Raw genomic sequence first — 72,089 nt, forward strand, 5'->3', positions numbered from 1 at the left:
ATGCGTGGGACGACAAGAGTGTTCCAAACGGTATCAGGGCAAACTATTCGTCCAACAGGAGAGTTACCAGTACGCGTAAAAAACAGGTATGAAGATTTCGTTTCACTTTACAGTTTTGTTCTGGAACCGGAGAAAAAGAAGATGCTTACACCGCTCCTCGGTCGCTCGAGCTTAGATGTCCTAATGCCAGAATGGAGAAAATTGGTAAGTCTTAATTACTCGTCTCTTAGTGCTATTCAACACAGTCTAAAGTCTGAAATTGAACACCAATACCCATACGTATTTTCTGGGGATGTCAGTCAGGAAATAGAAGGTTTTACAGTAGATATTGTCCTTAAACAAAGTGCTGTACCAATTTTTCATAAACCATACACGGTACCGTTCAAATGTCGCGAAAATGTAGAAGAAATAAATCACATGGTGAAAAATGGAATTATAGTCCCTGTTCGTTCGTCCACGTGGGCTAGTCCAATCGTAATTACGCCAAAAAAAGATGGCACAATAAGAATTAGTTCAGATTGGAAAGCTACATTGAATCGCTTTATTTGTACGGAGCATTATCCGTTGCCTGGTATTGAAGATATCTTAGCAAATTTATCTAATTTCAAATTTTACTGTAAAATCGATTTAACGGGAGCCTATCTCCAAGTACGATTGTCACGCACAACTCAAGAGTTATGTACCATAAATACCCACCGTGGATGATGCAGGTATACAAGAATGCCATTTGGGATAAGTTCGGCGCCCTCAGTATTTCAATCTATAATAGATCAAATTTTGCTAGGAACAAAATCTATTCCGTATTTAGATGATATCAATATTGGTGGCAGTACGCTACATAAATGCAAGGAAAATTTATTCCATGTGTTGGATTAATTAAATCAGCATAAAGTGCACATATATTGGGCCAGATCGCGATTTTTTGAAACAGAAATTGAACATCTCGGTTTCATGCTCACATCTGACCGAATTCGTCCATGTAAAGCTAAAGTGGAAGCAATCTGTCTTACTCCAGCACCTTAAGATATAGTCGTTTTTAAGAAATTACAGCCGTTCTTTGGTCGTTTGAACTACTTCCACAAATTTTAGCAAAATCTGTTGTTGGAATTACATCCGTTATATAAATTGTTTAGGAGAGAAAGTAGATTCTCGTGGTCAGTCGAATGTGAAAACGCATTTAAAAAGTGTAAAGAATTGTTGATCTCCAATGATGGATTAGAGCCGTATGATCCACAATAGCCACTAATACTAACTACGGATGCCAGTTCGTACGGAGTTGGTGCTATTTTATCTCACTCAGCGGGACAATTGGAGAAGCCTGTGTATTTTGCGTCATCAACACTCACACCCGCGCAACAAAATTACGGGCAAATACATAAAGAAGCATTAGCAGTTGTATTTGGAACAAAAAAAAATTCACAAGTATTTGTATGGTACGAGTTTTACTCGCGTTACCGATAGTTCTGCGTTCAAACAAATTTTTAACCCACACAAGAGTTCTTCTGCTGTGGCAATTTCTAGATTGCACAGATGGGCCATAATTTTGTCTAATTACTCCTATAGCGTAGTACATAGGCCTGGTAAATGTATTAGTAATGCCGATGCGTTATCTCGTTTACCGTTGCCAACTGAAAACCGGATTGAGCACATATCAGTTACTGAAAGTAAAGTACAGGGATTTATTGGTATCCAAGAGATAATAGAGGAGCGGCACAAAGATGCTGTGATCGTTGAACTGCTCAAAATGACACAAACCGATTGGCCGAAAGAAGTAGTGGAAGAAATTAAGCAACATGCAATGATCAGACATAATTTTGAAAAAGAAAATGATTGTCCATTTTGAAGATCGTGTAGTGGTACCCAAGGCACTTAAACGCCGTGTGCTGGAGAAACTACATGGAAATCATGATCGGGTAATCAGAATGAAAATGATCGGACGATCATATTTTTGGAAGAAAGGGTTTGATAAAGATATTGTGAATTTTTTAAAGTCGTGCCCCGCGTGTCAAAAAACGCAAAAGGTACCAAGGGAAATAGTTACGTCTAGATGGCCTCTAGCCACTCATGCATTCCAAAGAATCCATTTGGATTTATTTCATTTTGATGGAAATACCTTTCTGATAATAGTGGATGCCTATTCAAAATTTAAAGATGTGAAAATATTACGGAGAACGTGTACGGAGAGTGTATTGGAACGATTGGAAGAAATGTATACGTATTTTGGGTTGCCTTCTGAAGTGTGTTCGGATAATGGTTGACCTTTCAACTCATCTGGGTTTATACATGCGTGTTATTTAGATAATATAAAAGTATTTAAATCTCCTTCTTATCACCCTCAATCCAACGGACTAGCGGAGAGGGGGGTACAGACGATCAAGAATGTCTTGAAAAAGTATCTGATAGATGAGCGATTAAAACCGATACCACTTCATATAAAGATTAACAAGGTTCTTTTAAATTATCGTAACACTCCATCTACGTCCACTGGAAAAACTCCATCTTCAATATTGTTTAACTATGTGCCTCGCACATTACTCAATACGAGCAATCCAGTTAAGATCCTAACACTAACAGTGACACCTATCGCCAACCAAATTAACCACCAGTCGATAATTATATCGATCGATATAAAGACTATCATGGCGGGATGGTATCGCGACGCAAAAAATTTGTCAACCCGTAAAACGATGGTAACAACCGTCATGGCCGTCATACAAATCGTGAGGAAAAAGTCGAGCAGTGGTTAAAAAAGTCGTTAATTTGCATCGCGAACGACACAGTTTGGCTTTACCGATCGATATATTTATCTACTGCCACGAAGCAGTTGATAAACGGTACGGAGTCGGATTTGAGAGCTTACGTTGGATTTAGGAAAAAAAATTGTACTATTTATGTGCTATGTCAAAATTTTTCTAGTAAATTTAACGATTTTATTAGGTCGTAAAAGGAAAAAAAAATGCTGAAAATTATATTTATCATGATTTTGCCGAGAATTTCAATGAATTTCGAATTTTGAATAAATCTAAACAATCAACATGTAATGTAATAATATTGAAAAACTTAAAATCATGAACACTTATAAAAATAGGCAACGGCTGTTAATCCAACAAGGATTAGTACACAACACGCATAATTTAATTTGCTGGCAAGCTATCAGTAACGTAATGACCAACGGAACACTCAATCTCCTAATACCGGGCCACGCGCGCACCCGACATACGACACGCGCTCTGTGACACCCTTCGGAAGGCTCTTCATCAAAGTTCAGTGTGCGCTTCTCGGGCAACTAGAATCAGCAACCACCTGACTAGCCATACTGTAAACCACTGCCCGCTCCGTCTTCAGGGTGTACACCTCTTAGTATCCTTCCAGGTATCAATGCAATCGATGGTCACTTATCAACTACACTTTCACATGGAAATTTGCTGCGAACCCTAAATTTACATTTCACCACACATGTTTTCACTTACGTTTTATCTGGTAATTCAAGCGGATCTAGCTGTTTCCGCAAATGCCTTCGGTACTCTGCAAGATTTGTATGATCATCATCACCATCATCCGTTAAAAATAATGCATTAAACATTTTTAACCAAACTTTTCCCACAAGCAATAACAATCTTGTGTTGCTATTTGTAAACAAACCAGAGATTTGACATCCAATTTGACAGATAGCGTAACTACTCGATCAGTATTTATATCGATCGTTATCTTTTTATCGACTCGTGAGCGGTAGGCGTTCGCGATACCAATTCGAGTAGATAAATTTATTGGTCGATATAACCAAACCAGTGGTTTATTTTTATCGACTGGCTTCGCGATAGATGTCAGTGTAACGAAACCAGTTAGACCCACTCATCATACCTATAGCCGTGGAGACAAAATATTATATAGGAATCATCAAGAAGACATTGTTAGGTGGATACCCGCAATGGATACCACTACTTATTTAGTTGGTTAGGTGGATACCACTTACTTAATTAATTTACATGGGAATGTTAGAATGGTGCATACCAATCAGATTCGTGCTTCTCAGCTCTCAGATGAATTTCACCCTACTTTGCTTATACCTATATCAATGACTGATACTACGAAAGGAAATAATGAAATAAGAGTACCTATCGGAAAAGAAAATATGCATTCAAAAAGAAAAAGCAGTGAATCATCCTCGCCTAAACTACGCAGATCAAAGAGGATAAAAGCTAGGCAAATGAAAAAATAATCAGCATATTAGGAATGAATCTAATCTCATTTAAAGTTGGGAGGAGTGTTATATTCTGAACTATTACTAGCAATAGTAGCCTTGGTAGTAACAACAAAACACGCACTTACCGATAATTTGTGTCACTCCAGCAGTGCCTGAAGAATCGAGCACTAATCGCACACTTCATTTTACTCTTAGAGCCACTCTGAACCAGTAAACACACACACTCCAATGATTATATCATGCACTATTTGCACCTGTCTGGATATCCGAGCAGTTTAGACCAGTTTTTTAAGCTACCGTACAATTCCAATAACACAACAGCACTCGCCAAAGCTTTGATTCATTCAAACAGCGCTCGAAAAAATTGAGCATTTTTCGCGAACTCAAATCCACTCATAAAGACGCTGTGACGAATAATCTTACACCAAAATATACCTGGCACTTTTGGCTCCAGCATCCATATTCGAGCAGTTGTCGAGCACCTCCAACATGTCCCAGCAAACCCTCCCGGTCACCAACAGCTATTCCGAACACACTTCCGATTTTACCAGAAAAGCTGCTTGCAATTCGAGCAGTTTTTTTTGTCGCTTGGGTGCTGGCGATTTTTGTCGGATGGGAATCCGGTTTTGCTTGTGTCAAAATTCGGAAGTCGGAAAGCCGTCAGACTAAAAATTTCCATAAATTTCCGAATTTCCACCGTTTTTTCCGACTGAAACGGATTACACACTCGGTTCACATCACTACAATTCAAACCGCACTCAATTCGATCCATAAATGAGCAAGTTATTTACACTTTTGCATTAAACGCGGTATATCCGCCACGTGGTGGTGCTGTCACACTACTGTCACACTTCTGCCACCTCCGTTTGATCACTTAATTAGCCCCCTTAAGACGTTTTTCACTGCGGTTTTTTGGGTTCGATCAATTGATTGCACACTACCACACCGGAAAGGACCGCTTCCGGACAGATCCGTGTGAAACTGGCCGCAAAAACACACACCCGACACTGCATCACCCCCACCACTGATGCACTTTTTGGACCACGTAGCTTTCGCACATTTTGGCCACCTTATCGACCGTTTTCACTCACTTCCAAACCCGGGAAATTATTTGCCAACCAACTTTGACGGCTTGTTGTTGTTGTTGTTGTTGGTGGTGTGGCCTACACGCGCTACATTTCGTCCTTAAAGCAGCGGAAATGCACCGTTTCTTCACTGAAACCACTTTATTGGCCATTTATCACTTAACTGAAACACAAACCGCGCTCCGATCGGTTCACTATCACCGGGAAAACTGTGTCCATCTGAGTCTGCTTACCGCACTTATGTGCTGGAACCATAGGCCACTTATATACACGTTAATTCACCGATTTTGGAGCCGTTTTCACTTTTGTACTGTAAAACTTGCCATTTTACCTCCATTATGCATAATATCTGGTGGATCAAGCACAATTTTACCCCCTTTTTTAACAATATAAAAACAGAGCGCATTTTGCACAGAGTGCCAGGCGCACCGGATGACAGCTCGACACTGCTACAGTGACATAACACTGACCAGGCACAACCAAGGTGTATGTATCTAGAGCAAGGTGTATGTATTTAGAACAAGGTGTATGTATTCAGAAGGTGAATTTCTGTCGATTTCACACAGCAAACAGCACCATTTCCCAAGTTATCTGGTTCCCCTGTTTTCGTAAATTTTTTGGTAAATATATTCGTTAACGAAACTTCCTGGAAAAGATTGGCGAAATTCCAAACTATTTCGAGGATAACTTGTTTATGTTTGGATTCTGTTTGATTACATTTTGAACGAACCCCGCTCATAAAATGAACCGGAACTATGTTCATCGAATGTAAACCGCTGATGGCGGACGGTTATCACAACGGATTTACATCCACGGAAGGCTTTCGGAAGGACTTATGGCGTATGTTTAGGAGACGGAAGGTTTCTGTTCGGTCCGAACTGGAAGAGAACGCGCGAAAGAATGGCTTTATGTTTAATAGTAATAGTGGTGTGTAGAAGACGTTATGTAAGTCGTAGTGCAAGAAGTATAAAAGTAAGGTTAGCTAGTAAGGATCAAGGAATAAAGTTCAGATTGAAATCCGCATCCTAACGGAACGTGTGCGCGTTAAAGAAAATCACTGTAGCAGTACTTCTCACACATAGACATTAAAATGGTAAGGAAGTGTCAGAAAAACGATATGACAATGCAACAAGTTTATAAATAAGAACGTAAAATACGGATGGTCACAAAATGTGTAGAGTCAATTTAAAGATTACGCTAAGCTTAAGAGTTATTTGGGAATCGAAAACGGAATGCTGCTTTTCCATGATAGAGTGATAGTACCATAGAAACTGAAAGAGAAAACCACGCCACGCTGGCGAAGAGGATGAAAATGGCAGCAAGTAGCTAACCATGGTGGAAGAATATGGATCAGGATTTCTATTACGTCATTATTTTTTCCAATCTGTCATTCCAGACAGATTATAATGAAAGAAACATTCGCAACAAAATGGCAAGAAAATTTAAGTCCATTTGAGCGAATACTCATAGATTTTTGTTACTTCGAGAATAGCTCACAAGTGATAGTTGACGAAATTCATACAAGTGTAGGCTCCCATAGTTTTAAGTACCTTATGTTTGTATATATCTGCATATATCTTGATTTAAATATGTCAAGTGGAAATAAATACAAAATGTCCCCGCGGCTGGGCATTCAGAAAACGCCTGCCGACCGGACAAGATCGTTGTTTGTGTCGGACTTCTGCCTTCGGTCTTTTAGTACTTCCGAAACAAAGTAAAGTTAAATTTAGCGTTGTTTACAGAAGCTAACATCATGACAAGTATCAGGGCAGAGCGTGTTATCCAAGAGCAAGATACATTTTTCACATGTTTGAGAATGCCACGAGAAAAAGTGTTAGACAATGGGCCTCTATTTAACTCAGAGAAGTAAAAATCATTTTAACATTCAAAAGGTACTAAAGTCAGCAAATCACCACCTTGCCCCCCACAATCTAATGGATAAGTGGACAGAGCGATGAGAACGGTGAAAGATTCAATTATTAGTTACGTGATTCAAAATACTGAATTTCAGAGGAAATTAAATCAGTTTTTGATATCAGACTTCCATCAGAGTCTGAGATCATCAGAGTGTCAGATTTGATGTTTTACAAACGTAAAGCTGAGGTTATGGTGTCGAATTTCAACGGATTAACTAAGTTTTTTCTGCAAAATTTAGTTTCAAATGTTAGCAAGTCGTTTCTATCATTTGATCAAACGATAAATCGATTTTAAGCATCGTTTTGTTACTCCCATGACACTATGACCAAAACATTTTGTACAATAAAATAATCTTATTTATCACACTTTAAAATCGACCAAATTTTTCTTTTATAGTCCTGGACATCCGCTCTTTCGCATTTTCAACCTTCACATCGTCTAGCTTTGTTATAAAAACGTTGAATTGATTTGAGTCTAAATTTTTGTTAACTCCATTGAAGTTTTTTTTGCTCAATGTTTTGTGAATTTTTGACAAAAAAAAATACAATGAACATGAAAATTTATGATGTTGAGAATGCTTTTGCCAAAGTTTTGTAAGATAATAATAATAATAATATTAATTATAATAATTCAAACAATTTAAATTGTACATTGTAAAAATATCGCAAGCAGTCGTTTGAAAATCGGGTAAAGGAGTGGTCTTTTTCTATTGTCCATCACTACAAACACTAAAAGGCTTAGCCCTATCATTACATTTAGAGCGTCGCCCGCACGTTGCTTTTAATTTACAGCAGCAATGTTGTCTCAGAGGTGGGCATAGGTGCCTATGGTTGACTATGATTAGAAACGACCTGGCTCTACTCCCCTTGCCGCGACATTGCGATGAGTTTGTCCATTCTCTCATTCATCACATCCATCTGGACCCCCAGGCCTGTTATACGCTTCCGCAACATCTCCTTGTTTGTTACTATTACTGTACTTGTTTGTTACTATTACCTTCCAGCTCTTCGCATCCATCTAAAATTCATAAAAAAAAATTGTTAGATATATTGCATTTGGAAAAATGTGCAATTTACTAATAATAATTACCTTTAACCAGCAAAAAAGGAACCACACGGAAAATGGGGTTCACATTGCGTGTTCTGCTTGAACGATAAAACTTTTGCTTTGAATTTGATGTGTGACAAACAGCAGCAAGGCGAAAACATAAAACGATCACCGCAATACTCACATACAGCGACCCATCCGGACTCCCAATTCGCGTACAACTGCCGATATCCGTCGTAATCCTGAAATGCGGCGGTTGAAGCACTGACCGCAAAACAATTAGTTTTAACACCTTCCTAGCACATTTGTCACCTTCACGCTTACTACCAAACACACTCAGCAAATTCGAGCAGTTATTCAAGCCCTACCTAACATCACAAACAACAACACACGCACTTACCGATAATTTGTGTCACTCCAACAGTGCTTAAAATCAAGCACTTATCGCACACTTCATTTTACTCTTAGAGCCACTCTGAACCAGTAAACACACACACTCCAAAGTATATATCATGCACTATTTGCACCTGTCTGGATATTTGAGCAGTTTAGAGCAGTATTTTAAGCTACCGAACAATTCTAATAAAACAGCAGTACTCGCGAACGCTTAGATTCATTAAAATAACGCTCGAAAAAAATCGAGCACTTTTCGCCAACTTAAATCCACTCATAAAGACGCTGTGACGAATAATCTTACACCAAAGTATACGTGGCACTTTTGGCTCCAGCATCCATATTCGATCAGTAGTCGAGCAACTGCAACATGTCCCAGCAGACCCTCCCAGCCACCAACAGCTATTCCGAACACACTTCCGATTTTACCAGAAAAGCTGCTTGCAATTTGAGCAGTTTTATTTTTTGTCGCTTGGGTACTGGAGATTTCTGTGCGATGGGAAACCGTTTTTGCTTGTGTCAAAATTCGGAAGCCGGAGAGCCGTCAGCCAAACAATTTTCATAAATTTCCGAATTTACACCGTTTTTCCGACGGAAACGGATTGCACACTCGGTTCACATCACTACAATTCAAACCGCACTCAATTCGATCCATAAATGAGCAAGTTATTTACACTTTTGCATTAAACGCGGTATATCCGCCACGTGGTGGTGCTGTCACACTACTGTCACACTTCTGCCACCTCCGTTTGATCACTTAATTAGCCCCCTTAAGACGTTTTTCACTGCGGTTTTTTGGGTTCGATCAATTGATTGCACACTACCACACCGGAAAGGACCGCTTCCGGACAGATCCGTGTGAAATTGGCCGCAAAAACACACACCCGACACTGCATCACCCCCACCACTGATGCACTTTTTGGACCACGTAGCTTTCGCACATTTTGGCCACCTTATCGACCGTTTTCACTCACTTCCAAACCCGGGAAATTATTTGCCAACCAACTTTGACGGCTTGTTGTTGTTGTTGTTGTTGGTGGTGTGGCCTACACGCGCTACATTTCGTCCTTAAAGCAGCGGAAATGCACCGTTTCTTCACTGAAACCACTTTATTGGCCATTTATCACTTAACTGAAACACAAACCGCGCTCCGATCGGTTCACTATCACCGGGAAAACTGTGTCCATCTGAGTCTGCTTACCGCACTTATGTGCTGGAACCATAGGCCACTTATATACACGTTATTTCACCGATTTTGGAGCCGTTTTCACTTTTGTACTGTAAAACTTGCCATTTTACCTCCATTTTGCATAATATCTGGTGGATCAAGCACAATTTTGACCCACTTTTTTAACAATATAAAAACAGAGCGCACTTTGCACAGAGTGCCACGCGCACCGGATGACAGCTCGACACTGCTACAGTGACATAACACTGCCCAGGCACAACCAAGGTGTATGTATCTAGAGCAAGGTGTATGTATTTAGAACAAGGTGTATGTATTTAGAACAAGGTGTATGTATTTAGAACAAGGTGTATGTATTCAGAAGATGAATTTCTGTCGATTTCACACAGCAAACAGCACCATTTCCCAAGTTATCTGGTTCCCTTGTTTTCGTAAATTTTTTGGTAAATATATTCGTTAACGAAACTTCCTGGAAAAGATTTACGAAATTCCAAACTATTTCGAGGATAACTTGTTTATGTTTGGATTCTGTTTGATTACATTTTGAATGAACCCTGCTCATAAAATGAACCGGAACCATGTACATCGAATGTAAACCGCTGATGGCGGACGGTTATCACAACGGATTTACATCCACGGAAGGCTTTCGGAAGGACTTATGGCGTATGTTTAGGAGACGGAAGGTTTCTGTTCGGTCCGAACTGGAAGAGAACGCGCGAAAGAATGGCTTTATGTTTAATAGTAATAGTAGTGTGTAGAAGACGTTATGTAAGTCGTAGTGCAAGAAGTATAAAAGTAAGGTTAGCTAGTAAGGATCAAGGAATAAAGTTCAGATTGAAATCCGCATCCTAACGGAACGTGTGCGCGTTAAAGAAAATCACAGTAGCAGTACTTCTCACACATAGACATTAAAATGGTAAGGAAGTGTCAGAAAAACGATATGACAATGCAACAAGTTTATAAGAACGTAAAATACGGATGGTCACAAAATGTGTAGAGTCAATTTAAAGATTACGCTAAGCTTAAGAGTTATTTGGGAATCGAGAACGGAATGCTGCTTTTCCATGATAGAGTGATAGTACCATACAAACTGAAAGAGAAAACCACGCCACGCTGGCGAAGAGGATGAAAATGGCAGCAAGTAGCTAACCATGGTGGAAGAATATGGATCGGGATTTCTATTACGTCATTATTTTTTCCAATCTGTCATCCAGACAGATTATAATGAAAGACACATTCGCCACTAATGGGGTTATTAGACGAGGGATTTTTCATCGGTGATTTTCTGTCAAAACACGTTTGACAGATAAATGCCGGTCTGAAAAAATGAATTCGACATGCTCAATTCAGATTTCGATCGCGCTGGTTTTTTTCTGTCAAAGTGTGGATTGTTTACATTTTGGAAGCGTTTTTTTGCCTCGCAATTTTTATTGAATATTATTGCCCAGTTTATTTCGTGTGATTTAAGATGAATATTGAAGACGATGTTTTGTTAATGCAAAGAGAGCGATTTGGGACCAGTTTGAACCGAAAAATCTCTAACCGAATGTTCGTCTGACCGAAGTGCTGTCGTTCACGAAAAAGTATCCCTATCATAATGGCATCGTCAGTCGGTGCCCGGCATGGTACGATACGTGTTAATGATAAATATTTCATTCCATTTTAGAATAACGGACAATTCAAATGTAAAATAATTCGGATGGTGGCAATAAAAATCTGTGCAGCATATTGTGTTATTACACGGACAGCGGGTTTTTTTCTGTCAAACGCCCTATTTGACAAAAAATCACCAACCAAAAAATTCCTCGTGTAATAACCCCATAAATGGCAAGAAAATTTAAGTCCATTTGAGCGAATACTCATAGATTTTTGTTACTTCGAGAATAGCTCACAAGTGATAGTTGACGAAATTCATACAACTGTAGGCTCCCATAGTTTTAAGTACCTTATGTTTTTATATATCTGCATATATCTTGATTTAAATATGTCAAATGGAAATAAATACAAAATGTCCCCGCGGCTGGGCATTCAGAAACCGCCTGCCGACCGGACAAGATCGTTGTTTGTGTCGGACTTCTGCCTTCGGTCTTTTAGTACTTCCGAAACAAAGTAAAGTTAAATTTAGCGTTGTTTACAGAAGCTAACATCATGACAAGTATCAGGGCAGAGCGTGTTATCCAAGAGCAAGATACATTTTTCACATGTTTGAGAATGCCAAGAGAAAAAGTGTTAGACAATGGGCCTCTTTTCAACTCAGGGAAGTAAAAATCATTTTAACATTCAAAAGGTACTAAAGTCAGCAAATCACCACCTTGCCCCCCACAATCTAATGGATAAGTGGACAGAGCGATGAGAACGGTGAAAGATTCAATTATTAGTTACGTGATTCAAAATACTGAATTTCAGAGGAAATTAAATCAGTTTTTGATATCAGAATTCCATCAGAGTCTGAGATCATCAGAGTGTCAGATTTGATGTTTTACAAACGTAAAGCTGAGGTTATGGTTTCGAATTTCAACGGATTAACTAAGTTTTTTCTGCAAAATTTAGTTTCAAATGTTAGCAAGTCGTTTCTATCATTTGATCAAACGATAAATCGATTTTAAGCATCGTTTTGTTACTCCCATGACACTATGACCAAAACATTTTGTACAATAAAATAATCTTATTTATCACGCTTTAAAATCGACCAAATTTTTCTTTTATAGTCCTGGACATCCGCTCTTTCGCATTTTCAACCTTCACATCGTCTAGATTTGTTATAAAAACGTTCAATTGATTTGAGTCTAAATTTTTGTTAACTCCATTGAAGTTTTTTTTGCTCAATGTTTTGTGAATTTTTGACAAAAAAAAAATACAATGAACATGAAAATTTATGATGTTGAGCATGCTTTTGCCAAAGTTTTGTAAGATAATAATAATAATAATATTAATTATAATAATTCAAACAATTTAAATTGTACATTGTAAAAATATCGCAAGCAGTCGTTTGAAAATCGGGTAAAGGAGTGGTCTTTTTCTATTGTCCATCACTACAAACACTAAAAGGCTTAGCCCTATCATTACATTTAGAGCGTCGCCCGCACGTTGCTTTTAATTTACAGCAGCAATGTTGTCTCAGAGGTGGGCATAGGTGCCTATGGTTGACTAGGATTAGAAACGACCTGTCTCCCCTTGCTGCGACATTGCGATGAATTTGTCCATTCTCTCATTCATCACATCCATCTGGACCCCCAGGCCTGTTATACGCTTCCGCAACATCTCCTTTGCCATCGCTGACTGTATTTGTTTGTTACTATTACCTTCCAGCTCTTCGCATCCATCTAAAATTCATAAAAAAAATTGTTAGATATATTGCATTTGGAAAAATGTGCAATTTACTAATAATAATTACCTTTAACCAGCAAAAAAGGAACCACACGGAAAATGGGGTTCACATTGCGTGTTCTGCTTGAACGATAAAACTTTTGCTTTGAATTTGATGTGTGACAAACAGCAGCAAGGCGAAAACATAAAACGATCACCGCAATACTCACATACAGCGACCCATCCGGCCTCCCAATTCACGTACAACTGCCGATATCCGTCGTAATCCTGAAATGCGGCGGTTGAAGCACTGACCGCAAAACGATTAGTTTTAACACCTTCCCAGCACATTTGTCACCTTCACGCTTACTACCCAACACCCTCAGCAAATTCGAGCAGTTTTGTGAATTTTTGACAAAAAAGAATACAATGAACATGAAAATTTATGATGTTGAGCATGCTTTTGCCAAAGTTTTGTAAGATAATAATAATAATAATATTAATTATAATAATTCAAACAATTTAAATTGTACATTGTAAAAATATCGCAAGCAGTCGTTTGAAAATCGGGTAAAGGAGTGGTCTTTTTCTATTGTCCATCACTACAAACACTAAAAGGCTTAGCCCTATCATTACATTTAGAGCGTCGCCCGCACGTTGCTTTTAATTTACAGCAGCAATGTTTTCTCAGAGGTGGGCATAGGTGCCTATGGTTGACTAGGATTAGAAACGACCTGTCTCCCCTTGCTGCGACATTGCGATGAATTTGTCCATTCTCTCATTCATCACATCCATCTGGACCCCCAGGCCTGTTATACGCTTCCGCAACATCTCCTTTGCCATCGCTGACTGTATTTGTTTGTTACTATTACCTTCCAGCTCTTCGCATCCATCTAAAATTCATAAAAAAAATTGTTAGATATATTGCATTTGGAAAAATGTGCAATTTACTAATAATAATTACCTTTAACCAGCAAAAAAGGAACCACACGGAAAATGGGGTTCACATTGCGTGTTCTGCTTGAACGATAAAACTTTTGCTTTGAATTTGATGTGTGACAAACAGCAGCAAGGCGAAAACATAAAACGATCACCGCAATACTCACATACAGCGACCCATCCGGACTCCCAATTCGCGTACAACTGCCGATATCCGTCGTAATCCTGAAATGCGGCGGTTGAAGCACTGACCGCAATACGATTAGTTTTAACACCTTCCTAGCACATTTGTCACCTTCACGCTTACTACCAAACACCCTCAGCAAATTCGAGCAGTTTCGAGCAGTTATTCAAGCCCTACCTAACATCACAAACAACAACACACGCACTTCCCAACTGACATCTGTTATACAAAAAATGCTAAATTTCAAAAAAAAAATTGCCTGATCCTCGCCATAACTGCTCGCTTCATGCGCGAATGCTCGTTACGCTCTTAGAGCAGCTCAGCACCATACCAGTTTGCCGTTGGAACGAGCAGCACAGCACACACCCGTTCGCTCTCGCGTGCAGAGGCGCTCAAACATTTTCTCGCTTTCCGCAATGTGCCGTGCACTGCTCGAACCATGATCCTCCGCTTGAGAGCCCCTGAGTGGGAGAGAGCGAACACACGTGTGCAGGGGCGCTCGAACTGTTTCTCGCGCGCCGTTTTGGTACTGGCATGCAGCGCGCATTTTAAAACCGTCTGGACACCCCTGCAAATTTCTGCTTCTCTCTTTCCTTATTGGCTCTGCCCTGAGCACGCTGAGCGACAGTCGTGTTCTGAATGGGATGGGGGGAGGACGTCGCACGCGCACGGATAAGCCAAGGCGCATGACCCGGTGTTTCAATGCAGATGGTGTTAGGATTGTTCGTGTGTGAGCTGCGGTAGCCTGGAGCTTCACTTTGTGACGATCGATTGGTGTTTGCCGCTTCCCGTAACATGTTTCTGCGAGAGCGTAGGTATGGTGCAGCATCTCATGTACGACGAAGAGCACCATGAGTTGAGACTCACCGTCTTGTTTTTTCCCTCTAAAGGAACCCTGGCGAACACGAGGAGTGCAACGGAGAGAAAGAAACATGAACGGGTTTGTTGAATAAATAAAAAATCATTCATTCATATCACATTCTAATCCGAGTGTTATTGTTTGCTTTGTTTTGATTTGCGCTGCCATAGCGCCTCTGGCCTATGACAGCTTGGATCCGAAGGAAATGGGTGAAAAAACTACGTGAAACCACGCGTTCGAACTGTTATAATTAGCTAAATCTGCTGCTCTCTAAGGCAAGATTAAGCATCGAGATTTAGCTAAAAGAACTCGAAAAACGCTATAAGCCTGCTATAAAATGTCAGTTGGGTTACCGATAATTTGTGTCACTCCAACAGTGCTTAAAATCAAGCACTTATCGCACACTTCATTTTACTCTTAGAGCCACTCTGAACCAGTAAACACACACACTCCAAAGTATATATCATGCACTATTTGCACCTGTCTGGATATTTGAGCAGTTTAGAGCAGTATTTTAAGCTACCGAACAATTCTAATAAAACAGCAGTACTCGCGAACGCTTAGATTCATTAAAATAACGCTCGAAAAACTCACTCATAAAGACGCTGTGACGAATAATCTTACACCAAAGTATACGTGGCACTTTTGGCTCCAGCATCCATATTCGATCAGTAGTCGAGCAACTGCAACATGTCCCAGCAGACCCTCCCAGCCACCAACAGCTATTCCGAACACACTTCCGATTTTACCAGAAAAGCTGCTTGCAATTTGAGCAGTTTTATTTTTTGTCGCTTGGGTACTGGAGATTTCTGTGCGATGGGAAACCGTTTTTGCTTGTGTCAAAATTCGGAAGCCGGAGAGCCGTCAGCCAAACAATTTTCATAAATTTCCGAATTTACACCGTTTTTCCGACGGAAACGGATTGCACACTCGGTTCACATCACTACAATTCAAACCGCACTCAATTCGATCCATAAATGAGCAAGTTATTTACACTTTTGCATTAAACGCGGTATATCCGCCACGTGGTGGTGCTGTCACACTACTGTCACACTTCTGCCACCTCCGTTTGATCACTTAATTAGCCCCCTTAAGACGTTTTTCACTGCGGTTTTTTGGGTTCTATCAATTGATTGCACACTACCACACCGGAAAGGACCGCTTCCGGACAGATCCGTGCGAAATTGGCCGCAAAAACACACACCCGACACTGCATCACCCCCACCACTGATGCACTTTTTGGACCACGTAGCTTTCGCACATTTTGGCCACCTTATCGACCGTTTTCACTCACTTCCAAACCCGGGAAATTATTTGCCAACCAACTTTGACGGCTTGTTGTTGTTGTTGTTGTTGGTGGTGTGGCCTACACGCGCTACATTTCGTCCTTAAAGCAGCGGAAATGCACCGTTTCTTCACTGAAACCACTTTATTGGCCATTTATCACTTAACTGAAACACAAACCGCGCTCCGATCGGTTCACTATCACCGGGAAAACTGTGTCCATCTGAGTCTGCTTACCGCACTTATGTGCTGGAACCATAGGCCACTTATATACACGTTATTTCACCGATTTTGGAGCCGTTTTCACTTTTGTACTGTAAAACTTGCCATTTTACCTCCATTTTGCATAATATCTGGTGGATCAAGCACAATTTTGACCCACTTTTTTAACAATATAAAAACAGAGCGCACTTTGCACAGAGTGCCACGCGCACCGGATGACAGCTCGACACTGCTACAGTGACATAACACTGCCCAGGCACAACCAAGGTGTATGTATCTAGAGCAAGGTGTATGTATTTAGAACAAGGTGTATGTATTTAGAACAAGGTGTATGTATTCAGAAGGTGAATTTCTGTCGATTTCACACAGCAAACAGCACCATTTCCCAAGTTATCTGGTTCCCCTGTTTTCGTAAATTTTTTGGTAAATATATTCGTTAACGAAACTTCCTGGAAAAGATTTACGAAATTCCAAACTATTTCGAGGATAACTTGTTTATGTTTGGATTCTGTTTGAATACATTTTGAATGAACCCTGCTCATAAAATGAACCGGAACCATGTACATCGAATGTAAACCGCTGATGGCGGACGGTTATCACAACGGATTTACATCCACGGAAGGCTTTCGGAAGGACTTATGGCGTATGTTTAGGAGACGGAAGGTTTCTGTTCGGTCCGAACTGGAAGAGAACGCGCGAAAGAATGGCTTTATGTTTAATAGTAATAGTAGTGTGTAGAAGACGTTATGTATGTCATAGTGCAAGAAGTATAAAAGTAAGGTTAGCTAGTAAGGATCAAGGAATAAAGTTCAGATTCAAATCCGCATCCTAACAGAACGTGTGCGCGTTAAAGAAAATCACAGTAGCAGTACTTCTCACACATAGACATTAAAATGGTAAGGAAGTGTCAGAAAAACGATATGACAATGCAACAAGTTTATAAGAACGTAAAATACGGATGGTCACGCAAAATGTGTAGAGTCAATTTAAAGATTACGCTAAGCTTAAGAGTTATTTGGGAATCGAGAACGGAATGCTGCTTTTCCATGATAGAGTGATAGTACCATAGAAACTGAAAGAGAAAACCACGCCACGCTGGCGAAGAGGATGAAAATGGCAGCAAGTAGCTAACCATGGTGGAAGAATATGGATCAGGATTTCTATTACGTCATTATTTTTTCCAATCTGTCATTCCAGACAGATTATAATGAAAGAAACATTCGCAACAAAATGGCAAGAAAATTTAAGTCCATTTGAGCGAATACTCATAGATTTTTGTTACTTCGAGAATAGCTCACAAGTGATAGTTGACGAAATTCATACAACTGTAGGCTCCCATAGTTTTAAGTACCTTATGTTTTTATATATCTGCATATATCTTGATTTAAATATGTCAAATGGAAATAAATACAAAATGTCCCCGCGGCTGGGCATTCAGAAACCGCCTGCCGACCGGACAAGATCGTTGTTTGTGTCGGACTTCTGCCTTCGGTCTTTTAGTACTTTCGAAACAAAGTAAAGTTAAATTTAGCGTTGTTTACAGAAGCTAACATCATGACAAGTATCAGGGCAGAGCGTGTTATCCAAGAGCAAGATACATTTTTCACATGTTTGAGAATGCCACGAGAAAAAGTGTTAGACAATGGGCCTCTTTTCAACTCAGGGAAGTAAAAATCATTTTAACATTCAAAATGTACTAAAGTCAGCAAATCACCACCTTGCCCCCCACAATCTAATGGATAAGTGGACAGAGCGATGAGAACGGTGAAAGATTCAATTATTAGTTACATGATTCAAAATACTGAATTTCAAAGGAAATTAAATCAGTTTTTGATATCAGACTTCCATCAGAGTCTGAGATCATCAGAGTGTCAGATTTGATGTTTTACAAACGTAAAGCTGAGGTTATGGTGTCGAATTTCGACGGATCAACTAAGTTTTTTCTGTAAAATTTAGTTTCAAATGTTAGCAAGTCGTTTCTATCATTTGATCAAACGATAAATCGATTTTAAGCATCGTTTTGTTACTCCCATGACACTATGACCAAAACATTTTGTACAATAAAATAATCTTATTTATCACACTTTAAAATCGACCAAATTTTTCTTTTATAGTCTTGGACATCCGCTCTTTCGCATTTTCAACCTTCACATCGTCTAGCTTTGTTATAAAAACGTTGAATTGATTTGAGTCTAAATTTTTGTTAACTCCATTGAAGTTTTTTTTGCTCAATGTTTTGTGAATTTTTGACAAAAAAAAATACAATGAACATGAAAATTTATGATGTTGAGAATGCTTTTGCCAAAGTTTTGTAAGATAATAATAATAATAATATTAATTATAATAATTCAAACAATTTAAATTGTACATTGTAAAAATATCGCAAGCAGTCGTTTGAAAATCGGGTAAAGGAGTGGTCTTTTTCTATTGTCCATCACTACAAACACTAAAAGGCTTAGCCCTATCATTACATTTAGAGAGTCGCCCGCACGTTGCTTTTAATTTACAGCAGCAATGTTGTCTCAGAGGTGGGCATAGGTGCCTATGGTTGACTATGATTAGAAACGACCTGGCTCTACTCCCCTTGCCGCGACATTGCGATGAGTTTGTCCATTCTCTCATTCATCACATCCATCTGGACCCCCAGGCCTGTTATACGCTTCCGCAACATCTCCTTGTTTGTTACTATTACTGTACTTGTTTGTTACTATTACCTTCCAGCTCTTCGCATCCATCTAAAATTCATAAAAAAAATTGTTAGATATATTGCATTTGGAAAAATGTGCAATTTACTAATAATAATTACCTTTAACCAGCAAAAAAGGAACCACACGGAAAATGGGGTTCACATTGCGTGTTCTGCTTGAACGATAAAACTTTTGCTTTGAATTTGATGTGTGACAAACAGCAGCAAGGCGAAAACATAAAACGATCACCGCAATACTCACATACAGCGACCCATCCGGACTCCCAATTCGCGTACAACTGCCGATATCCGTCGTAATCCTGAAATGCGGCGGTTGAAGCACTGACCTCAAAACGATTAGTTTTAACACCTTCCTAGCACATTTGTCAGCTTCACGCTTACTACCAAACACACTCAGCAAATTCGAGCAGTTATTCAAGCCCTACCTAACATCACAAACAACAACACACGCACTTACCGATAATTTGTGTCACTCCAACAGTGCTTAAAATCAAGCACTTATCGCACACTTCATTTTACTCTTAGAGCCACTCTGAACCAGTAAACACACACACTCCAAAGTATATATCATGCACTATTTGCACCTGTCTGGATATTTGAGCAGTTTAGAGCAGTATTTTAAGCTACCGAACAATTCTAATAAAACAGCAGTACTCGCGAACGCTTAGATTCATTAAAATAACGCTCGAAAAAAATCGAGCACTTTTCGCCAACTTAAATCCACTCATAAAGACGCTGTGACGAATAATCTTACACCAAAGTATACGTGGCACTTTTGGCTCCAGCATCCATATTCGATCAGTAGTCGAGCAACTGCAACATGTCCCAGCAGACCCTCCCAGCCACCAACAGCTATTCCGAACACACTTCCGATTTTACCAGAAAAGCTGCTTGCAATTTGAGCAGTTTTATTTTTTGTCGCTTGGGTACTGGAGATTTCTGTGCGATGGGAAACCGTTTTTGCTTGTGTCAAAATTCGGAAGCCGGAGAGCCGTCAGCCAAACAATTTTCATAAATTTCCGAATTTACACCGTTTTTCCGACGGAAACGGATTGCACACTCGGTTCACATCACTACAATTCAAACCGCACTCAATTCGATCCATAAATGAGCAAGTTATTTACACTTTTGCATTAAACGCGGTATATCCGCCACGTGGTGGTGCTGTCACACTACTGTCACACTTCTGCCACCTCCGTTTGATCACTTAATTAGCCCCCTTAAGACGTTTTTCACTGCGGTTTTTTGGGTTCGATCAATTGATTGCACACTACCACACCGGAAAGGACCGCTTCCGGACAGATCCGTGCGAAATTGGCCGCAAAAACACACACCCGACACTGCATCACCCCCACCACTGATGCACTTTTTGGACCACGTAGCTTTCGCACATTTTGGCCACCTTATCGACCGTTTTCACTCACTTCCAAACCCGGGAAATTATTTGCCAACCAACTTTGACGGCTTGTTGTTGTTGTTGTTGTTGGTGGTGTGGCCTACACGCGCTACATTTCGTCCTTAAAGCAGCGGAAATGCACCGTTTCTTCACTGAAACCACTTTATTGGCCATTTATCACTTAACTGAAACACAAACCGCGCTCCGATCGGTTCACTATCACCGGGAAAACTGTGTCCATCTGAGTCTGCTTACCGCACTTATGTGCTGGAACCATAGGCCACTTATATACACGTTATTTCACCGATTTTGGAGCCGTTTTCACTTTTGTACTGTAAAACTTGCCATTTTACCTCCATTTTGCATAATATCTGGTGGATCAAGCACAATTTTGACCCACTTTTTTAACAATATAAAAACAGAGCGCACTTTGCACAGAGTGCCACGCGCACCGGATGACAGCTCGACACTGCTACAGTGACATAACACTGCCCAGGCACAACCAAGGTGTATGTATCTAGAGCAAGGTGTATGTATTTAGAACAAGGTGTATGTATTTAGAACAAGGTGTATGTATTCAGAAGGTGAATTTCTGTCGATTTCACACAGCAAACAGCACCATTTCCCAAGTTATCTGGTTCCCCTGTTTTCGTAAATTTTTTGGTAAATATATTCGTTAACGAAACTTCCTGGAAAAGATTTACGAAATTCCAAACTATTTCGAGGATAACTTGTTTATGTTTGGATTCTGTTTGAATACATTTTGAATGAACCCTGCTCATAAAATGAACCGGAACCATGTACATCGAATGTAAACCGCTGATGGCGGACGGTTATCACAACGGATTTACATCCACGGAAGGCTTTCGGAAGGACTTATGGCGTATGTTTAGGAGACGGAAGGTTTCTGTTCGGTCCGAACTGGAAGAGAACGCGCGAAAGAATGGCTTTATGTTTAATAGTAATAGTAGTGTGTAGAAGACGTTATGTATGTCATAGTGCAAGAAGTATAAAAGTAAGGTTAGCTAGTAAGGATCAAGGAATAAAGTTCAGATTCAAATCCGCATCCTAACAGAACGTGTGCGCGTTAAAGAAAATCACAGTAGCAGTACTTCTCACACATAGACATTAAAATGGTAAGGAAGTGTCAGAAAAACGATATGACAATGCAACAAGTTTATAAGAACGTAAAATACGGATGGTCACGCAAAATGTGTAGAGTCAATTTAAAGATTACGCTAAGCTTAAGAGTTATTTGGGAATCGAGAACGGAATGCTGCTTTTCCATGATAGAGTGATAGTACCATACAAACTGAAAGAGAAAACCACGCCACGCTGGCGAAGAGGATGAAAATGGCAGCAAGTAGCTAACCATGGTGGAAGAATATGGATCGGGATTTCTATTACGTCATTATTTTTTCCAATCTGTCATCCAGACAGATTATAATGAAAGACACATTCGCCACTAAATGGCAAGAAAATTTAAGTCCATTTGAGCGAATACTCATAGATTTTTGTTACTTCGAGAATAGCTCACAAGTGATAGTTGACGAAATTCATACAACTGTAGGCTCCCATAGTTTTAAGTACCTTATGTTTTTATATATCTGCATATATCTTGATTTAAATATGTCAAATGGAAATAAATACAAAATGTCCCCGCGGCTGGGCATTCAGAAACCGCCTGCCGACCGGACAAGATCGTTGTTTGTGTCGGACTTCTGCCTTCGGTCTTTTAGTACTTCCGAAACAAAGTAAAGTTAAATTTAGCGTTGTTTACAGAAGCTAACATCATGACAAGTATCAGGGCAGAGCGTGTTATCCAAGAGCAAGATACATTTTTCACATGTTTGAGAATGCCACGAGAAAAAGTGTTAGACAATGGGCCTCTTTTCAACTCAGGGAAGTAAAAATCATTTTAACATTCAAAAGGTACTAAAGTCAGCAAATCACCACCTTGCCCCCCACAATCTAATGGATAAGTGGACAGAGCGATGAGAACGGTGAAAGATTCAATTATTAGTTACATGATTCAAAATACTGAATTTCAAAGGAAATTAAATCAGTTTTTGATATCAGACTTCCATCAGAGTCTGAGATCATCAGAGTGTCAGATTTGATGTTTTACAAACGTAAAGCTGAGGTTATGGTGTCGAATTTCGACGGATCAACTAAGTTTTTTCTGTAAAATTTAGTTTCAAATGTTAGCAAGTCGTTTCTATCATTTGATCAAACGATAAATCGATTTTAAGCATCGTTTTGTTACTCCCATGACACTATGACCAAAACATTTTGTACAATAAAATAATCTTATTTATCACACTTTAAAATCGACCAAATTTTTCTTTTATAGTCTTGGACATCCGCTCTTTCGCATTTTCAACCTTCACATCGTCTAGCTTTGTTATAAAAACGTTGAATTGATTTGAGTCTAAATTTTTGTTAACTCCATTGAAGTTTTTTTTGCTCAATGTTTTGTGAATTTTTGACAAAAAAAAAATACAATGAACATGAAAATTTATGATGTTGAGAATGCTTTTGCCAAAGTTTTGTAAGATAATAATAATAATAATATTAATTATAATAATTCAAACAATTTAAATTGTACATTGTAAAAATATCGCAAGCAGTCGTTTGAAAATCGGGTAAAGGAGTGGTCTTTTTCTATTGTCCATCACTACAAACACTAAAAGGCTTAGCCATATCATTACATTTAGAGAGTCGCCCGCACGTTGCTTTTAATTTACAGCAGCAATGTTGTCTCAGAGGTGGGCATAGGTGCCTATGGTTGACTATGATTAGAAACGACCTGGCTCTACTCCCCTTGCCGCGACATTGCGATGAGTTTGTCCATTCTCTCGTTCATCACATCCATCCCACTCGTCATACAAGTGCTCGAATCCGCATGCAACGTCCTAATTTTGTGTCACAAGCCCGCCGGCCATACAAAATTGAGGACGTTTTTACATGGACTGAGGACATTCTGAGGACGTTCGGATTCGGGCTTATGGGGTGGTGTGCGTGAGCGTTTGCGCTCCAGGGGTATACATGTGTGTGTGATCACGCTGTTTGTATGTATTGTGATATGTGTTTTCTTTCGCCTTGCCACTATTTGCTTCACAAACAAAACAGCTCTTTTTTTAAACCATTTATTAAAAGAGGCTTTGGCCCTCAGAGACCTCATCCGCCTCTTTAAACACTCCGATAGTATCCGATGCCGGCTCCGAAACACATCCGGAAGCTTCCTACGCCGGCTCCGAAAGAGAGCCAAAGGCTTTCATTGCACTACGTTTTTCCCGCAAATTTTTAGCACAATTGATTAATGCGACGGTCCCTCCGATACAGGAGCGATCTCGACGTGACGCGGATGTTTTGGCTGGCGAATTTGCTTTGCCTAAACACAATTCTAATCCATAACAGCAACTGCGGCCAATGGTTTGTTTACGTGCCGGCACCGTACCTGTCAAGTCTACACCGACGCGACAATACATACCAATACCGCGCGTTTACACGGTCGAGCAGTGGCATACACAGGCATACACATCGACACAGGCTGTGGAAGAATTGACAGAGCAGCACAGACGATCATTGCCATACTGGCAAAGAGGGATAGCAATATGGAATGTTGCACACGGGCACAAAATTGGGTACAAAGCTGAGGACCTTGTGCGGAAACTGCTCGACAGGACCAGTGGGATCTGGACCCCCAGGCCTGTTATACGCTTCCGCAACATCTCCTTGTTTGTTACTATTACTGTACTTGTTTGTTACTATTACCTTCCAGCTCTTCGCATCCATCTAAAATTCATAAAAAAAATTGTTAGATATATTGCATTTGGAAAAATGTGCAATTTACTAATAATAATTACCTTTAACCAGCAAAAAAGGAACCACACGGAAAATGGGGTTCACATTGCGTGTTCTGCTTGAACGATAAAACTTTTGCTTTGAATTTGATGTGTGACAAACAGCAGCAAGGCGAAAACATAAAACGATCACCGCAATACTCACATACAGCGACCCATCCGGACTCCCAATTCGCGTACAACTGCCGATATCCGTCGTAATCCTGAAATGCGGCGGTTGAAGCACTGACCGCAAAACGATTAGTTTTAACACCTTCCTAGCACATTTGTCACCTTCACGCTTACTACCAAACACACTCAGCAAATTCGAGCAGTTATTCAAGCCCTACCTAACATCACAAACAACAACACACGCACTTACCGATAATTTGTGTCACTCCAACAGTGCTTAAAATCAAGCACTTATCGCACACTTCATTTTACTCTTAGAGCCACTCTGAACCAGTAAACACACACACTCCAAAGTATATATCATGCACTATTTGCACCTGTCTGGATATTTGAGCAGTTTAGAGCAGTATTTTAAGCTACCGAACAATTCTAATAAAACAGCAGTACTCGCGAACGCTTAGATTCATTAAAATAACGCTCGAAAAAAATCGAGCACTTTTCGCCAACTTAAATCCACTCATAAAGACGCTGTGACGAATAATCTTACACCAAAGTATACGTGGCACTTTTGGCTCCAGCATCCATATTCGATCAGTAGTCGAGCAACTGCAACATGTCCCAGCAGACCCTCCCAGCCACCAACAGCTATTCCGAACACACTTCCGATTTTACCAGAAAAGCTGCTTGCAATTTGAGCAGTTTTATTTTTTGTCGCTTGGGTACTGGAGATTTCTGTGCGATGGGAAACCGTTTTTGCTTGTGTCAAAATTCGGAAGCCGGAGAGCCGTCAGCCAAACAATTTTCATAAATATCCGAATTTACACCGTTTTTCCGACGGAAACGGATTGCACACTCGGTTCACATCACTACAATTCAAACCGCACTCAATTCGATCCATAAATGAGCAAGTTATTTACACTTTTGCATTAAACGCGGTATATCCGCCACGTGGTGGTGCTGTCACACTACTGTCACACTTCTGCCACCTCCGTTTGATCACTTAATTAGCCCCCTTAAGACGTTTTTCACTGCGGTTTTTTGGGTTCGATCAATTGATTGCACACTACCACACCGGAAAGGACCGCTTCCGGACAGATCCGTGTGAAATTGGCCGCAAAAACACACACCCGACACTGCATCACCCCCACCACTGATGCACTTTTTGGACCACGTAGCTTTCGCACATTTTGGCCACCTTATCGACCGTTTTCACTCACTTCCAAACCCGGGAAATTATTTGCCAACCAACTTTGACGGCTTGTTGTTGTTGTTGTTGTTGGTGGTGTGGCCTACACGCGCTACATTTCGTCCTTAAAGCAGCGGAAATGCACCGTTTCTTCACTGAAACCACTTTATTGGCCATTTATCACTTAACTGAAACACAAACCGCGCTCCGATCGGTTCACTATCACCGGGAAAACTGTGTCCATCTGAGTCTGCTTACCGTACTTATGTGCTGGAACCATAGGCCACTTATATACACGTTATTTCACCGATTTTGGAGCCGTTTTCACTTTTGTACTGTAAAACTTGCCATTTTACCTCCATTTTGCATAATATCTGGTGGATCAAGCACAATTTTGACCCACTTTTTTAACAATATAAAAACAGAGCGCACTTTGCACAGAGTGCCACGCGCACCGGATGACAGCTCGACACTGCTACAGTGACATAACACTGCCCAGGCACAACCAAGGTGTATGTATCTAGAGCAAGGTGTATGTATTTAGAACAAGGTGTATGTATTTAGAACAAGGTGTATGTATTTAGAACAAGGTGTATGTATTCAGAAGGTGAATTTCTGTCGATTTCACACAGCAAACAGCACCATTTCCCAAGTTATCTGGTTCCCCTGTTTTCGTAAATTTTTTGGTAAATATATTCGTTAACGAAACTTCCTGGAAAAGATTTACGAAATTCCAAACTATTTCGAGGATAACTTGTTTATGTTTGGATTCTGTTTGATTACATTTTGAATGAACCCTGCTCATAAAATGAACCGGAACCATGTACATCGAATGTAAACCGCTGATGGCGGACGGTTATCACAACGGATTTACATCCACGGAAGGTTTTCGGAAGGACTTATGGCGTATGTTTAGGAGACGGAAGGTTTCTGTTCGGTCCGAACTGGAAGAGAACGCGCGAAAGAATGGCTTTATGTTTAATAGTAATAGTAGTGTGTAGAAGACGTTATGTAAGTCGTAGTGCAAGAAGTATAAAAGTAAGGTTAGCTAGTAAGGATCAAGGAATAAAGTTCAGATTGAAATCCGCATCCTAACGGAACGTGTGCGCGTTAAAGAAAATCACAGTAGCAGTACTTCTCACACATAGACATTAAAATGGTAAGGAAGTGTCAGAAAAACGATATGACAATGCAACAAGTTTATAAGAACGTAAAATACGGATGGTCACAAAATGTGTAGAGTCAATTTAAAGATTACGCTAAGCTTAAGAGTTATTTGGGAATCGAGAACGGAATGCTGCTTTTCCATGATAGAGTGATAGTACCATAGAAACTGAAAGAGAAAACCACGCCACGCTGGCGAAGAGGATGAAAATGGCAGCAAGTAGCTAACCATGGTGGAAGAATATGGATCGGGATTTCTATTACGTCATTATTTTTTCCAATCTGTCATCCAGACAGATTATAATGAGAGACACATTCGCCACTAAATGGCAAGAAAATTTAAGTCCATTTGAGCGAATACTCATAGATTTTTGTTACTTCGAGAATAGCTCACAAGTGATAGTTGACGAAATTCATACAACTGTAGGCTCCCATAGTTTTAAGTACCTTATGTTTTTATATATCTGCATATATCTTGATTTAAATATGTCAAATGGAAATAAATACAAAATGTCCCCGCGGCTGGGCATTCAGAAACCGCCTGCCGACCGGACAAGATCGTTGTTTGTGTCGGACTTCTGCCTTCGGTCTTTTAGTACTTCCGAAACAAAGTAAAGTTAAATTTAGCGTTGTTTACAGAAGCTAACATCATGACAAGTATCAGGGCAGAGCGTGTTATCCAAGAGCAAGATACATTTTTCACATGTTTGAGAATGCCACGAGAAAAAGTGTTAGACAATGGGCCTCTTTTCAACTCAGGGAAGTAAAAATCATTTTAACATTCAAAAGGTACTAAAGTCAGCAAATCACCACCTTGCCCCCCACAATCTAATGGATAAGTGGACAGAGCGATGAGAACGGTGAAAGATTCAATTATTAGTTACATGATTCAAAATACTGAATTTCAAAGGAAATTAAATCAGTTTTTGATATCAGACTTCCATCAGAGTCTGAGATCATCAGAGTGTCAGATTTGATGTTTTACAAACGTAAAGCTGAGGTTATGGTGTCGAATTTCGACGGATCAACTAAGTTTTTTCTGTAAAATTTAGTTTCAAATGTTAGCAAGTCGTTTCTATCATTTGATCAAACGATAAATCGATTTTAAGCATCGTTTTGTTACTCCCATGACACTATGACCAAAACATTTTGTACAATAAAATAATCTTATTTATCACACTTTAAAATCGACCAAATTTTTCTTTTATAGTCTTGGACATCCGCTCTTTCGCATTTTCAACCTTCACATCGTCTAGCTTTGTTATAAAAACGTTGAATTGATTTGAGTCTAAATTTTTGTTAACTCCATTGAAGTTTTTTTTGCTCAATGTTTTGTGAATTTTTGACAAAAAAAAAAATACAATGAACATGAAAATTTATGATGTTGAGAATGCTTTTGCCAAAGTTTTGTAAGATAATAATAATAATAATATTAATTATAATAATTCAAACAATTTAAATTGTACATTGTAAAAATATCGCAAGCAGTCGTTTGAAAATCGGGTAAAGGAGTGGTCTTTTTCTATTGTCCATCACTACAAACACTAAAAGGCTTAGCCCTATCATTACATTTAGAGCGTCGCCCGCACGTTGCTTTTAATTTACAGCAGCAATGTTGTCTCAGAGGTGGGCATAGGTGCCTATGGTTGACTATGATTAGAAACGACCTGGCTCTACTCCCCTTGCCGCGACATTGCGATGAGTTTGTCCATTCTCTCATTCATCACATCCATCTGGACCCCCAGGCCTGTTATACGCTTCCGCAACATCTCCTTGTTTGTTACTATTACTGTACTTGTTTGTTACTATTACCTTCCAGCTCTTCGCATCCATCTAAAATTCATAAAAAAAATTGTTAGATATATTGCATTTGGAAAAATGTGCAATTTACTAATAATAATTACCTTTAACCAGCAAAAAAGGAACCACACGGAAAATGGGGTTCACATTGCGTGTTCTGCTTGAACGATAAAACTTTTGCTTTGAATTTGATGTGTGACAAACAGCAGCAAGGCGAAAACATAAAACGATCACCGCAATACTCACATACAGCGACCCATCCGGACTCCCAATTCGCGTACAACTGCCGATATCCGTCGTAATCCTGAAATGCGGCGGTTGAAGCACTGACCGCAAAACGATTAGTTTTAACACCTTCCTAGCACATTTGTCAGCTTCACGCTTACTACCAAACACACTCAGCAAATTCGAGCAGTTATTCAAGCCCTACCTAACATCACAAACAACAACACACGCACTTACCGATATTTTGTGTCACTCCAACAGTGCTTAAAATCAAGCACTTATCGCACACTTCATTTTACTCTTAGAGCCACTCTGAACCAGTAAACACACACACTCCAAAGTATATATCATGCACTATTTGCACCTGTCTGGATATTTGAGCAGTTTAGAGCAGTATTTTAAGCTACCGAACAATTCTAATAAAACAGCAGTACTCGCGAACGCTTAGATTCATTAAAATAACGCTCGAAAAAAATCGAGCACTTTTCGCCAACTTAAATCCACTCATAAAGACGCTGTGACGAATAATCTTACACCAAAGTATACGTGGCACTTTTGGCTCCAGCATCCATATTCGATCAGTAGTCGAGCAACTGCAACATGTCCCAGCAGACCCTCCCAGCCACCAACAGCTATTCCGAACACACTTCCGATTTTACCAGAAAAGCTGCTTGCAATTTGAGCAGTTTTATTTTTTGTCGCTTGGGTACTGGAGATTTCTGTGCGATGGGAAACCGTTTTTGCTTGTGTCAAAATTCGGAAGCCGGAGAGCCGTCAGCCAAACAATTTTCATAAATTTCCGAATTTACACCGTTTTTCCGACGGAAACGGATTGCACACTCGGTTCACATCACTACAATTCAAACCGCACTCAATTCGATCCATAAATGAGCAAGTTATTTACACTTTTGCATTAAACGCGGTATATCCGCCACGTGGTGGTGCTGTCACACTACTGTCACACTTCTGCCACCTCCGTTTGATCACTTAATTAGCCCCCTTAAGACGTTTTTCACTGCGGTTTTTTGGGTTCGATCAATTGATTGCACACTACCACACCGGAAAGGACCGCTTCCGGACAGATCCGTGCGAAATTGGCCGCAAAAACACACACCCGACACTGCATCACCCCCACCACTGATGCACTTTTTGGACCACGTAGCTTTCGCACATTTTGGCCACCTTATCGACCGTTTTCACTCACTTCCAAACCCGGGAAATTATTTGCCAACCAACTTTGACGGCTTGTTGTTGTTGTTGTTGTTGGTGGTGTGGCCTACACGCGCTACATTTCGTCCTTAAAGCAGCGGAAATGCACCGTTTCTTCACTGAAACCACTTTATTGGCCATTTATCACTTAACTGAAACACAAACCGCGCTCCGATCGGTTCACTATCACCGGGAAAACTGTGTCCATCTGAGTCTGCTTACCGCACTTATGTGCTGGAACCATAGGCCACTTATATACACGTTATTTCACCGATTTTGGAGCCGTTTTCACTTTTGTACTGTAAAACTTGCCATTTTACCTCCATTTTGCATAATATCTGGTGGATCAAGCACAATTTTGACCCACTTTTTTAACAATATAAAAACAGAGCGCACTTTGCACAGAGTGCCACGCGCACCGGATGACAGCTCGACACTGCTACAGTGACATAACACTGCCCAGGCACAACCAAGGTGTATGTATCTAGAGCAAGGTGTATGTATTTAGAACAAGGTGTATGTATTTAGAACAAGGTGTATGTATTCAGAAGGTGAATTTCTGTCGATTTCACACAGCAAACAGCACCATTTCCCAAGTTATCTGGTTCCCCTGTTTTCGTAAATTTTTTGGTAAATATATTCGTTAACGAAACTTCCTGGAAAAGATTTACGAAATTCCAAACTATTTCGAGGATAACTTGTTTATGTTTGGATTCTGTTTGATTACATTTTGAATGAACCCTGCTCATAAAATGAACCGGAACCATGTACATCGAATGTAAACCGCTGATGGCGGACGGTTATCACAACGGATTTACATCCACGGAAGGCTTTCGGAAGGACTTATGGCGTATGTTTAGGAGACGGAAGGTTTCTGTTCGGTCCGAACTGGAAGAGAACGCGCGAAAGAATGGCTTTATGTTTAATAGTAATAGTAGTGTGTAGAAGACGTTATGTAAGTCGTAGTGCAAGAAGTATAAAAGTAAGGTTAGCTAGTAAGGATCAAGGAATAAAGTTCAGATTGAAATCCGCATCCTAACAGAACGTGTGCGCGTTAAAGAAAATCGCAGTAGCAGTACTTCTCACACATAGACATTAAAATGGTAAGGAAGTGTCAGAAAAACGATATGACAATGCAACAAGTTTATAAGAACGTAAAATACGGATGGTCACCAAAATGTGTAGAGTCAATTTAAAGATTACGCTAAGCTTAAGAGTTATTTGGGAATCGAGAACGGAATGCTGCTTTTCCATGATAGAGTGATAGTACCATACAAACTGAAAGAGAAAACCACGCCACGCTGGCGAAGAGGATGAAAATGGCAGCAAGTAGCTAACCATGGTGGAAGAATATGGATCGGGATTTCTATTACGTCATTATTTTTTCCAATCTGTCATCCAGACAGATTATAATGAAAGACACATTCGCCACTAAATGGCAAGAAAATTTAAGTCCATTTGAGCGAATACTCATAGATTTTTGTTACTTCGAGAATAGCTCACAAGTGATAGTTGACGAAATTCATACAACTGTAGGCTCCCATAGTTTTAAGTACCTTATGTTTTTATATATCTGCATATATCTTGATTTAAATATGTCAAATGGAAATAAATACAAAATGTCCCCGCGGCTGGGCATTCAGAAACCGCCTGCCGACCGGACAAGATCGTTGTTTGTGTCGGACTTCTGCCTTCGGTCTTTTAGTACTTCCGAAACAAAGTAAAGTTAAATTTAGCGTTGTTTACAGAAGCTAACATCATGACAAGTATCAGGGCAGAGCGTGTTATCCAAGAGCAAGATACATTTTTCACATGTTTGAGAATGCCACGAGAAAAAGTGTTAGACAATGGGCCTCTTTTCAACTCAGGGAAGTAAAAATCATTTTAACATTCAAAAGGTACTAAAGTCAGCAAATCACCACCTTGCCCCCCACAATCTAATGGATAAGTGGACAGAGCGATGAGAACGGTGAAAGATTCAATTATTAGTTACATGATTCAAAATACTGAATTTCAAAGGAAATTAAATCAGTTTTTGATATCAGACTTCCATCAGAGTCTGAGATCATCAGAGTGTCAGATTTGATGTTTTACAAACGTAAAGCTGAGGTTATGGTGTCGAATTTCGACGGATCAACTAAGTTTTTTCTGTAAAATTTAGTTTCAAATGTTAGCAAGTCGTTTCTATCATTTGATCAAACGATAAATCGATTTTAAGCATCGTTTTGTTACTCCCATGACACTATGACCAAAACATTTTGTACAATAAAATAATCTTATTTATCACACTTTAAAATCGACCAAATTTTTCTTTTATAGTCTTGGACATCCGCTCTTTCGCATTTTCAACCTTCACATCGTCTAGCTTTGTTATAAAAACGTTGAATTGATTTGAGTCTAAATTTTTGTTAACTCCATTGAAGTTTTTTTTGCTCAATGTTTTGTGAATTTTTGACAAAAAAAAATACAATGAACATGAAAATTTATGATGTTGAGAATGCTTTTGCCAAAGTTTTGTAAGATAATAATAATAATAATATTAATTATAATAATTCAAACAATTTAAATTGTACATTGTAAAAATATCGCAAGCAGTCGTTTGAAAATCGGGTAAAGGAGTGGTCTTTTTCTATTGTCCATCACTACAAACACTAAAAGGCTTAGCCCTATCATTACATTTAGAGAGTCGCCCGCACGTTGCTTTTAATTTACAGCAGCAATGTTGTCTCAGAGGTGGGCATAGGTGCCTATGGTTGACTATGATTAGAAACGACCTGGCTCTACTCCCCTTGCCGCGACATTGCGATGAGTTTGTCCATTCTCTCATTCATCACATCCATCCCACTCGTCATACAAGTGCTCGAATCCGCATGCAACGTCCTAATTTTGTGTCACAAGCCCGCCGGCCATACAAAATTGAGGACGTTTTTACATGGACTGAGGACATTCTGAGGACGTTCGGATTCGGGCTTATGGGGTGGTGTGCGTGAGCGTTTGCGCTCCAGGGGTATACATGTGTGTGTGATCACGCTGTTTGTATGTATTGTGATATGTGTTTTCTTTCGCTTTGCCACTATTTGCTTCACAAACAAAACAGCTCTTTTTTTAAACCATTTATTAAAAGAGGCTTTGGCCCTCAGAGACCTCATCCGCCTCTTTAAACACTCCGATAGTATCCGATGCCGGCTCCGAAACACATCCGGAAGCTTCCTACGCCGGCTCCGAAAGAGAGCCAAAGGCTTTCATTGCACTACGTTTTTCCCGCAAATTTTTAGCACAATTGATTAATGCGACGGTCCCTCCGATACAGGAGCGATCTCGACGTGACGCGGATGTTTTGGCTGGCGAATTTGCTTTGCCTAAACACAATTCTAATCCATAACAGCAACTGCGGCCAATGGTTTGTTTACGTGCCGGCACCGTACCTGTCAAGTCTACACCGACGCGACAATACATACCAATACCGCGCGTTTACACGGTCGAGCAGTGGCATACACAGGCATACACATCGACACAGGCTGTGGAAGAATTGACAGAGCAGCACAGACGATCATTGCCATACTGGCAAAGAGGGATAGCAATATGGAATGTTGCACACGGGCACAAAATTGGGTACAAAGCTGAGGACCTTGTGCGGAAACTGCTCGACAGGACCAGTGGATTCTGGACCCCCAGGCCTGTTATACGCTTCCGCAACATCTCCTTGTTTGTTACTATTACTGTACTTGTTTGTTACTATTACCTTCCAGCTCTTCGCATCCATCTAAAATTCATAAAAAAAATTGTTAGATATATTGCATTTGGAAAAATGTGCAATTTACTAATAATAATTACCTTTAACCAGCAAAAAAGGAACCACACGGAAAATGGGGTTCACATTGCGTGTTCTGCTTGAACGATAAAACTTTTGCTTTGAATTTGATGTGTGACAAACAGCAGCAAGGCGAAAACATAAAACGATCACCGCAATACTCACATACAGCGACCCATCCGGACTCCCAATTCGCGTACAACTGCCGATATCCGTCGTAATCCTGAAATGCGGCGGTTGAAGCACTGACCGCAAAACGATTAGTTTTAACACCTTCCTAGCACATTTGTCACCTTCACGCTTACTACCAAACACACTCAGCAAATTCGAGCAGTTATTCAAGCCCTACCTAACATCACAAACAACAACACACGCACTTACCGATAATTTGTGTCACTCCAACAGTGCTTAAAATCAAGCACTTATCGCACACTTCATTTTACTCTTAGAGCCACTCTGAACCAGTAAACACACACACTCCAAAGTATATATCATGCACTATTTGCACCTGTCTGGATATTTGAGCAGTTTAGAGCAGTATTTTAAGCTACCGAACAATTCTAATAAAACAGCAGTACTCGCGAACGCTTAGATTCATTAAAATAACGCTCGAAAAAAATCGAGCACTTTTCGCCAACTTAAATCCACTCATAAAGACGCTGTGACGAATAATCTTACACCAAAGTATACGTGGCACTTTTGGCTCCAGCATCCATATTCGATCAGTAGTCGAGCAACTGCAACATGTCCCAGCAGACCCTCCCAGCCACCAACAGCTATTCCGAACACACTTCCGATTTTACCAGAAAAGCTGCTTGCAATTTGAGCAGTTTTATTTTTTGTCGCTTGGGTACTGGAGATTTCTGTGCGATGGGAAACCGTTTTTGCTTGTGTCAAAATTCGGAAGCCGGAGAGCCGTCAGCCAAACAATTTTCATAAATATCCGAATTTACACCGTTTTTCCGACGGAAACGGATTGCACACTCGGTTCACATCACTACAATTCAAACCGCACTCAATTCGATCCATAAATGAGCAAGTTATTTACACTTTTGCATTAAACGCGGTATATCCGCCACGTGGTGGTGCTGTCACACTACTGTCACACTTCTGCCACCTCCGTTTGATCACTTAATTAGCCCCCTTAAGACGTTTTTCACTGCGGTTTTTTGGGTTCGATCAATTGATTGCACACTACCACACCGGAAAGGACCGCTTCCGGACAGATCCGTGTGAAATTGGCCGCAAAAACACACACCCGACACTGCATCACCCCCACCACTGATGCACTTTTTGGACCACGTAGCTTTCGCACATTTTGGCCACCTTATCGACCGTTTTCACTCACTTCCAAACCCGGGAAATTATTTGCCAACCAACTTTGACGGCTTGTTGTTGTTGTTGTTGTTGGTGGTGTGGCCTACACGCGCTACATTTCGTCCTTAAAGCAGCGGAAATGCACCGTTTCTTCACTGAAACCACTTTATTGGCCATTTATCACTTAACTGAAACACAAACCGCGCTCCGATCGGTTCACTATCACCGGGAAAACTGTGTCCATCTGAGTCTGCTTACCGTACTTATGTGCTGGAACCAAAGGCCACTTATATACACGTTATTTCACCGATTTTGGAGCCGTTTTCACTTTTGTACTGTAAAACTTGCCATTTTACCTCCATTTTGCATAATATCTGGTGGATCAAGCACAATTTTGACCCACTTTTTTAACAATATAAAAACAGAGCGCACTTTGCACAGAGTGCCACGCGCACCGGATGACAGCTCGACACTGCTACAGTGACATAACACTGCCCAGGCACAACCAAGGTGTATGTATCTAGAGCAAGGTGTATGTATTTAGAACAAGGTGTATGTATTTAGAACAAGGTGTATGTATTTAGAACAAGGTGTATGTATTCAGAAGGTGAATTTCTGTCGATTTCACACAGCAAACAGCACCATTTCCCAAGTTATCTGGTTCCCCTGTTTTCGTAAATTTTTTGGTAAATATATTCGTTAACGAAACTTCCTGGAAAAGATTTACGAAATTCCAAACTATTTCGAGGATAACTTGTTTATGTTTGGATTCTGTTTGATTACATTTTGAATGAACCCTGCTCATAAAATGAACCGGAACCATGTACATCGAATGTAAACCGCTGATGGCGGACGGTTATCACAACGGATTTACATCCACGGAAGGTTTTCGGAAGGACTTATGGCGTATGTTTAGGAGACGGAAGGTTTCTGTTCGGTCCGAACTGGAAGAGAACGCGCGAAAGAATGGCTTTATGTTTAATAGTAATAGTAGTGTGTAGAAGACGTTATGTAAGTCGTAGTGCAAGAAGTATAAAAGTAAGGTTAGCTAGTAAGGATCAAGGAATAAAGTTCAGATTGAAATCCGCATCCTAACGGAACGTGTGCGCGTTAAAGAAAATCACAGTAGCAGTACTTCTCACACATAGACATTAAAATGGTAAGGAAGTGTCAGAAAAACGATATGACAATGCAACAAGTTTATAAGAACGTAAAATACGGATGGTCACAAAATGTGTAGAGTCAATTTAAAGATTACGCTAAGCTTAAGAGTTATTTGGGAATCGAGAACGGAATGCTGCTTTTCCATGATAGAGTGATAGTACCATAGAAACTGAAAGAGAAAACCACGCCACGCTGGCGAAGAGGATGAAAATGGCAGCAAGTAGCTAACCATGGTGGAAGAATATGGATCGGGATTTCTATTACGTCATTATTTTTTCCAATCTGTCATCCAGACAGATTATAATGAAAGACACATTCGCCACTAAATGGCAAGAAAATTTAAGTCCATTTGAGCGAATACTCATAGATTTTTGTTACTTCGAGAATAGCTCACAAGTGATAGTTGACGAAATTCATACAACTGTAGGCTCCCATAGTTTTAAGTACCTTATGTTTTTATATATCTGCATATATCTTGATTTAAATATGTCAAATGGAAATAAATACAAAATGTCCCCGCGGCTGGGCATTCAGAAACCGCCTGCCGACCGGACAAGATCGTTGTTTGTGTCGGACTTCTGCCTTCGGTCTTTTAGTACTTCCGAAACAAAGTAAAGTTAAATTTAGCGTTGTTTACAGAAGCTAACATCATGACAAGTATCAGGGCAGAGCGTGTTATCCAAGAGCAAGATACATTTTTCACATGTTTGAGAATGCCACGAGAAAAAGTGTTAGACAATGGGCCTCTTTTCAACTCAGGGAAGTAAAAATCATTTTAACATTCAAAAGGTACTAAAGTCAGCAAATCACCACCTTGCCCCCCACAATCTAATGGATAAGTGGACAGAGCGATGAGAACGGTGAAAGATTCAATTATTAGTTACATGATTCAAAATACTGAATTTCAAAGGAAATTAAATCAGTTTTTGATATCAGACTTCCATCAGAGTCTGAGATCATCAGAGTGTCAGATTTGATGTTTTACAAACGTAAAGCTGAGGTTATGGTGTCGAATTTCGACGGATCAACTAAGTTTTTTCTGTAAAATTTAGTTTCAAATGTTAGCAAGTCGTTTCTATCATTTGATCAAACGATAAATCGATTTTAAGCATCGTTTTGTTACTCCCATGACACTATGACCAAAACATTTTGTACAATAAAATAATCTTATTTATCACACTTTAAAATCGACCAAATTTTTCTTTTATAGTCTTGGACATCCGCTCTTTCGCATTTTCAACCTTCACATCGTCTAGCTTTGTTATAAAAACGTTGAATTGATTTGAGTCTAAATTTTTGTTAACTCCATTGAAGTTTTTTTTGCTCAATGTTTTGTGAATTTTTGACAAAAAAAAAATACAATGAACATGAAAATTTATGATGTTGAGAATGCTTTTGCCAAAGTTTTGTAAGATAATAATAATAATAATATTAATTATAATAATTCAAACAATTTAAATTGTACATTGTAAAAATATCGCAAGCAGTCGTTTGAAAATCGGGTAAAGGAGTGGTCTTTTTCTATTGTCCATCACTACAAACACTAAAAGGCTTAGCCCTATCATTACATTTAGAGAGTCGCCCGCACGTTGCTTTTAATTTACAGCAGCAATGTTGTCTCAGAGGTGGGCATAGGTGCCTATGGTTGACTATGATTAGAAACGACCTGGCTCTACTCCCCTTGCCGCGACATTGCGATGAGTTTGTCCATTCTCTCATTCATCACATCCATCCCACTCGTCATACAAGTGCTCGAATCCGCATGCAACGTCCTAATTTTGTGTCACAAGCCCGCCGGCCATACAAAATTGAGGACGTTTTTACATGGACTGAGGACATTCTGAGGACGTTCGGATTCGGGCTTATGGGGTGGTGTGCGTGAGCGTTTGCGCTCCAGGGGTATACATGTGTGTGTGATCACGCTGTTTGTATGTATTGTGATATGTGTTTTCTTTCGCCTTGCCACTATTTGCTTCACAAACAAAACAGCTCTTTTTTTAAACCATTTATTAAAAGAGGCTTTGGCCCTCAGAGACCTCATCCGCCTCTTTAAACACTCCGATAGTATCCGATGCCGGCTCCGAAACACATCCGGAAGCTTCCTACGCCGGCTCCGAAAGAGAGCCAAAGGCTTTCATTGCACTACGTTTTTCCCGCAAATTTTTAGCACAATTGATTAATGCGACGGTCCCTCCGATACAGGAGCGATCTCGACGTGACGCGGATGTTTTGGCTGGCGAATTTGCTTTGCCTAAACACAATTCTAATCCATAACAGCAACTGCGGCCAATGGTTTGTTTACGTGCCGGCACCGTACCTGTCAAGTCTACACCGACGCGACAATACATACCAATACCGCGCGTTTACACGGTCGAGCAGTGGCATACACAGGCATACACATCGACACAGGCTGTGGAAGAATTGACAGAGCAGCACAGACGATCATTGCCATACTGGCAAAGAGGGATAGCAATATGGAATGTTGCACACGGGCACAAAATTGGGTACAAAGCTGAGGACCTTGTGCGGAAACTGCTCGACAGGACCAGTGGGATCTGGACCCCCAGGCCTGTTATACGCTTCCGCAACATCTCCTTGTTTGTTACTATTACTGTACTTGTTTGTTACTATTACCTTCCAGCTCTTCGCATCCATCTAAAATTCATAAAAAAAATTGTTAGATATATTGCATTTGGAAAAATGTGCAATTTACTAATAATAATTACCTTTAACCAGCAAAAAAGGAACCACACGGAAAATGGGGTTCACATTGCGTGTTCTGCTTGAACGATAAAACTTTTGCTTTGAATTTGATGTGTGACAAACAGCAGCAAGGCGAAAACATAAAACGATCACCGCAATACTCACATACAGCGACCCATCCGGACTCCCAATTCGCGTACAACTGCCGATATCCGTCGTAATCCTGAAATGCGGCGGTTGAAGCACTGACCGCAAAACGATTAGTTTTAACACCTTCCTAGCACATTTGTCAGCTTCACGCTTACTACCAAACACACTCAGCAAATTCGAGCAGTTATTCAAGCCCTACCTAACATCACAAACAACAACACACGCACTTACCGATAATTTGTGTCACTCCAACAGTGCTTAAAATCAAGCACTTATCGCACACTTCATTTTACTCTTAGAGCCACTCTGAACCAGTAAACACACACACTCCAAAGTATATATCATGCACTATTTGCACCTGTCTGGATATTTGAGCAGTTTAGAGCAGTATTTTAAGCTACCGAACAATTCTAATAAAACAGCAGTACTCGCGAACGCTTAGATTCATTAAAATAACGCTCGAAAAAAATCGAGCACTTTTCGCCAACTTAAATCCACTCATAAAGACGCTGTGACGAATAATCTTACACCAAAGTATACGTGGCACTTTTGGCTCCAGCATCCATATTCGATCAGTAGTCGAGCAACTGCAACATGTCCCAGCAGACCCTCCCAGCCACCAACAGCTATTCCGAACACACTTCCGATTTTACCAGAAAAGCTGCTTGCAATTTGAGCAGTTTTATTTTTTGTCGCTTGGGTACTGGAGATTTCTGTGCGATGGGAAACCGTTTTTGCTTGTGTCAAAATTCGGAAGCCGGAGAGCCGTCAGCCAAACAATTTTCATAAATATCCGAATTTACACCGTTTTTCCGACGGAAACGGATTGCACACTCGGTTCACATCACTACAATTCAAACCGCACTCAATTCGATCCATAAATGAGCAAGTTATTTACACTTTTGCATTAAACGCGGTATATCCGCCACGTGGTGGTGCTGTCACACTACTGTCACACTTCTGCCACCTCCGTTTGATCACTTAATTAGCCCCCTTAAGACGTTTTTCACTGCGGTTTTTTGGGTTCGATCAATTGATTGCACACTACCACACCGGAAAGGACCGCTTCCGGACAGATCCGTGCGAAATTGGCCGCAAAAACACACACCCGACACTGCATCACCCCCACCACTGATGCACTTTTTGGACCACGTAGCTTTCGCACATTTTGGCCACCTTATCGACCGTTTTCACTCACTTCCAAACCCGGGAAATTATTTGCCAACCAACTTTGACGGCTTGTTGTTGTTGTTGTTGTTGGTGGTGTGGCCTACACGCGCTACATTTCGTCCTTAAAGCAGCGGAAATGCACCGTTTCTTCACTGAAACCACTTTATTGGCCATTTATCACTTAACTGAAACACAAACCGCGCTCCGATCGGTTCACTATCACCGGGAAAACTGTGTCCATCTGAGTCTGCTTACCGCACTTATGTGCTGGAACCATAGGCCACTTATATACACGTTATTTCACCGATTTTGGAGCCGTTTTCACTTTTGTACTGTAAAACTTGCCATTTTACCTCCATTTTGCATAATATCTGGTGGATCAAGCACAATTTTGACCCACTTTTTTAACAATATAAAAACAGAGCGCACTTTGCACAGAGTGCCACGCGCACCGGATGACAGCTCGACACTGCTACAGTGACATAACACTGCCCAGGCACAACCAAGGTGTATGTATCTAGAGCAAGGTGTATGTATTTAGAACAAGGTGTATGTATTTAGAACAAGGTGTATGTATTCAGAAGGTGAATTTCTGTCGATTTCACACAGCAAACAGCACCATTTCCCAAGTTATCTGGTTCCCCTGTTTTCGTAAATTTTTTGGTAAATATATTCGTTAACGAAACTTCCTGGAAAAGATTTACGAAATTCCAAACTATTTCGAGGATAACTTGTTTATGTTTGGATTCTGTTTGAATACATTTTGAATGAACCCTGCTCATAAAATGAACCGGAACCATGTACATCGAATGTAAACCGCTGATGGCGGACGGTTATCACAACGGATTTACATCCACGGAAGGCTTTCGGAAGGACTTATGGCGTATGTTTAGGAGACGGAAGGTTTCTGTTCGGTCCGAACTGGAAGAGAACGCGCGAAAGAATGGCTTTATGTTTAATAGTAATAGTAGTGTGTAGAAGACGTTATGTATGTCATAGTGCAAGAAGTATAAAAGTAAGGTTAGCTAGTAAGGATCAAGGAATAAAGTTCAGATTCAAATCCGCATCCTAACAGAACGTGTGCGCGTTAAAGAAAATCACAGTAGCAGTACTTCTCACACATAGACATTAAAATGGTAAGGAAGTGTCAGAAAAACGATATGACAATGCAACAAGTTTATAAGAACGTAAAATACGGATGGTCACGCAAAATGTGTAGAGTCAATTTAAAGATTACGCTAAGCTTAAGAGTTATTTGGGAATCGAGAACGGAATGCTGCTTTTCCATGATAGAGTGATAGTACCATACAAACTGAAAGAGAAAACCACGCCACGCTGGCGAAGAGGATGAAAATGGCAGCAAGTAGCTAACCATGGTGGAAGAATATGGATCGGGATTTCTATTACGTCATTATTTTTTCCAATCTGTCATCCAGACAGATTATAATGAAAGACACATTCGCCACTAAATGGCAAGAAAATTTAAGTCCATTTGAGCGAATACTCATAGATTTTTGTTACTTCGAGAATAGCTCACAAGTGATAGTTGACGAAATTCATACAACTGTAGGCTCCCATAGTTTTAAGTACCTTATGTTTTTATATATCTGCATATATCTTGATTTAAATATGTCAAATGGAAATAAATACAAAATGTCCCCGCGGCTGGGCATTCAGAAACCGCCTGCCGACCGGACAAGATCGTTGTTTGTGTCGGACTTCTGCCTTCGGTCTTTTAGTACTTCCGAAACAAAGTAAAGTTAAATTTAGCGTTGTTTACAGAAGCTAACATCATGACAAGTATCAGGGCAGAGCGTGTTATCCAAGAGCAAGATACATTTTTCACATGTTTGAGAATGCCACGAGAAAAAGTGTTAGACAATGGGCCTCTTTTCAACTCAGGGAAGTAAAAATCATTTTAACATTCAAAAGGTACTAAAGTCAGCAAATCACCACCTTGCCCCCCACAATCTAATGGATAAGTGGACAGAGCGATGAGAACGGTGAAAGATTCAATTATTAGTTACATGATTCAAAATACTGAATTTCAAAGGAAATTAAATCAGTTTTTGATATCAGACTTCCATCAGAGTCTGAGATCATCAGAGTGTCAGATTTGATGTTTTACAAACGTAAAGCTGAGGTTATGGTGTCGAATTTCGACGGATCAACTAAGTTTTTTCTGTAAAATTTAGTTTCAAATGTTAGCAAGTCGTTTCTATCATTTGATCAAACGATAAATCGATTTTAAGCATCGTTTTGTTACTCCCATGACACTATGACCAAAACATTTTGTACAATAAAATAATCTTATTTATCACACTTTAAAATCGACCAAATTTTTCTTTTATAGTCTTGGACATCCGCTCTTTCGCATTTTCAACCTTCACATCGTCTAGCTTTGTTATAAAAACGTTGAATTGATTTGAGTCTAAATTTTTGTTAACTCCATTGAAGTTTTTTTTGCTCAATGTTTTGTGAATTTTTGACAAAAAAAAAATACAATGAACATGAAAATTTATGATGTTGAGAATGCTTTTGCCAAAGTTTTGTAAGATAATAATAATAATAATATTAATTATAATAATTCAAACAATTTAAATTGTACATTGTAAAAATATCGCAAGCAGTCGTTTGAAAATCGGGTAAAGGAGTGGTCTTTTTCTATTGTCCATCACTACAAACACTAAAAGGCTTAGCCCTATCATTACATTTAGAGAGTCGCCCGCACGTTGCTTTTAATTTACAGCAGCAATGTTGTCTCAGAGGTGGGCATAGGTGCCTATGGTTGACTATGATTAGAAACGACCTGGCTCTACTCCCCTTGCCGCGACATTGCGATGAGTTTGTCCATTCTCTCATTCATCACATCCATCCCACTCGTCATACAAGTGCTCGAATCCGCATGCAACGTCCTAATTTTGTGTCACAAGCCCGCCGGCCATACAAAATTGAGGACGTTTTTACATGGACTGAGGACATTCTGAGGACGTTCGGATTCGGGCTTATGGGGTGGTGTGCGTGAGCGTTTGCGCTCCAGGGGTATACATGTGTGTGTGATCACGCTGTTTGTATGTATTGTGATATGTGTTTTCTTTCGCCTTGCCACTATTTGCTTCACAAACAAAACAGCTCTTTTTTTAAACCATTTATTAAAAGAGGCTTTGGCCCTCAGAGACCTCATCCGCCTCTTTAAACACTCCGATAGTATCCGATGCCGGCTCCGAAACACATCCGGAAGCTTCCTACGCCGGCTCCGAAAGAGAGCCAAAGGCTTTCATTGCACTACGTTTTTCCCGCAAATTTTTAGCACAATTGATTAATGCGACGGTCCCTCCGATACAGGAGCGATCTCGACGTGACGCGGATGTTTTGGCTGGCGAATTTGCTTTGCCTAAACACAATTCTAATCCATAACAGCAACTGCGGCCAATGGTTTGTTTACGTGCCGGCACCGTACCTGTCAAGTCTACACCGACGCGACAATACATACCAATACCGCGCGTTTACACGGTCGAGCAGTGGCATACACAGGCATACACATCGACACAGGCTGTGGAAGAATTGACAGAGCAGCACAGACGATCATTGCCATACTGGCAAAGAGGGATAGCAATATGGAATGTTGCACACGGGCACAAAATTGGGTACAAAGCTGAGGACCTTGTGCGGAAACTGCTCGACAGGACCAGTGGGATCTGGACCCCCAGGCCTGTTATACGCTTCCGCAACATCTCCTTGTTTGTTACTATTACTGTACTTGTTTGTTACTATTACCTTCCAGCTCTTCGCATCCATCTAAAATTCATAAAAAAAATTGTTAGATATATTGCATTTGGAAAAATGTGCAATTTACTAATAATAATTACCTTTAACCAGCAAAAAAGGAACCACACGGAAAATGGGGTTCACATTGCGTGTTCTGCTTGAACGATAAAACTTTTGCTTTGAATTTGATGTGTGACAAACAGCAGCAAGGCGAAAACATAAAACGATCACCGCAATACTCACATACAGCGACCCATCCGGACTCCCAATTCGCGTACAACTGCCGATATCCGTCGTAATCCTGAAATGCGGCGGTTGAAGCACTGACCGCAAAACGATTAGTTTTAACACCTTCCTAGCACATTTGTCACCTTCACGCTTACTACCAAACACACTCAGCAAATTCGAGCAGTTATTCAAGCCCTACCTAACATCACAAACAACAACACACGCACTTACCGATAATTTGTGTCACTCCAACAGTGCTTAAAATCAAGCACTTATCGCACACTTCATTTTACTCTTAGAGCCACTCTGAACCAGTAAACACACACACTCCAAAGTATATATCATGCACTATTTGCACCTGTCTGGATATTTGAGCAGTTTAGAGCAGTATTTTAAGCTACCGAACAATTCTAATAAAACAGCAGTACTCGCGAACGCTTAGATTCATTAAAATAACGCTCGAAAAAAATCGAGCACTTTTCGCCAACTTAAATCCACTCATAAAGACGCTGTGACGAATAATCTTACACCAAAGTATACGTGGCACTTTTGGCTCCAGCATCCATATTCGATCAGTAGTCGAGCAACTGCAACATGTCCCAGCAGACCCTCCCAGCCACCAACAGCTATTCCGAACACACTTCCGATTTTACCAGAAAAGCTGCTTGCAATTTGAGCAGTTTTATTTTTTGTCGCTTGGGTACTGGAGATTTCTGTGCGATGGGAAACCGTTTTTGCTTGTGTCAAAATTCGGAAGCCGGAGAGCCGTCAGCCAAACAATTTTCATAAATATCCGAATTTACACCGTTTTTCCGACGGAAACGGATTGCACACTCGGTTCACATCACTACAATTCAAACCGCACTCAATTCGATCCATAAATGAGCAAGTTATTTACACTTTTGCATTAAACGCGGTATATCCGCCACGTGGTGGTGCTGTCACACTACTGTCACACTTCTGCCACCTCCGTTTGATCACTTAATTAGCCCCCTTAAGACGTTTTTCACTGCGGTTTTTTGGGTTCGATCAATTGATTGCACACTACCACACCGGAAAGGACCGCTTCCGGACAGATCCGTGTGAAATTGGCCGCAAAAACACACACCCGACACTGCATCACCCCCACCACTGATGCACTTTTTGGACCACGTAGCTTTCGCACATTTTGGCCACCTTATCGACCGTTTTCACTCACTTCCAAACCCGGGAAATTATTTGCCAACCAACTTTGACGGCTTGTTGTTGTTGTTGTTGTTGGTGGTGTGGCCTACACGCGCTACATTTCGTCCTTAAAGCAGCGGAAATGCACCGTTTCTTCACTGAAACCACTTTATTGGCCATTTATCACTTAACTGAAAGACAAACCGCGCTCCGATCGGTTCACTATCACCGGGAAAACTGTGTCCATCTGAGTCTGCTTACCGTACTTATGTGCTGGAACCATAGGCCACTTATATACACGTTATTTCACCGATTTTGGAGCCGTTTTCACTTTTGTACTGTAAAACTTGCCATTTTACCTCCATTTTGCATAATATCTGGTGGATCAAGCACAATTTTGACCCACTTTTTTAACAATATAAAAACAGAGCGCACTTTGCACAGAGTGCCACGCGCACCGGATGACAGCTCGACACTGCTACAGTGACATAACACTGCCCAGGCACAACCAAGGTGTATGTATCTAGAGCAAGGTGTATGTATTTAGAACAAGGTGTATGTATTTAGAACAAGGTGTATGTATTTAGAACAAGGTGTATGTATTCAGAAGGTGAATTTCTGTCGATTTCACACAGCAAACAGCACCATTTCCCAAGTTATCTGGTTCCCCTGTTTTCGTAAATTTTTTGGTAAATATATTCGTTAACGAAACTTCCTGGAAAAGATTTACGAAATTCCAAACTATTTCGAGGATAACTTGTTGTTTACGCTTAGATGTTTGTTTACGTTTAGACGTCAAATCTACTTGACGAAAGCTAGTTTCGTCAAGTTTTAATACATGAAATATTTCAAGGATACAGTGAGTAGGAGTGAGTGTCGCTCGCGTGGGGGACACTCATAAGAAAGTTTATAAATAGGGCAGAAAACACAATTATATCTCTCTTCGAATTTGGAATCTGAACACGACGCTTGGTAAATATTGCAACACACATCGATACGAAACTCCGCGAAATCTTCATGGTGCCGTGACCAGGATACATAGCTCGAATTTCTGGTGTTTTTTCGCGAGTTTGATCGACCCATCGTTCATCGTTTTCTGTGTCGTACCACATTTCGTTTGGATTTTCGTGCACCGTACAGCTGTTTTTGCCGCATCACGCATTACACTGCAGGTCACTCACTCACACGCACATACACACACACGATTGCACAATGCCCGTACCACCCGTTGTTTTGGCGTCCCGTCGGACAATTTTGTTGGCGTCCCTTACTCGGTACGAGAAATTTTTGGATAGTTTCGTTCACGCACGGGATCAAGTACAAGTGGAGGTTCGCTTAAGAAAATTCGAAACATTATGCAAGGACCTAGAGAGTGTTCAACAAGAATTAGAGGATTCCGCTTCCACGCTGGAAGAAACAACGCAGAATGCTGCATTTCGAGAGAATTTCGAGAATAGATTGATTCGTGTCCAATCTCAACTGCAGGCAAAGCTAGCTCCTACCGCGCACCCGAGCACTGGATCGAACTCACTCAAGGGCATCAAGCTTCCCACCATCGCGCATCATACGTCACAGGGTCACGAACTGAGTCACTCGCGGCGAATAACCTTTCCGCGTCAAACTAGTTTTGGTACCACGTCACATGAAACACCAAATTGCATTTTATGCAATTCCTCGCATTCATTGCTAAAATGCCCACGATTTGAAGGAATGGAGCCTAAGGATCGCTATCGTTTCGCGATGACCGCGCGTTTATGCACAAATTGCTTACGCGAGAATCATGCGGCTCGTGATTGTCCGGCGCACTACAAATGCCGGTATTGTAATTTGGAACACCACACAAAACTGCACTTCACACCGAATAGCCCTAGTTACACAGCTCCACCACATCACACACACAACACCGCTAACGATCACACAGCCACCGATAACACACAACCTCCATTTGCAGCAGCACTACAGCAAGCACCCGAGCAGGTATTGCTCAAAACTGCTTTCGTGAATATTATTGATGATTTCGGAATTGCTCATCCTGCGCGCGCGCTGTTGGACAGCGCATCGCAGCCGAATCTAACTAGCGATCGACTCGCTAAACGGCTAAGTTTGAAGACGAGTAACGTACACGTTACCACGCTAAATTGGATTTTGTCACCACCCAACACCTGGAAAACCGTTGTGGCTAATCGTGTTGCTGAGATCCAGAACTATTCACGTCCTCGTCAGTGGAAACACATTCCCGGCTCAACAAATCTCGCCGGCCTGGTATCTCGTGGGATGTCAGCAGTGGACATGCTGAAAAGGTCGATATGGACTTGTGGTCCCGAGTGGTTGGGGCTACCTGCTTTTGATTGGCCAATATCGAATCCATTGCTGGCTGCCGAAGCTGATATTGAAATTCGTCGGACACGCACACAACAATCGTCACAAGTTAGTTCATCCGCGATCACACCTAAATTCCTGGAAGCAGCTAAACTCACATTATGCATCCTGGCGCAACAAGACGAGTTTTCATCGGAGATCCGGTTGCTGAAAAAGGGAGAAACTATAGGGCGGCGCTCACCTCTACGGCGCTTCAATCCATTCCTCGATGAGGAAGGAATAATGCGAGTGGGCGGCCGATTGAATCTTGCACAGCTTCCCTACCAGTTCAAACACCCTATCCTACTTCCCAAGAAACATCCGTTTGCTCGTCTCATCGCATACCACTTTCATGAAAAGCTGATGCATGGCGGGGGAAGACTATTACTTTCCCAGATTCGAGAAGAATATTGGCCGCTCGACGGACGGAGATTAGTGAAAGGAGTAGTCCGTAATTGTTTTCGTTGCATACGACAGGATCCCGCCCTAGTGCAACAACAAACCGGCCAACTTCCGTATCAACGCATCACTCCGAGCCGGCCGTTTTCTGTTACTGGAGTGGATTACGCCGGCCCATTTTGTCTTAAGCCGACGTACAAGAGAGCTGCCGCTGCCAAGTGTTATTTGTTTTTGTTCTTTTGTTTTGCAACCAAGGCGGTTCACCTGGAGCTGGTCAGCGATCTCACCACTGCAGGGTTCTTGGCCGCTTTACACCGTTCCACAGCCCGGCGCGGGCTACCGTCGGATATACACTCCGACAACGTAAACAACTTGAAGGTTCGTCACACGCGCTAAAAGAATTTTTTGAGTTATTTCAGAGTGAGCAACAGCAAAACATCATCGCAACCAACTGCTCTGACATGGGGATTACCTGGCAATTACTCGTGCAACGTTTCTGGAAGCATTGGACCACTGAGTATCTGCAGGAAATGCAGAAGGACAATAAGGTTGCGGTTCGGTGCGAAATCGTTCCCGGCAGACTGGCCATCCTTGTGGACGATTCCCTCCCCATCACCCGATGGCCACTGGCGCGCATCATTGTTGTACACCCTGGAGAGGATCAACTTACAGTAGTGAAGCTGAAAACGGCAAAAGGATTAGTCTCTCGTCCTGTTACGAAAATTTGCGTTTTACCTGTTGCGAAACCGTTCTGTTAGAACCGCGTGTTAGTTATTTTGTTATGACATTCTGTCATGGGGGGGAGTATGTTTACGCTTAGATGTTTGTTTACGTTTAGACGTCAAATCTACTTGACGAAAGCTAGTTTCGTCAAGTTTTAATACATGAAATATTTCAAGGATACAGTGAGTAGGAGTGAGTGTCGCTCGCGTGGGGGACACTCATAAGAAAGTTTATAAATAGGGCAGAAAACACAATTATATCTCTCTTCGAATTTGGAATCTGAACACGACGCTTGGTAAATATTGCAACACACCTCGATCCGAAACTCCGCGAATTCTTCACTTGTTTATGTTTGGATTCTGTTTGATTACATTTTGAATGAACCCTGCTCATAAAATGAACCGGAACCATGTACATCGAATGTAAACCGCTGATGGCGGACGGTTATCACAACGGATTTACATCCACGGAAGGTTTTCGGAAGGACTTATGGCGTATGTTTAGGAGACGGAAGGTTTCTGTTCGGTCCGAACTGGAAGAGAACGCGCGAAAGAATGGCTTTATGTTTAATAGTAATAGTAGTGTGTAGAAGACGTTATGTAAGTCGTAGTGCAAGAAGTATAAAAGTAAGGTTAGCTAGTAAGGATCAAGGAATAAAGTTCAGATTGAAATCCGCATCCTAACGGAACGTGTGCGCGTTAAAGAAAATCACAGTAGCAGTACTTCTCACACATAGACATTAAAATGGTAAGGAAGTGTCAGAAAAACGATATGACAATGCAACAAGTTTATAAGAACGTAAAATACGGATGGTCACAAAATGTGTAGAGTCAATTTAAAGATTACGCTAAGCTTAAGAGTTATTTGGGAATCGAGAACGGAATGCTGCTTTTCCATGATAGAGTGATAGTACCATAGAAACTGAAAGAGAAAACCACGCCACGCTGGCGAAGAGGATGAAAATGGCAGCAAGTAGCTAACCATGGTGGAAGAATATGGATCGGGATTTCTATTACGTCATTATTTTTTCCAATCTGTCATCCAGACAGATTATAATGAAAGACACATTCGCCACTAAATGGCAAGAAAATTTAAGTCCATTTGAGCGAATACTCATAGATTTTTGTTACTTCGAGAATAGCTCACAAGTGATAGTTGACGAAATTCATACAACTGTAGGCTCCCATAGTTTTAAGTACCTTATGTTTTTATATATCTGCATATATCTTGATTTAAATATGTCAAATGGAAATAAATACAAAATGTCCCCGCGGCTGGGCATTCAGAAACCGCCTGCCGACCGGACAAGATCGTTGTTTGTGTCGGACTTCTGCCTTCGGTCTTTTAGTACTTCCGAAACAAAGTAAAGTTAAATTTAGCGTTGTTTACAGAAGCTAACATCATGACAAGTATCAGGGCAGAGCGTGTTATCCAAGAGCAAGATACATTTTTCACATGTTTGAGAATGCCACGAGAAAAAGTGTTAGACAATGGGCCTCTTTTCAACTCAGGGAAGTAAAAATCATTTTAACATTCAAAAGGTACTAAAGTCAGCAAATCACCACCTTGCCCCCCACAATCTAATGGATAAGTGGACAGAGCGATGAGAACGGTGAAAGATTCAATTATTAGTTACATGATTCAAAATACTGAATTTCAAAGGAAATTAAATCAGTTTTTGATATCAGACTTCCATCAGAGTCTGAGATCATCAGAGTGTCAGATTTGATGTTTTACAAACGTAAAGCTGAGGTTATGGTGTCGAATTTCGACGGATCAACTAAGTTTTTTCTGTAAAATTTAGTTTCAAATGTTAGCAAGTCGTTTCTATCATTTGATCAAACGATAAATCGATTTTAAGCATCGTTTTGTTACTCCCATGACACTATGACCAAAACATTTTGTACAATAAAATAATCTTATTTATCACACTTTAAAATCGACCAAATTTTTCTTTTATAGTCTTGGACATCCGCTCTTTCGCATTTTCAACCTTCACATCGTCTAGCTTTGTTATAAAAACGTTGAATTGATTTGAGTCTAAATTTTTGTTAACTCCATTGAAGTTTTTTTTGCTCAATGTTTTGTGAATTTTTGACAAAAAAAAATACAATGAACATGAAAATTTATGATGTTGAGAATGCTTTTGCCAAAGTTTTGTAAGATAATAATAATAATAATATTAATTATAATAATTCAAACAATTTAAATTGTACATTGTAAAAATATCGCAAGCAGTCGTTTGAAAATCGGGTAAAGGAGTGGTCTTTTTCTATTGTCCATCACTACAAACACTAAAAGGCTTAGCCCTATCATTACATTTAGAGCGTCGCCCGCACGTTGCTTTTAATTTACAGCAGCAATGTTGTCTCAGAGGTGGGCATAGGTGCCTATGGTTGACTATGATTAGAAACGACCTGGCTCTACTCCCCTTGCCGCGACATTGCGATGAGTTTGTCCATTCTCTCATTCATCACATCCATCTGGACCCCCAGGCCTGTTATACGCTTCCGCAACATCTCCTTGTTTGTTACTATTACTGTACTTGTTTGTTACTATTACCTTCCAGCTCTTCGCATCCATCTAAAATTCATAAAAAAAATTGTTAGATATATTGCATTTGGAAAAATGTGCAATTTACTAACAATAATTACCTTTAACCAGCAAAAAAGGAACCACACGGAAAATGGGGTTCACATTGCGTGTTCTGCTTGAACGATAAAACTTTTGCTTTGAATTTGATGTGTGACAAACAGCAGCAAGGCGAAAACATAAAACGATCACCGCAATACTCACATACAGCGACCCATCCGGACTCCCAATTCGCGTACAACTGCCGATATCCGTCGTAATCCTGAAATGCGGCGGTTGAAGCACTGACCGCAAAACGATTAGTTTTAACACCTTCCTAGCACATTTGTCACCTTCACGCTTACTACCAAACACACTCAGCAAATTCGAGCAGTTATTCAAGCCCTACCTAACATCACAAACAACAACACACGCACTTACCGATAATTTGTGTCACTCCAACAGTGCTTAAAATCAAGCACTTATCGCACACTTCATTTTACTCTTAGAGCCACTCTGAACCAGTAAACACACACACTCCAAAGTATATATCATGCACTATTTGCACCTGTCTGGATATTTGAGCAGTTTAGAGCAGTATTTTAAGCTACCGAACAATTCTAATAAAACAGCAGTACTCGCGAACGCTTAGATTCATTAAAATAACGCTCGAAAAAAATCGAGCACTTTTCGCCAACTTAAATCCACTCATAAAGACGCTGTGACGAATAATCTTACACCAAAGTATACGTGGCACTTTTGGCTCCAGCATCCATATTCGATCAGTAGTCGAGCAACTGCAACATGTCCCAGCAGACCCTCCCAGCCACCAACAGCTATTCCGAACACACTTCCGATTTTACCAGAAAAGCTGCTTGCAATTTGAGCAGTTTTATTTTTTGTCGCTTGGGTACTGGAGATTTCTGTGCGATGGGAAACCGTTTTTGCTTGTGTCAAAATTCGGAAGCCGGAGAGCCGTCAGCCAAACAATTTTCATAAATATCCGAATTTACACCGTTTTTCCGACGGAAACGGATTGCACACTCGGTTCACATCACTACAATTCAAACCGCACTCAATTCGATCCATAAATGAGCAAGTTATTTACACTTTTGCATTAAACGCGGTATATCCGCCACGTGGTGGTGCTGTCACACTACTGTCACACTTCTGCCACCTCCGTTTGATCACTTAATTAGCCCCCTTAAGACGTTTTTCACTGCGGTTTTTTGGGTTCGATCAATTGATTGCACACTACCACACCGGAAAGGACCGCTTCCGGACAGATCCGTGTGAAATTGGCCGCAAAAACACACACCCGACACTGCATCACCCCCACCACTGATGCACTTTTTGGACCACGTAGCTTTCGCACATTTTGGCCACCTTATCGACCGTTTTCACTCACTTCCAAACCCGGGAAATTATTTGCCAACCAACTTTGACGGCTTGTTGTTGTTGTTGTTGTTGGTGGTGTGGCCTACACGCGCTACATTTCGTCCTTAAAGCAGCGGAAATGCACCGTTTCTTCACTGAAACCACTTTATTGGCCATTTATCACTTAACTGAAACACAAACCGCGCTCCGATCGGTTCACTATCACCGGGAAAACTGTGTCCATCTGAGTCTGCTTACCGCACTTATGTGCTGGAACCATAGGCCACTTATATACACGTTATTTCACCGATTTTGGAGCCGTTTTCACTTTTGTACTGTAAAACTTGCCATTTTACCTCCATTTTGCATAATATCTGGTGGATCAAGCACAATTTTGACCCACTTTTTTAACAATATAAAAACAGAGCGCACTTTGCACAGAGTGCCACGCGCACCGGATGACAGCTCGACACTGCTACAGTGACATAACACTGCCCAGGCACAACCAAGGTGTATGTATCTAGAGCAAGGTGTATGTATTTAGAACAAGGTGTATGTATTTAGAACAAGGTGTATGTATTCAGAAGGTGAATTTCTGTCGATTTCACACAGCAAACAGCACCATTTCCCAAGTTATCTGGTTCCCCTGTTTTCGTAAATTTTTTGGTAAATATATTCGTTAACGAAACTTCCTGGAAAAGATTTACGAAATTCCAAACTATTTCGAGGATAACTTGTTTATGTTTGGATTCTGTTTGATTACATTTTGAATGAACCCTGCTCATAAAATGAACCGGAACCATGTACATCGAATGTAAACCGCTGATGGCGGACGGTTATCACAACGGATTTACATCCACGGAAGGTTTTCGGAAGGACTTATGGCGTATGTTTAGGAGACGGAAGGTTTCTGTTCGGTCCGAACTGGAAGAGAACGCGCGAAAGAATGGCTTTATGTTTAATAGTAATAGTAGTGTGTAGAAGACGTTATGTAAGTCGTAGTGCAAGAAGTATAAAAGTAAGGTTAGCTAGTAAGGATCAAGGAATAAAGTTCAGATTGAAATCCGCATCCTAACGGAACGTGTGCGCGTTAAAGAAAATCACAGTAGCAGTACTTCTCACACATAGACATTAAAATGGTAAGGAAGTGTCAGAAAAACGATATGACAATGCAACAAGTTTATAAGAACGTAAAATACGGATGGTCACAAAATGTGTAGAGTCAATTTAAAGATTACGCTAAGCTTAAGAGTTATTTGGGAATCGAGAACGGAATGCTGCTTTTCCATGATAGAGTGATAGTACCATAGAAACTGAAAGAGAAAACCACGCCACGCTGGCGAAGAGGATGAAAATGGCAGCAAGTAGCTAACCATGGTGGAAGAATATGGATCGGGATTTCTATTACGTCATTATTTTTTCCAATCTGTCATCCAGACAGATTATAATGAAAGACACATTCGCCACTAAATGGCAAGAAAATTTAAGTCCATTTGAGCGAATACTCATAGATTTTTGTTACTTCGAGAATAGCTCACAAGTGATAGTTGACGAAATTCATACAACTGTAGGCTCCCATAGTTTTAAGTACCTTATGTTTTTATATATCTGCATATATCTTGATTTAAATATGTCAAATGGAAATAAATACAAAATGTCCCCGCGGCTGGGCATTCAGAAACCGCCTGCCGACCGGACAAGATCGTTGTTTGTGTCGGACTTCTGCCTTCGGTCTTTTAGTACTTCCGAAACAAAGTAAAGTTAAATTTAGCGTTGTTTACAGAAGCTAACATCATGACAAGTATCAGGGCAGAGCGTGTTATCCAAGAGCAAGATACATTTTTCACATGTTTGAGAATGCCACGAGAAAAAGTGTTAGACAATGGGCCTCTTTTCAACTCAGGGAAGTAAAAATCATTTTAACATTCAAAAGGTACTAAAGTCAGCAAATCACCACCTTGCCCCCCACAATCTAATGGATAAGTGGACAGAGCGATGAGAACGGTGAAAGATTCAATTATTAGTTACATGATTCAAAATACTGAATTTCAAAGGAAATTAAATCAGTTTTTGATATCAGACTTCCATCAGAGTCTGAGATCATCAGAGTGTCAGATTTGATGTTTTACAAACGTAAAGCTGAGGTTATGGTGTCGAATTTCGACGGATCAACTAAGTTTTTTCTGTAAAATTTAGTTTCAAATGTTAGCAAGTCGTTTCTATCATTTGATCAAACGATAAATCGATTTTAAGCATCGTTTTGTTACTCCCATGACACTATGACCAAAACATTTTGTACAATAAAATAATCTTATTTATCACACTTTAAAATCGACCAAATTTTTCTTTTATAGTCTTGGACATCCGCTCTTTCGCATTTTCAACCTTCACATCGTCTAGCTTTGTTATAAAAACGTTGAATTGATTTGAGTCTAAATTTTTGTTAACTCCATTGAAGTTTTTTTTGCTCAATGTTTTGTGAATTTTTGACAAAAAAAAATACAATGAACATGAAAATTTATGATGTTGAGAATGCTTTTGCCAAAGTTTTGTAAGATAATAATAATAATAATATTAATTATAATAATTCAAACAATTTAAATTGTACATTGTAAAAATATCGCAAGCAGTCGTTTGAAAATCGGGTAAAGGAGTGGTCTTTTTCTATTGTCCATCACTACAAACACTAAAAGGCTTAGCCCTATCATTACATTTAGAGCGTCGCCCGCACGTTGCTTTTAATTTACAGCAGCAATGTTGTCTCAGAGGTGGGCATAGGTGCCTATGGTTGACTATGATTAGAAACGACCTGGCTCTACTCCCCTTGCCGCGACATTGCGATGAGTTTGTCCATTCTCTCATTCATCACATCCATCTGGACCCCCAGGCCTGTTATACGCTTCCGCAACATCTCCTTGTTTGTTACTATTACTGTACTTGTTTGTTACTATTACCTTCCAGCTCTTCGCATCCATCTAAAATTCATAAAAAAAATTGTTAGATATATTGCATTTGGAAAAATGTGCAATTTACTAACAATAATTACCTTTAACCAGCAAAAAAGGAACCACACGGAAAATGGGGTTCACATTGCGTGTTCTGCTTGAACGATAAAACTTTTGCTTTGAATTTGATGTGTGACAAACAGCAGCAAGGCGAAAACATAAAACGATCACCGCAATACTCACATACAGCGACCCATCCGGACTCCCAATTCGCGTACAACTGCCGATATCCGTCGTAATCCTGAAATGCGGTGGTTGAAGCACTGACCGCAAAACGATTAGTTTTAACACCTTCCTAGCACATTTGTCACCTTCACGCTTACTACCAAACACACTCAGCAAATTCGAGCAGTTATTCAAGCCCTACCTAACATCACAAACAACAACACACGCACTTACCGATAATTTGTGTCACTCCAACAGTGCTTAAAATCAAGCACTTATCGCACACTTCATTTTACTCTTAGAGCCACTCTGAACCAGTAAACACACACACTCCAAAGTATATATCATGCACTATTTGCACCTGTCTGGATATTTGAGCAGTTTAGAGCAGTATTTTAAGCTACCGAACAATTCTAATAAAACAGCAGTACTCGCGAACGCTTAGATTCATTAAAATAACGCTCGAAAAAAATCGAGCACTTTTCGCCAACTTAAATCCACTCATAAAGACGCTGTGACGAATAATCTTACACCAAAGTATACGTGGCACTTTTGGCTCCAGCATCCATATTCGATCAGTAGTCGAGCAACTGCAACATGTCCCAGCAGACCCTCCCAGCCACCAACAGCTATTCCGAACACACTTCCGATTTTACCAGAAAAGCTGCTTGCAATTTGAGCAGTTTTATTTTTTGTCGCTTGGGTACTGGAGATTTCTGTGCGATGGGAAACCGTTTTTGCTTGTGTCAAAATTCGGAAGCCGGAGAGCCGTCAGCCAAACAATTTTCATAAATATCCGAATTTACACCGTTTTTCCGACGGAAACGGATTGCACACTCGGTTCACATCACTACAATTCAAACCGCACTCAATTCGATCCATAAATGAGCAAGTTATTTACACTTTTGCATTAAACGCGGTATATCCGCCACGTGGTGGTGCTGTCACACTACTGTCACACTTCTGCCACCTCCGTTTGATCACTTAATTAGCCCCCTTAAGACGTTTTTCACTGCGGTTTTTTGGGTTCGATCAATTGATTGCACACTACCACACCGGAAAGGACCGCTTCCGGACAGATCCGTGTGAAATTGGCCGCAAAAACACACACCCGACACTGCATCACCCCCACCACTGATGCACTTTTTGGACCACGTAGCTTTCGCACATTTTGGCCACCTTATCGACCGTTTTCACTCACTTCCAAACCCGGGAAATTATTTGCCAACCAACTTTGACGGCTTGTTGTTGTTGTTGTTGTTGGTGGTGTGGCCTACACGCGCTACATTTCGTCCTTAAAGCAGCGGAAATGCACCGTTTCTTCACTGAAACCACTTTATTGGCCATTTATCACTTAACTGAAACACAAACCGCGCTCCGATCGGTTCACTATCACCGGGAAAACTGTGTCCATCTGAGTCTGCTTACCGCACTTATGTGCTGGAACCATAGGCCACTTATATACACGTTATTTCACCGATTTTGGAGCCGTTTTCACTTTTGTACTGTAAAACTTGCCATTTTACCTCCATTTTGCATAATATCTGGTGGATCAAGCACAATTTTGACCCACTTTTTTAACAATATAAAAACAGAGCGCACTTTGCACAGAGTGCCACGCGCACCGGATGACAGCTCGACACTGCTACAGTGACATAACACTGCCCAGGCACAACCAAGGTGTATGTATCTAGAGCAAGGTGTATGTATTTAGAACAAGGTGTATGTATTTAGAACAAGGTGTATGTATTCAGAAGGTGAATTTCTGTCGATTTCACACAGCAAACAGCACCATTTCCCAAGTTATCTGGTTCCCCTGTTTTCGTAAATTTTTTGGTAAATATATTCGTTAACGAAACTTCCTGGAAAAGATTTACGAAATTCCAAACTATTTCGAGGATAACTTGTTTATGTTTGGATTCTGTTTGATTACATTTTGAATGAACCCTGCTCATAAAATGAACCGGAACCATGTACATCGAATGTAAACCGCTGATGGCGGACGGTTATCACAACGGATTTACATCCACGGAAGGTTTTCGGAAGGACTTATGGCGTATGTTTAGGAGACGGAAGGTTTCTGTTCGGTCCGAACTGGAAGAGAACGCGCGAAAGAATGGCTTTATGTTTAATAGTAATAGTAGTGTGTAGAAGACGTTATGTAAGTCGTAGTGCAAGAAGTATAAAAGTAAGGTTAGCTAGTAAGGATCAAGGAATAAAGTTCAGATTGAAATCCGCATCCTAACGGAACGTGTGCGCGTTAAAGAAAATCACAGTAGCAGTACTTCTCACACATAGACATTAAAATGGTAAGGAAGTGTCAGAAAAACGATATGACAATGCAACAAGTTTATAAGAACGTAAAATACGGATGGTCACAAAATGTGTAGAGTCAATTTAAAGATTACGCTAAGCTTAAGAGTTATTTGGGAATCGAGAACGGAATGCTGCTTTTCCATGATAGAGTGATAGTACCATAGAAACTGAAAGAGAAAACCACGCCACGCTGGCGAAGAGGATGAAAATGGCAGCAAGTAGCTAACCATGGTGGAAGAATATGGATCGGGATTTCTATTACGTCATTATTTTTTCCAATCTGTCATCCAGACAGATTATAATGAAAGACACATTCGCCACTAAATGGCAAGAAAATTTAAGTCCATTTGAGCGAATACTCATAGATTTTTGTTACTTCGAGAATAGCTCACAAGTGATAGTTGACGAAATTCATACAACTGTAGGCTCCCATAGTTTTAAGTACCTTATGTTTTTATATATCTGCATATATCTTGATTTAAATATGTCAAATGGAAATAAATACAAAATGTCCCCGCGGCTGGGCATTCAGAAACCGCCTGCCGACCGGACAAGATCGTTGTTTGTGTCGGACTTCTGCCTTCGGTCTTTTAGTACTTCCGAAACAAAGTAAAGTTAAATTTAGCGTTGTTTACAGAAGCTAACATCATGACAAGTATCAGGGCAGAGCGTGTTATCCAAGAGCAAGATACATTTTTCACATGTTTGAGAATGCCACGAGAAAAAGTGTTAGACAATGGGCCTCTTTTCAACTCAGGGAAGTAAAAATCATTTTAACATTCAAAAGGTACTAAAGTCAGCAAATCACCACCTTGCCCCCCACAATCTAATGGATAAGTGGACAGAGCGATGAGAACGGTGAAAGATTCAATTATTAGTTACATGATTCAAAATACTGAATTTCAAAGGAAATTAAATCAGTTTTTGATATCAGACTTCCATCAGAGTCTGAGATCATCAGAGTGTCAGATTTGATGTTTTACAAACGTAAAGCTGAGGTTATGGTGTCGAATTTCGACGGATCAACTAAGTTTTTTCTGTAAAATTTAGTTTCAAATGTTAGCAAGTCGTTTCTATCATTTGATCAAACGATAAATCGATTTTAAGCATCGTTTTGTTACTCCCATGACACTATGACCAAAACATTTTGTACAATAAAATAATCTTATTTATCACACTTTAAAATCGACCAAATTTTTCTTTTATAGTCTTGGACATCCGCTCTTTCGCATTTTCAACCTTCACATCGTCTAGCTTTGTTATAAAAACGTTGAATTGATTTGAGTCTAAATTTTTGTTAACTCCATTGAAGTTTTTTTTGCTCAATGTTTTGTGAATTTTTGACAAAAAAAAATACAATGAACATGAAAATTTATGATGTTGAGAATGCTTTTGCCAAAGTTTTGTAAGATAATAATAATAATAATATTAATTATAATAATTCAAACAATTTAAATTGTACATTGTAAAAATATCGCAAGCAGTCGTTTGAAAATCGGGTAAAGGAGTGGTCTTTTTCTATTGTCCATCACTACAAACACTAAAAGGCTTAGCCCTATCATTACATTTAGAGCGTCGCCCGCACGTTGCTTTTAATTTACAGCAGCAATGTTGTCTCAGAGGTGGGCATAGGTGCCTATGGTTGACTATGATTAGAAACGACCTGGCTCTACTCCCCTTGCCGCGACATTGCGATGAGTTTGTCCATTCTCTCATTCATCACATCCATCTGGACCCCCAGGCCTGTTATACGCTTCCGCAACATCTCCTTGTTTGTTACTATTACTGTACTTGTTTGTTACTATTACCTTCCAGCTCTTCGCATCCATCTAAAATTCATAAAAAAAATTGTTAGATATATTGCATTTGGAAAAATGTGCAATTTACTAACAATAATTACCTTTAACCAGCAAAAAAGGAACCACACGGAAAATGGGGTTCACATTGCGTGTTCTGCTTGAACGATAAAACTTTTGCTTTGAATTTGATGTGTGACAAACAGCAGCAAGGCGAAAACATAAAACGATCACCGCAATACTCACATACAGCGACCCATCCGGACTCCCAATTCGCGTACAACTGCCGATATCCGTCGTAATCCTGAAATGCGGCGGTTGAAGCACTGACCGCAAAACGATTAGTTTTAACACCTTCCTAGCACATTTGTCACCTTCACGCTTACTACCAAACACACTCAGCAAATTCGAGCAGTTATTCAAGCCCTACCTAACATCACAAACAACAACACACGCACTTACCGATAATTTGTGTCACTCCAACAGTGCTTAAAATCAAGCACTTATCGCACACTTCATTTTACTCTTAGAGCCACTCTGAACCAGTAAACACACACACTCCAAAGTATATATCATGCACTATTTGCACCTGTCTGGATATTTGAGCAGTTTAGAGCAGTATTTTAAGCTACCGAACAATTCTAATAAAACAGCAGTACTCGCGAACGCTTAGATTCATTAAAATAACGCTCGAAAAAAATCGAGCACTTTTCGCCAACTTAAATCCACTCATAAAGACGCTGTGACGAATAATCTTACACCAAAGTATACGTGGCACTTTTGGCTCCAGCATCCATATTCGATCAGTAGTCGAGCAACTGCAACATGTCCCAGCAGACCCTCCCAGCCACCAACAGCTATTCCGAACACACTTCCGATTTTACCAGAAAAGCTGCTTGCAATTTGAGCAGTTTTATTTTTTGTCGCTTGGGTACTGGAGATTTCTGTGCGATGGGAAACCGTTTTTGCTTGTGTCAAAATTCGGAAGCCGGAGAGCCGTCAGCCAAACAATTTTCATAAATATCCGAATTTACACCGTTTTTCCGACGGAAACGGATTGCACACTCGGTTCACATCACTACAATTCAAACCGCACTCAATTCGATCCATAAATGAGCAAGTTATTTACACTTTTGCATTAAACGCGGTATATCCGCCACGTGGTGGTGCTGTCACACTACTGTCACACTTCTGCCACCTCCGTTTGATCACTTAATTAGCCCCCTTAAGACGTTTTTCACTGCGGTTTTTTGGGTTCGATCAATTGATTGCACACTACCACACCGGAAAGGACCGCTTCCGGACAGATCCGTGCGAAATTGGCCGCAAAAACACACACCCGACACTGCATCACCCCCACCACTGATGCACTTTTTGGACCACGTAGCTTTCGCACATTTTGGCCACCTTATCGACCGTTTTCACTCACTTCCAAACCCGGGAAATTATTTGCCAACCAACTTTGACGGCTTGTTGTTGTTGTTGTTGTTGGTGGTGTGGCCTACACGCGCTACATTTCGTCCTTAAAGCAGCGGAAATGCACCGTTTCTTCACTGAAACCACTTTATTGGCCATTTATCACTTAACTGAAACACAAACCGCGCTCCGATCGGTTCACTATCACCGGGAAAACTGTGTCCATCTGAGTCTGCTTACCGCACTTATGTGCTGGAACCATAGGCCACTTATATACACGTTATTTCACCGATTTTGGAGCCGTTTTCACTTTTGTACTGTAAAACTTGCCATTTTACCTCCATTTTGCATAATATCTGGTGGATCAAGCACAATTTTGACCCACTTTTTTAACAATATAAAAACAGAGCGCACTTTGCACAGAGTGCCACGCGCACCGGATGACAGCTCGACACTGCTACAGTGACATAACACTGCCCAGGCACAACCAAGGTGTATGTATCTAGAGCAAGGTGTATGTATTTAGAACAAGGTGTATGTATTTAGAACAAGGTGTATGTATTCAGAAGGTGAATTTCTGTCGATTTCACACAGCAAACAGCACCATTTCCCAAGTTATCTGGTTCCCCTGTTTTCGTAAATTTTTTGGTAAATATATTCGTTAACGAAACTTCCTGGAAAAGATTTACGAAATTCCAAACTATTTCGAGGATAACTTGTTTATGTTTGGATTCTGTTTGATTACATTTTGAATGAACCCTGCTCATAAAATGAACCGGAACCATGTACATCGAATGTAAACCGCTGATGGCGGACGGTTATCACAACGGATTTACATCCACGGAAGGTTTTCGGAAGGACTTATGGCGTATGTTTAGGAGACGGAAGGTTTCTGTTCGGTCCGAACTGGAAGAGAACGCGCGAAAGAATGGCTTTATGTTTAATAGTAATAGTAGTGTGTAGAAGACGTTATGTAAGTCGTAGTGCAAGAAGTATAAAAGTAAGGTTAGCTAGTAAGGATCAAGGAATAAAGTTCAGATTGAAATCCGCATCCTAACGGAACGTGTGCGCGTTAAAGAAAATCACAGTAGCAGTACTTCTCACACATAGACATTAAAATGGTAAGGAAGTGTCAGAAAAACGATATGACAATGCAACAAGTTTATAAGAACGTAAAATACGGATGGTCACAAAATGTGTAGAGTCAATTTAAAGATTACGCTAAGCTTAAGAGTTATTTGGGAATCGAGAACGGAATGCTGCTTTTCCATGATAGAGTGATAGTACCATAGAAACTGAAAGAGAAAACCACGCCACGCTGGCGAAGAGGATGAAAATGGCAGCAAGTAGCTAACCATGGTGGAAGAATATGGATCGGGATTTCTATTACGTCATTATTTTTTCCAATCTGTCATCCAGACAGATTATAATGAAAGACACATTCGCCACTAAATGGCAAGAAAATTTAAGTCCATTTGAGCGAATACTCATAGATTTTTGTTACTTCGAGAATAGCTCACAAGTGATAGTTGACGAAATTCATACAACTGTAGGCTCCCATAGTTTTAAGTACCTTATGTTTTTATATATCTGCATATATCTTGATTTAAATATGTCAAATGGAAATAAATACAAAATGTCCCCGCGGCTGGGCATTCAGAAACCGCCTGCCGACCGGACAAGATCGTTGTTTGTGTCGGACTTCTGCCTTCGGTCTTTTAGTACTTCCGAAACAAAGTAAAGTTAAATTTAGCGTTGTTTACAGAAGCTAACATCATGACAAGTATCAGGGCAGAGCGTGTTATCCAAGAGCAAGATACATTTTTCACATGTTTGAGAATGCCACGAGAAAAAGTGTTAGACAATGGGCCTCTTTTCAACTCAGGGAAGTAAAAATCATTTTAACATTCAAAAGGTACTAAAGTCAGCAAATCACCACCTTGCCCCCCACAATCTAATGGATAAGTGGACAGAGCGATGAGAACGGTGAAAGATTCAATTATTAGTTACATGATTCAAAATACTGAATTTCAAAGGAAATTAAATCAGTTTTTGATATCAGACTTCCATCAGAGTCTGAGATCATCAGAGTGTCAGATTTGATGTTTTACAAACGTAAAGCTGAGGTTATGGTGTCGAATTTCGACGGATCAACTAAGTTTTTTCTGTAAAATTTAGTTTCAAATGTTAGCAAGTCGTTTCTATCATTTGATCAAACGATAAATCGATTTTAAGCATCGTTTTGTTACTCCCATGACACTATGACCAAAACATTTTGTACAATAAAATAATCTTATTTATCACACTTTAAAATCGACCAAATTTTTCTTTTATAGTCTTGGACATCCGCTCTTTCGCATTTTCAACCTTCACATCGTCTAGCTTTGTTATAAAAACGTTGAATTGATTTGAGTCTAAATTTTTGTTAACTCCATTGAAGTTTTTTTTGCTCAATGTTTTGTGAATTTTTGACAAAAAAAAATACAATGAACATGAAAATTTATGATGTTGAGAATGCTTTTGCCAAAGTTTTGTAAGATAATAATAATAATAATATTAATTATAATAATTCAAACAATTTAAATTGTACATTGTAAAAATATCGCAAGCAGTCGTTTGAAAATCGGGTAAAGGAGTGGTCTTTTTCTATTGTCCATCACTACAAACACTAAAAGGCTTAGCCCTATCATTACATTTAGAGCGTCGCCCGCACGTTGCTTTTAATTTACAGCAGCAATGTTGTCTCAGAGGTGGGCATAGGTGCCTATGGTTGACTATGATTAGAAACGACCTGGCTCTACTCCCCTTGCCGCGACATTGCGATGAGTTTGTCCATTCTCTCATTCATCACATCCATCTGGACCCCCAGGCCTGTTATACGCTTCCGCAACATCTCCTTGTTTGTTACTATTACTGTACTTGTTTGTTACTATTACCTTCCAGCTCTTCGCATCCATCTAAAATTCATAAAAAAAATTGTTAGATATATTGCATTTGGAAAAATGTGCAATTTACTAATAATAATTACCTTTAACCAGCAAAAAAGGAACCACACGGAAAATGGGGTTCACATTGCGTGTTCTGCTTGAACGATAAAACTTTTGCTTTGAATTTGATGTGTGACAAACAGCAGCAAGGCGAAAACATAAAACGATCACCGCAATACTCACATACAGCGACCCATCCGGACTCCCAATTCGCGTACAACTGCCGATATCCGTCGTAATCCTGAAATGCGGCGGTTGAAGCACTGACCGCAAAACGATTAGTTTTAACACCTTCCTAGCACATTTGTCACCTTCACGCTTACTACCAAACACACTCAGCAAATTCGAGCAGTTATTCAAGCCCTACCTAACATCACAAACAACAACACACGCACTTACCGATAATTTGTGTCACTCCAACAGTGCTTAAAATCAAGCACTTATCGCACACTTCATTTTACTCTTAGAGCCACTCTGAACCAGTAAACACACACACTCCAAAGTATATATCATGCACTATTTGCACCTGTCTGGATATTTGAGCAGTTTAGAGCAGTATTTTAAGCTACCGAACAATTCTAATAAAACAGCAGTACTCGCGAACGCTTAGATTCATTAAAATAACGCTCGAAAAAAATCGAGCACTTTTCGCCAACTTAAATCCACTCATAAAGACGCTGTGACGAATAATCTTACACCAAAGTATACGTGGCACTTTTGGCTCCAGCATCCATATTCGATCAGTAGTCGAGCAACTGCAACATGTCCCAGCAGACCCTCCCAGCCACCAACAGCTATTCCGAACACACTTCCGATTTTACCAGAAAAGCTGCTTGCAATTTGAGCAGTTTTATTTTTTGTCGCTTGGGTACTGGAGATTTCTGTGCGATGGGAAACCGTTTTTGCTTGTGTCAAAATTCGGAAGCCGGAGAGCCGTCAGCCAAACAATTTTCATAAATTTCCGAATTTACACCGTTTTTCCGACGGAAACGGATTGCACACTCGGTTCACATCACTACAATTCAAACCGCACTCAATTCGATCCATAAATGAGCAAGTTATTTACACTTTTGCATTAAACGCGGTATATCCGCCACGTGGTGGTGCTGTCACACTACTGTCACACTTCTGCCACCTCCGTTTGATCACTTAATTAGCCCCCTTAAGACGTTTTTCACTGCGGTTTTTTGGGTTCGATCAATTGATTGCACACTACCACACCGGAAAGGACCGCTTCCGGACAGATCCGTGTGAAATTGGCCGCAAAAACACACACCCGACACTGCATCACCCCCACCACTGATGCACTTTTTGGACCACGTAGCTTTCGCACATTTTGGCCACCTTATCGACCGTTTTCACTCACTTCCAAACCCGGGAAATTATTTGCCAACCAACTTTGACGGCTTGTTGTTGTTGTTGTTGTTGGTGGTGTGGCCTACACGCGCTACATTTCGTCCTTAAAGCAGCGGAAATGCACCGTTTCTTCACTGAAACCACTTTATTGGCCATTTATCACTTAACTGAAACACAAACCGCGCTCCGATCGGTTCACTATCACCGGGAAAACTGTGTCCATCTGAGTCTGCTTACCGCACTTATGTGCTGGAACCATAGGCCACTTATATACACGTTATTTCACCGATTTTGGAGCCGTTTTCACTTTTGTACTGTAAAACTTGCCATTTTACCTCCATTTTGCATAATATCTGGTGGATCAAGCACAATTTTGACCCACTTTTTAACAATATAAAAACAGAGCGCACTTTGCACAGAGTGCCACGCGCACCGGATGACAGCTCGACACTGCTACAGTGACATAACACTGCCCAGGCACAACCAAGGTGTATGTATCTAGAGCAAGGTGTATGTATTTAGAACAAGGTGTATGTATTTAGAACAAGGTGTATGTATTCAGAAGGTGAATTTCTGTCGATTTCACACAGCAAACAGCACCATTTCCCAAGTTATCTGGTTCCCCTGTTTTCGTAAATTTTTTGGTAAATATATTCGTTAACGAAACTTCCTGGAAAAGATTTACGAAATTCCAAACTATTTCGAGGATAACTTGTTTATGTTTGGATTCTGTTTGATTACATTTTGAATGAACCCTGCTCATAAAATGAACCGGAACCATGTACATCGAATGTAAACCGCTGATGGCGGACGGTTATCACAACGGATTTACATCCACGGAAGGCTTTCGGAAGGACTTATGGCGTATGTTTAGGAGACGGAAGGTTTCTGTTCGGTCCGAACTGGAAGAGAACGCGCGAAAGAATGGCTTTATGTTTAATAGTAATAGTAGTGTGTAGAAGACGTTATGTAAGTCGTAGTGCAAGAAGTATAAAAGTAAGGTTAGCTAGTAAGGATCAAGGAATAAAGTTCAGATTGAAATCCGCATCCTAACGGAACGTGTGCGCGTTAAAGAAAATCACAGTAGCAGTACTTCTCACACATAGACATTAAAATGGTAAGGAAGTGTCAGAAAAACGATATGACAATGCAACAAGTTTATAAGAACGTAAAATACGGATGGTCACAAAATGTGTAGAGTCAATTTAAAGATTACGCTAAGCTTAAGAGTTATTTGGGAATCGAGAACGGAATGCTGCTTTTCCATGATAGAGTGATAGTACCATAGAAACTGAAAGAGAAAACCACGCCACGCTGGCGAAGAGGATGAAAATGGCAGCAAGTAGCTAACCATGGTGGAAGAATATGGATCAGGATTTCTATTACGTCATTATTTTTTCCAATCTGTCATCCAGACAGATTATAATGAAAGACACATTCGCCACTAAATGGCAAGAAAATTTAAGTCCATTTGAGCGAATACTCATAGATTTTTGTTACTTCGAGAATAGCTCACAAGTGATAGTTGACGAAATTCATACAACTGTAGGCTCCCATAGTTTTAAGTACCTTATGTTTTTATATATCTGCATATATCTTGATTTAAATATGTCAAATGGAAATAAATACAAAATGTCCCCGCGGCTGGGCATTCAGAAACCGCCTGCCGACCGGACAAGATCGTTGTTTGTGTCGGACTTCTGCCTTCGGTCTTTTAGTACTTCCGAAACAAAGTAAAGTTAAATTTAGCGTTGTTTACAGAAGCTAACATCATGACAAGTATCAGGGCAGAGCGTGTTATCCAAGAGCAAGATACATTTTTCACATGTTTGAGAATGCCACGAGAAAAAGTGTTAGACAATGGGCCTCTTTTCAACTCAGGGAAGTAAAAATCATTTTAACATTCAAAAGGTACTAAAGTCAGCAAATCACCACCTTGCCCCCCACAATCTAATGGATAAGTGGACAGAGCGATGAGAACGGTGAAAGATTCAATTATTAGTTACATGATTCAAAATACTGAATTTCAAAGGAAATTAAATCAGTTTTTGATATCAGACTTCCATCAGAGTCTGAGATCATCAGAGTGTCAGATTTGATGTTTTACAAACGTAAAGCTGAGGTTATGGTGTCGAATTTCGACGGATCAACTAAGTTTTTTCTGTAAAATTTAGTTTCAAATGTTAGCAAGTCGTTTCTATCATTTGATCAAACGATAAATCGATTTTAAGCATCGTTTTGTTACTCCCATGACACTATGACCAAAACATTTTGTACAATAAAATAATCTTATTTATCACACTTTAAAATCGACCAAATTTTTCTTTTATAGTCTTGGACATCCGCTCTTTCGCATTTTCAACCTTCACATCGTCTAGCTTTGTTATAAAAACGTTGAATTGATTTGAGTCTAAATTTTTGTTAACTCCATTGAAGTTTTTTTTTGCTCAATGTTTTGTGAATTTTTGACAAAAAAAAATACAATGAACATGAAAATTTATGATGTTGAGAATGCTTTTGCCAAAGTTTTGTAAGATAATAATAATAATAATATTAATTATAATAATTCAAACAATTTAAATTGTACATTGTAAAAATATCGCAAGCAGTCGTTTGAAAATCGGGTAAAGGAGTGGTCTTTTTCTATTGTCCATCACTACAAACACTAAAAGGCTTAGCCCTATCATTACATTTAGAGCGTCGCCCGCACGTTGCTTTTAATTTACAGCAGCAATGTTGTCTCAGAGGTGGGCATAGGTGCCTATGGTTGACTATGATTAGAAACGACCTGGCTCTACTCCCCTTGCCGCGACATTGCGATGAGTTTGTCCATTCTCTCATTCATCACATCCATCTGGACCCCCAGGCCTGTTATACGCTTCCGCAACATCTCCTTGTTTGTTACTATTACTGTACTTGTTTGTTACTATTACCTTCCAGCTCTTCGCATCCATCTAAAATTCATAAAAAAAAATTGTTAGATATATTGCATTTGGAAAAATGTGCAATTTACTAATAATAATTACCTTTAACCAGCAAAAAAGGAACCACACGGAAAATGGGGTTCACATTGCGTGTTCTGCTTGAACGATAAAACTTTTGCTTTGAATTTGATGTGTGACAAACAGCAGCAAGGCGAAAACATAAAACGATCACCGCAATACTCACATACAGCGACCCATCCGGACTCCCAATTCGCGTACAACTGCCGATATCCGTCGTAATCCTGAAATGCGGCGGTTGAAGCACTGACCGCAAAACGATTAGTTTTAACACCTTCCTAGCACATTTGTCACCTTCACGCTTACTACCAAACACACTCAGCAAATTCGAGCAGTTATTCAAGCCCTACCTAACATCACAAACAACAACACATCCACTGGTCCTGTCGAGCAGTTTCCGCACAAGGTCCTCAGCTTTGTACCCAATTTTGTGCTCGTGTGCAACATTCCATATTGCTATCCCTCTTTGCCAGTATGGCAATGATCGTCTGTGCTGCTCTGTCAATTCTTCCACTGCCTGAGTCGATGTGTATACGTGTGTATGCCACTGCTCGACCGTGTAAACGCGCGGTATTGGTATGTATTGTCGCGTCGGTGTAGACTTGACAGGTACGGTGCCGGCACGTAAACAAACCATTGGCCGCAGTTGCTGTTATCGATTAGAATTGTGTTTAGGCAAAGCAACTTTGCCAGCCAAAACATCCGCGTCACGTCGAGATCGCTCCTGTATCGGAGGGACCGTCGCATTAATCAATTGTGTTAAAAATTTGCGGGAAAAACCTAGTGCAATGAAAGCCTTTGGCTCTCTTTCGGAGCCGGCGTAGGAAGCTTCCGGATGTGTTTCGGAGCCGGCATCGGATACTATCGGAGTGTTTAAAGAGGCGGATGAGGTCTCTGAGGGCCAAAGCCTCTTTTAATAAATGGTTTAAAAAAAGAGCTGTTTTGTTTGTGAAGCAAATAGTGGCAAGGCGAAAGAAAACACATATCACAATACATACAAACAGCGTGATCACACACACATGTATACCCCTGGAGCGTAAACGCTCACGCACACCACCCCATAAGCCCGAATCCGAACGTCCTCAGAATGTCCTCAGCCCATGTAAAAACATCCTCAATTTTGTATGGCCGGCGGGCTTGTGACACAAAATTAGGACGTTGCATGCGGATTCGAGCACTTGTATGACGAGTGGGCACGCACTTACCGATAATTTGTGTCACTCCAACAGTGCTTAAAATCAAGCACTTATCGCACACTTCATTTTACTCTTAGAGCCACTCTGAACCAGTAAACACACACACTCCAAAGTATATATCATGCACTATTTGCACCTGTCTGGATATTTGAGCAGTTTAGAGCAGTATTTTAAGCTACCGAACAATTCTAATAAAACAGCAGTACTCGCGAACGCTTAGATTCATTAAAATAACGCTCGAAAAAAATCGAGCACTTTTCGCCAACTTAAATCCACTCATAAAGACGCTGTGACGAATAATCTTACACCAAAGTATACGTGGCACTTTTGGCCCCAGCATCCATATTCGATCAGTAGTCGAGCAACTGCAACATGTCCCAGCAGACCCTCCCAGCCACCAACAGCTATTCCGAACACACTTCCGATTTTACCAGAAAAGCTGCTTGCAATTTGAGCAGTTTTATTTTTTGTCGCTTGGGTACTGGAGATTTCTGTGCGATGGGAAACCGTTTTTGCTTGTGTCAAAATTCGGAAGCCGGAGAGCCGTCAGCCAAACAATTTTCATAAATATCCGAATTTACACCGTTTTTCCGACGGAAACGGATTGCACACTCGGTTCACATCACTACAATTCAAACCGCACTCAATTCGATCCATAAATGAGCAAGTTATTTACACTTTTGCATTAAACGCGGTATATCCGCCACGTGGTGGTGCTGTCACACTTCTGCCACACTTCTGCCACCTCCGTTTGATCACTTAATTAGCCCCCTTAAGACGTTTTTCACTGCGGTTTTTTGGGTTCGATCAATTGATTGCACACTACCACACCGGAAAGGACCGCTTCCGGACAGATCCGTGTGAAATTGGCCGCAAAAACACACACCCGACACTGCATCACCCCCACCACTGATGCACTTTTTGGACCACGTAGCTTTCGCACATTTTGGCCACCTTATCGACCGTTTTCACTCACTTCCAAACCCGGGAAATTATTTGCCAACCAACTTTGACGGCTTGTTGTTGTTGTTGTTGTTGGTGGTGTGGCCTACACGCGCTACATTTCGTCCTTAAAGCAGCGGAAATGCACCGTTTCTTCACTGAAACCACTTTATTGGCCATTTATCACTTAACTGAAACACAAACCGCGCTCCGATCGGTTCACTATCACCGGGAAAACTGTGTCCATCTGAGTCTGCTTACCGCACTTATGTGCTGGAACCATAGGCCACTTATATACACGTTATTTCACCGATTTTGGAGCCGTTTTCACTTTTGTACTGTAAAACTTGCCATTTTACCTCCATTTTGCATAATATCTGGTGGATCAAGCACAATTTTGACCCACTTTTTTAACAATATAAAAACAGAGCGCACTTTGCACAGAGTGCCACGCGCACCGGATGACAGCTCGACACTGCTACAGTGACATAACACTGCCCAGGCACAACCAAGGTGTATGTATCTAGAGCAAGGTGTATGTATTTAGAACAAGGTGTATGTATTTAGAACAAGGTGTATGTATTCAGAAGGTGAATTTCTGTCGATTTCACACAGCAAACAGCACCATTTCCCAAGTTATCTGGTTCCCCTGTTTTCGTAAATTTTTTGGTAAATATATTCGTTAACGAAACTTCCTGGAAAAGATTTACGAAAT

This window comes from Anopheles stephensi, unplaced genomic scaffold, assembly GCF_013141755.1.
Source record: "Anopheles stephensi strain Indian unplaced genomic scaffold, UCI_ANSTEP_V1.0 ucontig306, whole genome shotgun sequence".
In the NCBI taxonomy this organism is placed as follows: domain Eukaryota; kingdom Metazoa; phylum Arthropoda; class Insecta; order Diptera; family Culicidae; genus Anopheles; species Anopheles stephensi.